The sequence below is a fragment of the Mustela nivalis genome (genome assembly GCF_964662115.1).
Source record: "Mustela nivalis genome assembly, chromosome: 5".
In the NCBI taxonomy this organism is placed as follows: Eukaryota; Metazoa; Chordata; class Mammalia; order Carnivora; family Mustelidae; genus Mustela; species Mustela nivalis.
This window is the reverse complement of record NC_139024.1, coordinates 130,795,784-130,867,872: the sequence shown is the minus strand read 5'-3', so window position 1 is coordinate 130,867,872 and position 72,089 is coordinate 130,795,784. Positions and strand designations below refer to the sequence as shown.

Here is a 72,089-nt window from a genome sequence, read left to right as displayed (position 1 = left end):
CACCATGTGCTGCTGTCATGTGTCCCAAGCCCCAGACTTAGTTTTATCCATAAGCAGAAGCCGATCTTTTAGTTCCCAATCTCTTAATCGGGCTGATCGTCACAATATTTAGCGACACGTGACAGCCACCGGGGAGAAGTAAGGGTTGTCTTTCACTCAGGGAGAGTGGAAAAGCTCTAGGAGAGGGCATACCAGTAGACCAAAGGCAGCCAGTGCCGGGGAGTGGAGCCACGGGGAAGAGTGTGCTGATGACAGCCTTGTGGAGGGAGGGCAGAAAGAGCCACCACCATGACACTTGAGTTACAGATCGAGCTTGGGGATAGAGAAGGGATCAGGGCACGGTAGAGCAGCAGCTGGCAAAGTGATTCTGTTGAGCTTAAGCTCATAGTGCCTTAGCAAATTAGAATGGGAAATACCTTGCTATTGTCTGTGACTCTGTGATTGTGTGAGTATGAGTGACAGAGTGGGGACAAAGACAGAGGGAGAGAGAATACATTAAATTTTAAAGAAGGACAATAAGGGATGCCTGGGTAGCTTACTCAGTTAAGTATCTACCTTTGGTTCAGGTCATGATCCCAGGGTCCTGGGATTGGATCCCATACCAGGCTCTAGTGGGGGGCCTGCCTTCCCTCTGCCTGCTGCTCCCCTTGCTTGTGATCTCTCTCTTCCTCTGTAACAAATAATAGTAAAAAATAAACGAGGGCGATACGTTATGTTTACTTTTGTTTCTGATGCCAGACATGGGTTCAGAGGATTGAAGAGGGAGATCCAAGGAGCTAGCCTCTCAAGAGGAGTGAATACCTAGTCACTGGTAAGACCCCTGGTCCTGCAATACAATATGGCTCCTGTGATCTGGGTCCTGTTAAATGCCCCTCGCCATCCTTAACCCGATAGTTTGATTCTTCATTGCGTTCAGTGTGGGGAACTTGGAGAAGCTATGACACTTGGCCCTTTGTGGAGGAATTTTAGTAGTATAAATAGCAATAGTTATCAGTTCTGGAGCACTTCCATGACTCTGCTGCAGGCACTGTGCTGTGACCTGGGTTTAGAGCAGTGAGATAAACATAGAAATAGATGTGGGCTCTGTTCCCAAGAATCTGAAACCCACTATTCTCCTTGTCCCCTTCCCATTCTGTCTTCTTCAGCCCTTGTGCAATCCCACCAAGCAGGAAGCTTGCTTCTCCCCGTCCCTCTGCTGTTCCCCCTGCTTGTGCTCTCATTCTCTCTCTCTGACAAGTAAATAAATCAAATGTTTTAAAAAATTATAAAAAAGGCAAAACAAATAACCATTTTTGGAGAGTGATTTTCTGAATGCAGTTATGGGCAGTGCTGGGTACTGAAGAAGACGCTCGGCTGACCAGAGGAGTGGGGAAATTACAGAACAAATTCCACAGGTCATTGAATATATCACTTTCATCACCCCACGCATAGCACTCATTAATCTCTAGCCCAGCCAATATGTTGGTTATAAAAATGAGCTTTCTCCAAACTGACAGGAAGTTCTCGTTTTAGCAATGTAAATCATTCTGATCTTTATCACTAATGTGATCTAATCCTGTCTAGTAAAGAAACTTGAGAGTTCTATATCTCTGTAAACATTTAAGAAAAACAATGGACTCAACTCTAATTACTTTTTAACTAACTTGACTTGCCAAAGGAAGGAGAAAGTAAATATCAGAAATCTTACCACTAAGCACAAGTTGCAAGTTATACCTGCCAAAATGTGGTTCAAAATATAAGTAACCAGTCTCCTTAGAAGCCTTTTACCTTCTTATATCTGTTATGTTGGGTAAATGAGTAGTTACTAGAACACAGCTGGCTCAGTGATCACAATTCGGCTTACCCTCAGAAATATAAATAGATTACATGTTTATCCCGGTAACTGGACACTGATATAGAATTATTCACTGGCTGATTCCTAGATCAGAAACCACAACAAATTTTTCTTCTTTATGGAAGTATGGCTGTTACAATAGTCTCACCTGTACCACATAGTGATTGACTTAACTACTCTATACGTTACAGCTCTAGATGTAACATTTTAATAAAACAACAATATCTTTGATGGTATCATGGAAATGTAAGTGCCTTGTGCACTTCTCTTAATGTGTATAATTACCTAAACATCATAGGAAGTAAATCAAGGCCATTGTCAAGCTTCCGTCAAGGAGAGTCCTTAACTAGAGGGATTTCCCATTGCTCTCAGGATGATAACCTCTGAGTTACAGGTTCCATTAGTTGGCCACACACATTTGGAGCCTTGTGGACTTTCTGACAGCTGAGCAGCATATCTCTGTTTCAAGCATTGTGATCCCTGTTCTTACTGCAAGAGTGACAGTTGTCACTTTTCCTGTGACCCCTGTCTTTAGGAAAGTGTCTGACTCAGAAAGTCGAGTCAGTACCCCCCAAAGGTATTTTCAGGAGAATCACCTCAAAGATGATCACCTGAGATACTGTCAAGAAAAAAAAAAAAAAAACCTGAAATTCTAAGCAACATCCATAATAAGTCTTTTCATGTTGATAAGGAAAGATTTTCCCCTAAATACCAGATAGGCTCCATGAAAGTGAGATCTTTACCTATTTTGTTCACCGTGTCACCAGTCCCTAGAAGAGCGCCTAAGACATCACTCAAGATTAGGTTGCTTTGAATGAATCAAATGAATGAATGAACTGTAGCCTTTGATAGTGAGGTAGTTTATGGTCCTTAGGCAAGAGATGGGATTTGTGTTGGGATTTCAAGAATGGGAGGTGTGAAGAGAAAATTGAGAAGCTAAATGTGAACATATGCAATTTACGGACTGGAGTAGTTCTGAATACATTTCAAACATAATTAAACTATGGCTGTGGGTCTATATGCGTTTTCATAATTTTCCCTTGAAAATGTGAGGCATACAGATGTCATCTCCAGTGAATTCTCCTTGTCCGTATACAGAATCACAAAAAAAAAAAAAAAAAATGGCATTCTGACAGTCCTCAGCCCATCCACTCCAGGATTGTGACTCTTTCTTCCCCATGTTCTTTCTGACATCATGGACTTTCAGGTAGACCTCTCCCATCTTGGGTCCCACTCTCATTAGCTGTAGAAATCATGCGATGTTTGTGATGTGAGGGTGGCAATACTCTCTGACCTTTGGTTACAATATGTCTTTGAAAGCCAGTGTTTATTCTGCTTTTACAGCATTTCTCCATTTGAACTGGCCACCTTTTAAGTGGTCATTAGCCACATGTGGCTACTAGCCATGGAAATTGGACAGCAGAGGTGTGGAAAGTCTGCACATTCTTCCACTCAAAGGATATTGTGAGTTATGCTACATCTTTTTTTTAAGTGTCTTTTTTAGATATTTAAATTCAATTAGCCATTAGATAGTACATCATTGGTTTCAGAGAATTTAGTAACTCATCAGTTGTGGAGAACCCTTGGTGCTCATCACATCACGTGTCCTCCTTAATGCCTATCACCCAGTTACTCCATGTCTCCCACCCCCCCCCCCAGCAACTCTCAGTTTGTTTCCTATAGTTAAAGGTGCCTCATGGTTTGTCTCCCTTTCTGATGACTCCCATTCAGTTTTCCCTCCCTTCCCTCTGATCCTCTGTACTACATCTTAATCTCAACAGTCAAGCAGTGGTAGTAATTCAGTCATGGAGTCATGCATATTCTAAATCTGATGAGGTGGATTCCTATACGGCCTTTGTCTCTGCTAGAGCGCTTACATTTGTTATATTATTGCTGCTGTGTTCATGTTTCTCGTTCACTGAATGTCTGATAAAAGAATTAGTAAAATGTGTGACTGCAGAAAATACAATGGTCATGGATGATGAAGATTTTCTCCTTGACCAGACTGGAGTCAAGTTCCTCTGAGTCCTCTTTCTGTCCAGCCTTGACCTCAGGCTTAGCCCAGTTTTAGCAAGAAATCTGCTTAGTCAATTTTTCATCAATCTCCTATCCTATTCTTGATATCTGATCATATTCCTTATCTCTCACCCCTGGTATCTTACCACTCTTTTTTTTTTAAGATTTATTTATTTTGACAGAGAGAGAGCCTGAGCAGGGGGGATAGCAGAGGGAGAGAGAGAACCAGACTCTCCACTGAGCAGCAAGCCCAATGCCAGTCTTGATCCTGGGATCAGATCATGACTTAAGCCAAAGCCAGAGATTTAACCAACTAAGCCACCCAGGTGCTTCAGTATCTATAACGCTTAATATCTGATCAAATCCCTTATTCCCAGGGCACATGGTTGGTGCAGCTGGTTGAACGTTTGACTCTTGGTTTCTGCTCTGGTCATGATCTCATGGTCCTGAGATTAAGCCTCACCTCAGGCTCCATGCTCAGTGAAGAGTCTGATTAAAATTCTCTTTCCCTCTCCCTCTACCCCTACCCCTGCTCCCTCTCTCTAAAATGTATTAATAAGTCTTTTAAAAAATTCCTTATCCCCTGATCTCAATAGTTTATGACCCTAGCCTTCCTTCAACAATATTACTGTCCAGATGGTTTAGCCAGAATCCCTTCATCCTTACCCTTGATTTTCCATCTTAATTTTACATTCAGTGACCCCCACCATGCTCTTTAGCTGTAAATCTCCATTTGTCTGAGCTGAGCCCGATTTCTCTCCCATACTATAAAATAAAATCCCATCGTAGTAGCATCCCTTGAATAAAATCTTCCTTACTCTCTTTAATGGGTGTCACAATTTTTTTTTTCTTTAACAGTCAGGAGGGTGCTAATGGAGTACCATGACAAAAGGCCTAACTTCCTATAATGGACATTTCCTTGGTTTACCTGACAAATACTCTTTTTCTCTTCTAAGGAAAATTTCCAGTTCTCAGTATAACTGCCAACTGGCCCAGGGGTGGACAAGTGAGTCAGATGAGACCAAAATGACAATTCTGTTGAGACACTGGACATTGAGGATTCAAGCCAAGGACAAAAAAAGTGTTGGTACTCCATTATTCTGATGGTCCATTAACTCTTGCTTTTTTGGTTCCTGTGTCTATCACTGCCCCTGCCTTTTTGAAGATAATGACCATTCATCTGAGTACACGGTTCACAGAATCCCTTTGCAGTGGCCCACGGGGGCCAAGGTAGTAGAGCACAATAGATCTCTGTAAGTTTCTAAAAAATGTCTTTGTCCCTGTTGCCCATGGCCATTAAAGACAAAAGGTCGGGGGTAGGGGGATATTGGAAAAGGTGAAGTTATAGTTACTCACTGATTTTTTGATTGGTAGAGAGAAAGCAACACCTACATACAGGGCCAGTGGGTGAGTGGAGGAAACATCTTTGGCTCTAGGAGGAATGGCTCTAGAAAGGAGAAATATTAATAATCTTTGTCTTTGGAACTGCCCCTGAAGACTTCCCCACACAGGAAAATGACCTAGCGTGACTCTCCTAAACTTCGGCAAGCCCCTTAAATTTAACTGACATCTAGATCTGATACTCCCTGCTGGATAACTCTGATCATTATTTGATTGTTACTTATTTTATTTTAAAATTATTTTTAAAGAAAATTTTAATCTAAATACAATTAATTAACATATAATACTAGTTTCAGACATACAGGTTAGTGATTCATCAGTCTTTTATAACACCCAGTGCTCACTGTATCACATGCCTTCCTTAATGTCCATCACCCAGTTACCCCATCCACCCATCCCCCTCCCCTCCAAGAACCCTCAGTTTGTTTACTGTGATTAAGAGTCTCTTCTGAGGGGTACCTGGCTGGCTCAGTGGGTTAAAGCCTCTGCCTTCAACTCAGGTTATGCTCTCAGGGTCCTGGGATCGAGCCCCACATCAGGCTCTCTGCTCCTTGGGGAGTCTGCATCCTCCTCTCTCTCTCTCTTCCTGCCTCTCTGCCTACCTGTGATCTCTGTTTGTCAAATAAGTAAATAAAAATCTTTTTTTTAAAGTCTCTTCTGGTTTGTCTCCCTCTTTGACTTCATCTTGTTTTATTTTTTTTCCTTTACTCCCCTATGATTCTGTTTTGTTGCTTAAACTCCACATATGAGTGAGATCATCTGATAATTGTCTTTCTCTGACTGACTTATTTCGCTTGGCATAATACCCTCTACTTTCATCCCTGTCGTTGCAAATAATTGCCATTTATTTTAACTCGACAGAGAAGGCCACTAGAAACAGCAGGTGATGGCCCCAGCTCCTGTCCCTCCATGCAGAACATCTGTCAACACCTGTGGACATCTTTTCCTCCCCCCATTCCTATGAATGTTGCTCAGTTGTTACATGGCATGGACAAATGCTGTTGGCTGGTGGCATGGACACACTGGACACGCTTGGCCTTCGGTAAAACAAAGACTGGATTCAATTACTCAAACCGAAACAGGAATGCTTGGATGAACAAGCCTGCCAGGAAGTCCCACTGGAGGTACTCAACCTGTGCCCCTTCCCTCTTTGGACCAAGAACCTGAACTTGAGAGATGAATGGCTTATCCAAGGTTATGGCAAGGTTACACAGAGCTGAAACTAGACACAGGTGTACATGCCTATTGATCAAGGCTGGCTGTGAAATCGAACTGCCTCAAATCTTGATTCTTTTTGCCACTTCTTATTCTCTGACCCTGTTTCTCCTAGTTTAGGATGTAGGAATAATAAAAATATCAGCTAATGGGGTATCCTGACTTTTTGATGTTTTAGTTCTTGTCAGACATTTACCATAATGCTTAGCACATGGATATGTGTGTGCACACACATGCACATGCTTGACACTCAAAAAATTGTTCCCTGTATTTAACTTTATCAGTGCACTTTGCATCCACCACCAATTGGCTGTTTTTGTCACAAACTGATTAAAGCAGAACTGTCAAGTGAGGAACTTCAAAGCCAAAGCATTAAGTGCTTTGAAAAACCAGCACCTGGGAGGATTTGTCTCAGCATCTGTGATTAGAAGGCAGCAAAAAGAGACTTTGGGGACACAGTTCACCCCTTCATGAAGCAGCCATTCAGAACGTTCTCCGAAGGGCTAATGCCTAATCTTCCAAAGACCAGCAAGAACAAGCTTATGGTCTGTTAAAATCAGATTTTTAAAAGATTTTTATTTATTTATTTGAGAGAGAGAGAGAGAGTGAGAGAGAGAGCATGAGAGGGGAGAAGGTCAGAGGGAGAAGCGGACTCCCCATGAAGCTGGGAGCCTGATGCAGTCCTTGATCCTGGGACTCCAGAATCAAAATCAGATTGATTGACTCAATACAGTCAGGGGGGACATTCCTCAGGAGTCACAGAATGCTGGTTGCCATGAGGGAGGAGTCTTTTACAAAGTCTGGGCTCTCACAGAAGGAGTCTGAAGCACGTGTATGGAAAGCAGAGGTCAGTTCTGGATTAGAAGCTCTTTCTGAGGGGAAATGGGTAGAAGCAGGGATTAACCAGGACTTGGGCTCTGCCTTATTCAGTTCAAGTTGCTGCAACAAATGATGACAGACTGGGTGGCTGAAACAGCAAAACATGTACTATTCCTTGCAGTTCTAGAGACTGAGGAGTCCACAAGCAAGATCCTGGGAGATCTGATATCTAGCAAGAGACTGCTTCATTATCTATAGATGCCCATATTTCTGTTGTAGCCTTGCATGGATGACAGCTGGCAGAACAATCTCTCAGGTCTTTTCTCAGAAGTGCTTTTATCTCATTCACAAGTGTTCCAATCTCATGACCTCATCACCTCTCAAAGCCCATACCTCCTGATGGCACTCCTTGAGGGTCAGGGCTTCAACATCTGAATTGGGACAAGACACAAACATTCAGTCCATTAGCAAGTGTTGTCATGAGGACAGCGTAGCTTATCAACTGGGTATCCCCAGGAATCCATGGGACTAGCAAAGCAGAATCTGGGGGCGTCACTGGTAGGAAAGCAGGAGTTCCCCAAGAGACAGTCCTCATAGCATTTTACAGAGACAGCAGGACCCTTGAGAAACAATAGTTTCCGTGACCCATACACCAGCCTTTATCTATGCCTGTCCTCCCTGCTGGATTCACAGCAAGCCTACTTCTTTCTTTTCCAGTACAAATGGATTTCCACTCTCTGAATCCTGATGAATTTTTGCTCTTTTGCAGTTAGTAGGTTGTCCCTCAGGATTCTGCATGTCTGGATTTGCAATCGTGGAAACTGCCAAAGGCCTAGGGACCTGCGTGGCAGAACCCGGCCTCTACCACTATTGCCCAAGGTAGGGACTCTGGTCCCTTGAGCGTCCTGTGCTGCTGTCAAAGGTCTGTGTGCATTGGCTTATTGTTTTCTTTTTTTAAATGTAATTGCTTATACGTGTGTTTGATCATGCTCAAGTGGCCTTTCTGTGGAAATAGTGGCCAAGCTACACCTAGAAGTCACTGAAGAAAGTTCTAAGAACTCCTGGTTGGTATGAGGCTAGAGAGAGAGAGAAAGAGAGAAAGGAAATCTGCCTCTCTGCATTTTGCAAGTCCCTGGGCAAAATCTGTTGGCTGTGCACTCCTCACACGGAGATTCCAGGCAGGGAGGCCCTCCTGAGCCTCATCTCCCTGAGTTCCTCCTCCAGGAGCAATCCCTAGTTTGAGACCAGGGTTAGGGAAGGAAGAGCAGCAAAGCAGGGTCCAGAAGGAAGGACTGCCACAGACCATGGAGCACCAGAGGGCCAGGCTGGTACCTTCTCACTGTTGGGGTACAAATGGGCTCAGCTCAGCAGGTACAGGGGTGCCCTTGGCCCCTCTGGTGCGCTTTGCAGTGCCCCAAACTCAGGAAGAAAAAAGGCTGGCTCAGGTGACTTATTTTTGACTGGGAAGGAGTTGACAGCAATGGAAATAAACAAGTAGGGAATGATGTTGGAAAGTTGGAGGGTTTGTCCTTTATATCTCAGCTTTCTCTCCTATCTTCCCTTGCTCTGTAGTGTGTTCTCAAAGAAGTTTTTGGCATGATATTCCTGTTCACTGATTTACTCCTGAGCTGTGTCTTTTCTGCTGTTCAGCTCATCTGGTGAATTCTTTTACTGTAAAAAGTATCTTGCCCTTGCAAGGGCAAGGGCAAGACCTGAGAAATCCCAGAGTTTTCAGCTTGCCACCCAGAAGGAAACCAGGCTATTTGGAATGCTGGAAAGGATTCAGAGTAGGGGAAATCGTCTTGGACATCTGAGACCACCCCCACATTCAGCGGTCCCCCGGGCACAAACCCAGACCTTGATACTGATCCTGAACCATGCTCTCAACTCAGACCCCTGTGATCCTCGCCACAGTGCTTTCAGATCAGTGCAGCCATGCCCATAGGCACAAACTCTTAAGCCTAGATTCTGTCCTGAGAGGTCTGTCCCCGACGGCCTGGCTCCAAAGCCTCAGAGATTGGGGACAGTGAGGAACACCATAGAACTCACCCTGCCACCCTAAAAGGAACCATGCCATTTGGAACTCCAGAAAGGATTCAGAGGAACTGAAATCTGCATTCCTACCTCTGGACACCCCCATATTCAGCAGGCCCCTGGATGCAAACCTGGAGCTTGACACTCACCCTGAACAAATCCCTCGACTTCCCCCTCCCCCAGAAAGATGGACAGAGTGCTGGCAGATCGGGCCTGCCATGTGGTGGGCCCTAACCATAACCTTTGGTTTGGTTCTCAGGATTCTGACCCCAAAGGCCTTGCAGTAGGTGCCCTACAATTTGGGGACACCTGGGCAATCCCAGAGGACTCAGCCTGCCGCCCAGAAGGAAACTGTGCCATTTGGAACTCCGGAAAGGATTCAGAGGAGCAGAAATCTGCATGCCCAGCTGAGGACACACCCACACAGAGCTGACTACTGGACACAAAGCCAGAGCCAGACACTCACCCTCACCTACACTGTCAACTCAGCCACCCAGACAGCTCTCCATGGGGTCTTCAGGTCAGTCCTGCCATGTCCCTGGTCCCTAACACTAACCCTTGGATGGGTTCTGTAATGATCTCCTCATTTCAGGTTATGTGGTGGTTCTGCAGGACATTGTCCTGGTGTGGGATCAAACACACTGAAGCATCCCGTGTGAAGTGGCAAACGTGGTAAAGAAATGACGGCTGGGGAATCTGAGTTTGGAGACAGCACGTATTTGTGCTGCTATAACAAGCTGACTGCACTTTGAAATCACCACAGAGGAAATGACTCTTCCAAACATCCATGTTAGCACGACGACACGGAAGCAGAGAGAACCTCAGACTTTGGGATGGAGGCCAAGCCCTCCCAGATCCAGGTCACCCAACATGGAGAGGACACATGTTAGCAAGAGACTCGTGGGAGGATTAAATCATGGGCCCCTGTATCTCAGGTGCAGTAGAAGCAGTGGATTTGGAATATCAGTTTTTCCACAACGTTCCACCACAAGCTGGTTAGAACTGTGCAAAAGCAGGAAGGGAAGCCCCAGTAAAGTGGACTGGGGATGCCAGAAGGGGAGGCTGGAAGGGGGCGCCTGGTGCTCAGTGCCCATTACAGACCCCACATTGCAATCCCCCACAGGAGAGACTCACCAATTCCAGGCCCCACAGGGGAAGCTGGAGGTTCATCTCCTGACTTTTTGTAGGAGCTTTGCAGCTCAGCTGGTGAGAATTCCCCATCACCCTGCCTTTCTCCAGGGGACTTTCCTTCAAGCACCCTTCCCAACTTCTTCCTCCTCCATGAAATAATGTTCCTCTCCTTTGTTTCTCACACTTGCCTGTGATGGGACCTGTAGCTTGCTCAGCCCAGACTGCCATTCTCTGCTCTTCCCAAATAAACCCATGCTGCTGGTCAAATAACTGGCAGATTGAGTTTAAGGCAAATCGAACTAATAAATTCAAGAACTTGCAAGGAACAAAATCAATATGCACAAATTAGTGGCACTCCTACGTGCTTGGAAGGAACCATCAGAAAGAGACTACAGAGAACTATCTCATTTACACCTGCATCCAAGACAGCAAGATACCCAGGAGGCCCCTGAACCAAGAAGGTGACAGACCTGTCCTCTGACAGCCCTGCAACAATGACGACAGACAGGGAGGGGCACACACGGAGATGGGGAGGCACTGTGCTCAGGAAAGAACCCACACTGGGAAAATACCTACTCTCCCCAAAACCGTCTACAGAGCCCTCACTCTGGCTCCCGAATTTCCGGACTCGGCGCAAGCCTGGAGTGGGTGTGGACACGGGAAGGACCCCGCAGGGCTGAGGTGGGGGGAGCACAAGCACCGAAGCAGGCGGACGCTCCCTGACTGCAGACCATCTGAGGAGCCCCAGGAACCGAATCCGCGAGCACACAAACACAGATGAGGACCAAGGAGCACCGGAGCCCAGAAAGGGGGGACCCCACAGCCCCGCGCACAGCACAGCAGGAGGCCACGTCTCCTCACACAAAACGACGGAAGCCCCAGTGTCTACACAGGGCGCCCTTCCTCTGTGGGGTCCTGAGACCACGAACCCCTTGACAGTCCACTCAGGCGGCTTCCCCTCACCTCCTCCAGCGTCTGGTCCTTAAGAGGTTGGACTGCTGCCAGTGTGGGCGCGTCCTCCACAACGGGTCCGGTCAGTGTGGATGCAGAGCCACACCCTCCTCAGCTTGTCCTGTCAGGGTGGGAGGCGCCCCACATTCTCCAGAAGTCTCCACAGTGGGTCCTGAAGAGGCGGGGCTCCGGTCCCAGCTGTGGCTGCTCAGCCTGGGCTCAGGGCAGAAGCTGGGTTCTGGCGCCCTCTGCAGGCAGTGGAAGGCAGTGCAGGACTCTGGGAGCTCACCCTTCAGTGGAAGGTCCTGCTCCCTCCTGGGGTCCAGCTGACGCCATTTCATTCCGGAAATTCAAGCTGCATGGAGCCCAATACCCCCCAACTTCCCCCCAAATAGCTAAGGAACAATGAATTGGAAACAATGTGGAATTACAACAGTCCTTGACCCAAACAGTGGCACTGAACATGGCCCTGATGCAGACCCACACTCTGACCTCAACTTGGTCTCAAGCCTGGACCCTACCCTAATCCAAGACCCTAACCCTAGCCCCCAACCCAGACAATGTTCACAAGAATCAAAAGGTATAAACTGCAAATATCCATCAATGGCAAGTGCATAAGCAAAGTGTGGTGAAGGATTTGAATATGGGTTCAGGTTCAGGTTTTAGTCAGAGTTCTAGATCAGGCTTTTGGTTTAGTTTTAGGGTGAGGATTTAGAGGGAAGGACAAGGGAACAGAGTTATAGTTTAGGGCTTTAAGTTTATGATTTAGGCTTTAAGACTCAGGGCTTATGGGATAAAGTTCAAGGTCAAATTTGCTGTTTGGCTTCATGCTGAGATTTGGGTTCAGGGTTCATGACTTGGAGGTCTGGTTTAGTGTTTGGGATCGTGGTTCAGGGCTTGGATCCAGGGCTCAGGTACAGGCTTTGGGTTCCATTTCAGGTTTGGGATTCAGGGTTCTAGTTTGGGCTTTAAGGTCAGCTTAGGTTTCAGCGTTGTTAGGGGTTAAGGTTAGGTTTAGGGATGACACATTTTCTTCAGTTGTCATCATGGACAAAAAAATTCTATCTGAAGTTTCTAAGTCAGAAATGTATTTCATCTGGGGGGGGCTGGGTGGCTCCGTGTGTTAAGCCTCTGCCTTGGGCTCTGGTCATGATCTCAAGGTCCTGGGATCGAGCCCTTCATTAGGCTCTCTGCTTGGCGGGGAGCCTGCTTCCCCATCTTTCTCTCTGCCTGCCTCTCTGCCTACTTGTGATCTCTGTCTGTCAAATAAATAGAATTAGTAAAAGCTATTATATGACCTTTTACAAACCATTTCCTATCTTTGCATTCTCATGTGCCAAGACAGACACAGATTATTTAAAACCCTGAAGAGAGTGCTCTTACATTTAAATTGCCTATAACCTTCGTGTAATAGATTTATGATTGATGATAGATTTAGTTAAAATATAACTATTTTAAATATTTACTCTCAGTAAACGATTTCAACCTATGCTCATTTAAGTAACTTGGTGCATAATCCCTTTTCTATTAAACCATAGTGCAAGGACCAATGCCCTGTTTCCGAGAGAACCCCAAGCTATTTTTCTAGAATGGCCGTATGCGTATATACCAGGCGTCCTGTTTTCACTCCCTTTGTGGAGCACCTACCCTGGAGGTCATGTAATAACCAATGACCAAAAAAACAAACAAAAAACCCAAACATCCAGGTCGAAGTGCCATCCCTGCCTGGAGACAAGGAGACTGCTCAGACAGATCACAGGCAGGCATCTCAGCCCAGGCCTGTGCTGGGGAAGCTGGTTCCTGGCTTTGGGCGCAATCTGGAAGCCAGCAAACTGACCCAAGAGTGCAGCCGGCATTTAGGACTGATGATCTTTTCGCAGCCAGGCTGCGGGCTGACACCAGCTCAGGGAGCCAGGCTAGGAGGCTGCCCAGCGCAGGCTCTGGGAAGGCTCTCAGCCCACCAGGGCTTCGCCCCGCACCCCAGCCAGGCCCGGGCCTCAGGAGGGAGGGGAGCGGGGCGGCGCAGAGAAGGGGCTTTGCTAATTGCCGAGGCGGGAAGTGAGCTCGCGGAGGACCCGGCGGAGAGTCTGTGAGGAGGTGGAGGGGCTTGGCGGAGGAGGGGCACGCAGCACCAGGGTGCTGTGCTGCGGCCCAGTTGGGACTGCAGGACCCACCGTACTCGCCGCCCGTGCGCTCCCACGCTCCAGCCTAGCCCCCTAGGCCTCGCTGTCCCGTTCCCGTGGCCTGCTGCCCCTCCCCGCCCCATGGCTTCCCCTGAGGACCTTCTGCTCACAGGTAAAGTGACACCGCGCCATGCCCTCACCTGGAGCAGAAAACGCGGGCCACTAGAGGGGGGGGGGCTGTCGAAGCCAAGCCTCCCAATAACCCCAGGGCACAGGGACCACCCAGAAGCCGCGCCGCACCCCGTCCGCAAGGGGTCATGCCTGGACAGCGCCACACGAGGTACCCCCCCCCCCCGTGCCAGCTGGCGAGCTAGCCCCCATCATTCAGCACACCCACGCCCATGTCAGAGACTCCTGCCATTCCCAAGGCACCCAGAACCCAGAAAGTGAGGCCTTGGGTGCTTTCTTGACAGATTCAAGGCAATTCTTCAACTTTGGGACTTCAGAGTTAACATAGTTTTCATTTGTGATTATTATTTTTGTGTGGGGGCCATAGCTTTTCTTTTGACCTATGGTTGTTTTCACTCCCGGTTCTGAAGAAGCCCCTAAATGCTAACCCTGTTGAGGACTCCGAAAGCTCTCAGAGCAGCAGTGCTGGGGGACAGTGTGGACACATGGTTTGGTTTCTCCTCTGGCCTGATTCTGTGGCAGACCCGCTCTGTCCTCCTCAGACTTCAGAGCAATATCTGAACAAGTGGAGAAGGGACCAGGGGGTCAGGAAGGTGGTCACCGAAGAGTGACTTCACTGGAGGGTGGCTGAGCTAGCAAGTGAGCATGTTAGTCCAGCTCTGCCTGCAGTAGGGATGGAGCTGAACAGGGGCCAGGGAAGGGGAGGAGGAGCAGAGAGTGGGGACAAAGGGACCAAAGAGGAGATTCAGATGAAGGGAAGTAATGGGGAGGAAAGAGAAGAAACTCTAGAAGACAGGCATGTAGAAAGTAAAAGGGATGAAGAGGGCATTGGGAAAGAGCACCAGCAGGAAAGGAGAGAGGGGAAGGGAAGAGGGAGGAAGAGAGGAAAGGGGAAAGGGAGAAGGGAGGAGTCAGCATGCCAGGGCTCCCCCTGCATCTGAAGAAGAGGTTTCTGGTCCAGCTTGTCAAACAGGGTGCTCACTCTTTGTTCCCAGTTTCTGCTCCCAGTGCTACTGGGATTTGCAAGGAAGGCAGGCTGTCCCCTGGGACCTACTGGAGCCCACTGGAGCCCACAGGAGGGTGGGAGAGGTAAGATGCCACCGGGTCCTGTCCTGAGCTGCTCCCAGCCACCAGCCTCACCACATGGTGCAAGAGGGACCCAAGAACAAAGGAAGGACAGGCCCACATGTCTGCCAGTGGCCCTGGGCACTTAGCTCATCGCAGTGAACCACACCGCCTCCTCAACCCAGGCTTTCAAAGCCTCCTTCTTCGTTCCTGGCTTTCATGTCTGCAGGAACATGAGCCAGATCTAACTCATCTCCGACAGACAATTCTGACTCACCCCGTGTCAGATTTTTATGAGTGGCTGTGATAGAGTAAGATAGCAATGCTCCAACAAACGGACTGTTTCCTCCCACTTGACCTCAACAGTCTTATACATTTTCTTAGCGAAAACATCTTGTCTCCTTCCATTAAGCTCATAACGTGGTCTAATAGTATACATGTGCCTTCGTTAGATGCGAAGCGATACAGAGGTCCTTTTTTGTTTTTTTAATTTTACAAGGTAAAGTCAGTGAACACATCCAACTTGATGAATACGTCTCTAAAATGTCAATCCAGGCAAAGCTTTTTCTGCCTACAGTGTGGAGCCTACGTGGTGACATTTTTAAAATGCTTTCAGTCCATCAGTGAGGCTCTTAGAAGCTAGCCAGGGCTTACTACGTGCCAGGCACTGTGTCAGGTGGTGAAGCTAAAGGGAAGGAGAGCTTGGAGGCTGGCTGGGGAGGGACATCCATGACACAACCACAGCTAGAAACGGAGGCCAGTGCTAGAAAAGAGAGAGCAGGCTGCATGGAGAGTGTGTACCATGGGGCTTGTGAGCTCACGTATAAGTGGGAATAACTGGAGTGGGGAGATGGGGGAGAGGAAGAGGGTCTTCCCATCAATGGGAATCACCTGTGCTTGGAGGCAGGCGCCATGAGGGGTCTCCACAGGAAGAGGGAGGCAGTGTGGTTGAAGGGCAGAGAGATGGGGCAGAACAGGCATCAGTCAGTTGGAGGGGTATGAAGAGACTGATGGGAGGATTATGGGTGCCTTTGGAGGACTGAGAATTTGTTAGAAGATCAGTGCAGATTTCTATGGAGACAAATGCCAGGAACTGATAGGTCTTTGAAAGGTCACTCTGGCTGCCTTTTGGCAAAGGGGTTGGTAAAAGGCACTTGCAGGTGTGAACACACCAGGTGGGAGGTGAGTGCAGGAAATCAGGTGAGGGAGCATGGGAACTTGGTCCGGGGGTATATAAGGGAGAATAGCCTTTAAGGAGTTCCACAAATTGGCACCAGCTGTGGCTTCATTACAGAGCTGGAAGGGGGAGGTGGGTGTGTCCTGGAGGTTACAGAAATTACATGAGAAAGGGAAGTCTTTTTAGATCTTTTTTTCAACTAGAGGAACTCTCACCTTATTGATAGAATTCCAGAGTGGGAACCGATGGACATGAGGACATCTTTGAAATGTCTGAATATGTTCTTCGACATCTTTGCAAGTGACGAGGAGTCCTTGACCTTAAGAGGCCTCGGCCCTCTTTGTAGCCAAAAAGATTTCACCTACAGATTTGGGTTCTCCCTTTTAAAGTCAAGGAGACAGTCCTTCCAAAGGACATCTCCTATCATTGTACCCTCTCATCATACCTCACGTGCTGGGATCTCCAAGACCCTCTGTTCCAGGTTGTGAGTATCCACTTTGGCCGGGCTGGTCTTGCCAAGAACACCACCACAAGAAATCTAGAGCCTGTAGTGCTATTAATAACCTCATCTAAGACTGTATTTGCTGCCCTCATGGCCTCTTCCCACCATGACTCACTGAAGCTTTTTACACATTGTATCCATTAAGCTATGAAAGACCCTGGAGCCGCACCCAAGAATCAAACAGCACGCCTCCACTGGATGCAAATTGCAAGAGGTTTATTGGTTACACAGGCGCCTGCGGACTCATCAGCCTTTGTGGGCTGAGCGCTCCAGGCTAAGTTGGGGAGCAGATTATATAGGGCAAGGTTGGGGTGGCGGGAAGCGAGTTTACAGAAGCAGATGCTTGGTTACAGGGATCTGATTGGTCAACTTAAATCAAGCATTGTCAGGCACTGGGTTTAAGGCAAGGACACAACGGTTTGCTCTGGTGGGCCTTGGCTCAGCACTCTGGAAAGTCCCAGGTACACTCTATTCCTCATTTGTCTTTTCACTTGACAGACCAGGTGATCACAGACAATAGACATCCTGGTATGTGTTGCCATCCGGCTAAGGGGACAATCAAGCCTTCAGCAAGGGGAGAGGGGGTGCTGTGGGGACATCAGGTTGCTAAAACAAGCCTTTACCAAGGAGGAAGGGGGTCTTTCAGCTATAGTTCCCAAAGCTCATCTTCTCTAGTGCCATTAATCTTTAGGGGACCAGGCAAACCTTAAACTTGTGCCCCTTAATTGGACCCCGGTGCCCCCACAATCTCTTGGAATGCCTTTCACCATGATCCTTGAATGAGATCTGAGACCACTGCTGGTACTTAACACTTCTTGGCACCTTGTCTGTTAGATTCTTGGAAGAGGAGGTGGCTATGGAGGTGAGTGGAGATGGGAGTGGGAGGATTTCTCCCTTCACTTCCCTTTTTGTTTTTTCAAATCATGGGTTTTGAGGGGGAGGGAAAGGTTAACCAGACCATTTATTTTCCATCTCCCATCGATAAAATGTTTACCACTCCCCACTGGAAGAATTTAGATCTTTCGTTTGAATCTCCAGGAAAATCTCCCAAACCCAGACCACCACCATGTGGATTCAGCCATCTTCTGATTCACCTCCAGATTGTCTCCTCCTAACTGCTCAAGCCACAGGTTAAGGGCGAAATGTTCAATGCCCAAGCAATTAAGTGGGGAACACGTTTATCTAAGCAATTGCATGCAGCTCTGTATCTGCATACAGGGGGTCTCTCCCAAGCCTTTTCAACCTCAGCAAAACAAGACAAAGCCCCAGCGATCTGGGGTATATATCATTCATTCATTCCTGGGTTCAACACTCATGGCGGATCCCCACCAAGACAGTGGGAGAGCAAGGACTGGAGAAATCCTGGAAGCTGACGTCTGAGGAGGATTTCAAATTCAAGTCAGAGATGAAAGAAACATCTGGACTCGGTCCTCAGGTACATGCAGTATTCTGAACTGAGGCTAGAACCAGAGACCATTCTAATGAAAGGCCTCTACAGGTGGGCTCCGACTCAGTTTCGTGTATATTCATTCATAAAATAGCTCTTCGGGTCAACATGCAGAAGAAAACCATTGAATAAAACTGACAATGAGGAGAGGAAAGGGAAGCCAGAAGGTATGTGAATGGGGAGAGAGGAGGAGCCAGGGCAGAAAACAAAGAATCCCTCCCTGCCCTCCTTGCTGCCAGGGAGGTCTGAGGGACTAGTTTCCACCTGGGATCCCAAGTCCAGAACAAAAGCAGCGGGGCTGTGGCTGGGAAGGGAAGGGGGTCTTCAGCAGGCGCTTGCGGGTGCCAAACGATGGGGGCTAGCGCGCCCGCTGGCGGGGGGCACCTCGCAAGGCACTGTCCCCAGCCCGACCCCATGCGGACCCGGGTTCAGTGCAGCGTCCTGGGTGATCCCGGTGCCCTGGGGTTCGCGGGAGGCTGGGCCTCGACAACCCCCCTCCCCGCCCCCAGGTCGCGTCCCGCGCTTTCTGCTCCAGGTGAGGGCGCTGCACGGTGTCACTTTACCTGTGTGCAGATGGTGGTCCGGAGAAGCCTTGGGGCACGGAGGGGCAGCAGCAGCAGGAGCGCAGCCTAACGCGGGAGCGCATGGGCGGCAAGTCCGGTGGGTACTGCAGTCCGGACTGGGCCGCAGCACAGCACCCCTGCGCTGCGTACCCCTTCTCCCCCAGCCCCAAAACCTGGTCCTGGTATTGAGCCCTGCATCAGGCTCCCTGCTCAGTGGAGAGTCTGCTTCTCCCTCCCATTGAGAAAAAAATATTGACTTATTTATTTGAGAGAGATAATCTTTAAATTTTACTTATTTATTTGAGAGAGAGTGAGAAAGAAAAACATGCACACAGCAGGGGGAATAACAGAGGGAGAGGGAGAAGCACCCCACTGAGCAGGGAACCCCCTGCAGGGCTCTATCCCAGGACCCGGGTATTATGACCTGAGCTATAGGTAGACACTTAACTGACTGAGCCACTCAGGTACCCCAATGAATACAATCTTTAAAAAAATTATAATAATAATAATAAATAATATTTCAGATAGTATGATTTTTTTAAATGTAAGACTTGGTATAAAAACAGGATGACATACTCGTCTAATTATAGCAAAAGACTTTGATAAGTTTAGATGCAGTAGTACATAAAAAATTTAACTTCTTTCATTAACTGATAATTTAATTAGATTAAATTAAGAGACATCAAAATTTAGAGAATCTAATAGTCATGATCTATTAATACATGTAGCCATCCTGACCCCAAAACAATAGTCTTCAGTAAGTATATAAGCATAAGTTGAACATTTACACAAACAGGCCATTATTTAGGCCAGAAGTATATGCCAATAAATTCCTAGAGTTAAATATCAGGCTATATTTTCCAAGAATAAGGCAATAAAATTAGAAAACAATGACCAAAATATTAAATTCATATAATTGGAAGTTAACTTCATACCTAAAAAGAAATAATACAGCTAATTCAGAAATTTTTAGAATTACAGTACTTTGGAAATATCAACTCTCAAAATGATTAACAGACAGGTGGGGCTAGGGTGGAAGAGATCCATAGGGAACTTTGTGAACAGGCTCTCAGAAATCCCCAAAATGTGGTGTGGGAAACCCAGAGTAAAGAGATAAATTGGACCACCCTACCCCATGGAAGAGCACCCTGATCTAGGCATGTGGGATGGAGGACCACCCTGCCCTAGGTGTATGGGGTGGGTCATGTGGGGTGGGTGTCTCTATGATAAACACCTGTAACCAAAAAAGAATAATCAGACCCTAAAAAGGAGGTAAGCCATTGCAGCAGTTATTGATAGAGATGTTAAAAGGATTAAAGTTGCCTGGTTACCTTTTTATAAAAAATAAACCCTGAAGGCACTCATCATTAACTGTGTGGGGACCCCTCTTAGTTGTGAGAGCTTTTTCTATATATTCACTTGATAAACTTCTGTCACTTACTCACTCTCCATTGCCCACGAGATTCCTTCTTTGACTCCAAGAGACAAGAACCTAGCTCTCCCACATCATTCCCTAGAGTTAAGTATCAGGCTATATTTTCCAATGATAAGGCAATAAAACTAGAATAGAATGACCAAAATATTAAGTCCATGTAACTGGAAGTTAAATTTATACCTAAAAAGAAATAATACAGCTAATTCAGAAATATTTAGAATTACTGTACTATGGTAATATCATTTGTGAAAATAAGTGACAATAATTAAAGGTATGAAGGAAATCTAAAGGTTTAATTGTATTAATTCAAAAGAAAAACAAAACAATACAACAAAAACACCAAAGCATAAAACAACAAAACAAAACAAAAAGAATATAAGGCAAAACCTAAGAACGACAGCAGTAATAACAAAATATTATAGAAACAAACAAATTTTTGAAAAGATTTGGCCAATGAGTACTGGTCAGGAATACTCCGAGATGATGAAGATAAAATAAAATACTAAATGAAATGTATAAAAACTAAATTATAGACCTAAGAGACTGATTAAAAATGCTTCTAGAAAAAGAGTCTAATTTTAAGACAATAAAATTAATAGCACCATAGAGAAAACTGTATTTGTGACATAGGGGATCAATTAGAGATGATAAAGTATTTCCTTAAATATCAAAGATAACAATTAGACTCAGTGGCTCAGTCAGCTAAGCCTCTGCCATCACCTCAGATCATGATCCCAAGGCCCTGAGACTGAGCTTGACTCCCTGCTTGGTGGGGAACCTGCTTCTTCTTTTCCCTCTCCCTCTGCAGCTCCCCCTGCTTGCACTTGTTCTCTCTCTCTCTCAATAAATAAAATTTTAAAAGTTAAAAAAATTAAGAAATAAGCATCAAAGATTAATCCATAAGGTAAAAATATATATTATAGTGATTAATTAGTTTATATTAAAATTAAATATTTCCTTGCAATTAAGTACAGTGTGGAGAAAAAGTTAATAGACAACTGACATAGGAATGAACAATACTTAAAATATTTAAAACTGACAAGGAATTATTAGAGTCAGCCTCCATGATGATCTCTATGTATGTGCATATAAAACATCTTAAAATATTTTGTAGGAATGTTCTACAGGAAATTAAAGAGACAGGGAGATAAAGGGGGAAAAATATAGCTCAACTGGAAATGACTAGTTGGTTGCCACTGTGTTTTATTTACATTTTCCACCACTTTTTTGGTCAATGAAATTATTTTACATGTATCTATTATTATCTTGTAGGACATGTTACACTAATATCATTATTAATGAAGTTGAGAATAAGAATATGATGCCTCATTTCATCATAATTGTTAAAAATGATCCCTAAGCTGGTAAATGCAGGAAGCCAGAAACAGAAATAATAATTAGCACCAGTTCAAAAGCTTGTCCACCTGGAACCTGTAAGAAAATCCAACTAGATCCTGAAAGTAATGAGTGATTTGAGGAAACTGGACAGGGATATCGATTTCCAGATGCTTTTTACTTATAATGGCAATAGCAACTTAGACAATGTAATGGAAAAAAATCTATTAATTGGCAGTAGGAAAATTATTAAAAAAATAGAAACCATAAGCCAATGAACTTGGGAAAATTATGAAGAATCTACATAAACATTAAAAGAAATAATATATATTTGCCAAGGCACATTCACATTTAAAAAAATAAGTTGAAAGGGGAACAATTATGCCATAATACATATATCAATGTTTTTCATAGAAGTTTAGTATAAAAAATAAACATTTTAAATAATTTATTTGGAAATTGATATCACATATCTGAAAAACTTGGAAGAAGAAATAGATAACCATGACTAAACAAATGTAGCAGAAAAATGATTTACAATAATAGATAAAAGCTATTCAAAAATGCAGTGAATATTGGCCCAAGCTTAGAAAAATCGATAAGATATAATATGTAAAATGAATTCATGAATGAAAAATATTATCCCATTAAATCTAATTTGGTAAGAACTAATAATTTTTTTTTGCCTGAATCTGCTCTGCCTTTCATTAGGTGGGACACTGACCAAGCCTACTCAGCTCCTCTCTCATGCCCAGTAATAGTAAATTCAGGAACATTAATTACTTCTGGGATGAATTTTAACCACTGTGGATAGGATGCAGAAGCCAGTGGGTTAAACAGATTCTTTCTTGATTCAGGAAAATAATTCTGAGATGTATTCTGTGCATTAGGATTGATGCTCAGTTGTCCACAATCATAATCCACTCAGTCTGAACTCATATATGTTTCTCCTGGACCACTTATCTCTTCTCATTCTCTCCTCTTCCACGTGATCAAATCCCAAAATAATTATTTAGGTTGTGTATGCAAGTCCTGATTTTGAAGGGAAACTCAGTTACAGAAAGAGATGAAAATAAAGATACAGGAAAAAAATGGTGCACTTGCGTGACTCAATTAGATAAGCATCTGACTCTTGATTTCAGCTCAGGTTGTTATCTCAGAGCGATGAGATGAAGCCCCTATAGGCTCTGTGCTGGGCAAGGAGGTTGCTTAAGATTCTCTCTTCTTATCCCTTTCCTTCCACCCCTCACCTCCCATGCTGTCTTTCTCTTAAATAATAAGCACCGCTGAACTATCTTAGATTCTGTACCTTCTCTCCAGCCATGATCCTATCACTGTCTTTAACTCTTGAAAACTTCATTAGACAAATTAATGTGGTGAAGGAAGCAATACGAGAAAGCCTATTAATCTGATGAGCATGGAACTGAACAAACCCTATAGATACTTTACTTTGATTTCTAGCCTATCAATACCTACAGTGAGTCACATACACTCAAGATTATTGTTTTTATTGTATACTTCATATACTCATTAATTTTTGACTCGTTATCATTTTGTTGAAGTGTTAAACTATGGTAATAAACAAACTTTTAATTAACTTTTCCTCCTAGGATACAAATATAACTTGCACTTGAGCTTTAGCTAATTTTATGTTCTAAAATTGCCAAACCAAAAGATCAAGGTTTCTAGATTATTTACTGTATTTTCTACTATATAATATTGTTCTATCTCTTCTGTATAAAGAAAATGAATGCTTGGGGCTCTTGGGTGGCTCAGTGCATTAAAGCCTCTGCCTTCTGCTCAGGTCATGATTCCAGAGTCCTGGTATAGAGCCCCACATCAGGCTCTCTGCTCAGCAGGGACCCTGCTTCCCTTCCTTTCTCTCTGCCTGCCTCTCTGTCTACTTGTGATCTTTGTCTGTCAAATAAATAAATAAAATCTTAAAAAGAAAAGAAAAAGAAATTGATAACTAAATGAATGCTTTACTGAACAAATTAAATATGGCAATAGCATTTTATTTTATCATGCTTTACATATTAAACTATAATATTATATCACTGGTCTACAAATAATCTACTCACATAGTCATTTGGAAGCTTTTAGCAAAAGAATTCTTCCTCCTGATTGTAGTATAAAGCCACAGAAATATACAGAAGACTCCTAGGATAGAAAGTTAAATCCAGTTATGCGTGATGCCTTGAGTAGGACCTGACCTATGTATGTCCTGGGATGCACTAGTAACTGTTACATGTGATAGGATTATATTTAATATATACAGTTTCATTTACTTCACAAAGGAGATATAAATTTGAGAATAAAATATTTGATGAATCTATAAAGTCCTATCTCTTTGTAACCAATGTGGTAGAATTAAGATGTTAATTTGAAAAAAAAATTTCATTGAACACATACACATATTCAATTGTTTTTATATATATAAACAGCATTATTTATTTATGTAAATAAATGCATTGTCAGTAAAATCCATTTACTTATCAATCATAAGGGTAATTTTAAGTACAAAGAATAAGAAATATGTGAAAAGATTAAGTGTTCAAGAGTGCAGTTTGTGGTAATTAATACAATATGATAGGCTCATAAAAAAGATATATTACTTGAACTTAAAAGCTTCTATAATTAAGCGATGACCACTTGAAATTTGTAATTCGTCTTGCTGCAGTTTTTCCTTGCACTTATTGCCCTTCCCCAGTAGTTCATTAAGAATTTCTGTGAATGTCCTTATGTTTAATCTCATTCATAGATTCCACTGCTGCTCACAAAACAAAGCCAAAAAGAGAGGTAACTCTATGTGGCACTCCATCCACAAGCAATACATTCATAAATAATTAAAAAGCTCTCTACTTCATTTGTTACCCATTCAGCTGATAATTTAAATGAGTAACTGAGGCCATTTTATCAGCACTTTTAATAGAATGCGACTCAGAAAATTCACAGTGTAATTTAAGAAGAAATGCTCATGTATTAAGGTTTTTATTTTTTTTTAAATCAACAAAATAATTTTCAAATATTAAAAGCAAATGTCTCCTTTTCCTCCAAGTTTCCTTGCTATGTCAAAGTTATAAATAAATACATTACATCGTATTTTGAGTAGTAGATAAAAACAAATGTTTTGAAACTGTTTGTGGGTTGAGTGTCTGGGTTAACTTGTATAAATATCTGAACTCAATGTATTTAGACTTTATTAGATGGTTTTTTTGTAGACTATTTAAAAATACATGCTCAGATAATGACAACATAACTTTATTCATTTTAATAAATAAATTAATTTATTTAATAATGTTTAGATATTTATTTATTAAATTAATGATTTAATATTTAATAATCTAAATTTGAAATATTTTAAATTCTAAAAAATGTTTATTTAAGTAAATTGATATAGTTAATATAAATATTTAATAAATTATTTAATCATTATTATAATTATGCAATACATTATTTATTGTGTAATAATTGCACTTTAATAAATAAATGAATGTATTTTTTACATTATTTTATTTTATTTTATTTTATTTTATTTAGTTGACAAAGAGAGGGAGAACGCAAGCAAAGGGAGCTGCAGGCAGAGGGAGAGGGAGAAGTAGGCTCCCAGCTGAGCAGAAAGTTCAACCTGGAGTTCCATCCCACGACCCTGGGATCACCACCTGAGTCGAAGGCAGATGCTTAACTGACTGAGCCACCCAAATGCCCAAGGCTTTGTATTCTTCGCTTCTAAATATTGATGCTGCTTCATCTCTGGAGTTAGTAAATTGATGTTGAGAATTCATATCAAAGAATTGATAGTAGCTGTTAAACAGAAACATGTAATTTAGGGGAAAAAAAAGAACAGAAGGAAGAGAAAGGCCAAAAGTCAAAAGCACATTAATATAAAATTTAATTAGATAAATAAAGCTAATATTCCTGAAGGGGGCTAATAAAAGAACTGCAAAGAGCTGATAGGATTGGGAAAATTGTCCACTCCTGGTCATTTCATAATTTTAAACTATTCCTTATTAATAAATATACTTAGTTCCAGAAACACAACCACATAAGGACATTTCCACCAAGTTTCCTCTAACAGCATTTACAAATTAGACGTTCAAACAATGTAGTTCATTACATGTTGCATCTGTATCTTAAAGTTTAAACACTTTCTGTGACACATTTTCTAACAATTAAAATTTATATATATATATATATATATATATACCTTATCCCTAAATGAAACCTTTCTTTGTTTATTAGCTTAAATTGGTAAATTAGCAACAACCACAACAAACAGCTAATATCATAGAGATAGGAAAAATTTACCTTTTCATTCATTGCTATTATCTAAAAATTCCTATTTTATTTTTTTCTCAAGTCTGTCATAATAATTTTCTAAATCTCCTCCCTTATTCAATTTTTTTAGTGGAAATCTGTATTTCATATTTATTTTCTCTTCTTCCACTCTTTGCTCTAATAATTCAATGTATTATTAGATTTTCTGTTTTTCTCTTTATCCAGATATATCTTTTCTTTCTTTTTTAAATAATTTGATTTGCTGGCATTTTACATCAGTACATGCTTCCTTATGGATGTTAGAAATGTCTGTGGAACTACTAGAAGAATAAACTTTTTTACCATTAAGAAGTTTACAGTCTAGAGTGCCTGGGTGGCTCAGTTGGTTAAGTGTCTTCCTTCAGCTTAGGTCATGATGCCAGGGTACTAGGATCCAGTCCTGCATCAGCTGCCTGCTCAGCAAGGAGTCTGGTTCTTCCTCTCCCTCTGCCCCTCCCTCTCTCTCTCTAATAAATAAATAAAATCTTTAAAAAAAAGACTTACTGAAATCTGAGACTGAATTACTAAATTCAGTCTTAATATAAGACAGCTAAACAAAGCAATGATCACAACTGGAAAATTTAGTCAGATCATGGTTTAACATTTTTGGTTGACACAGGACCTCTTTCAGTAACAACTTTCCCTAAATATCAATTTCTATTTAAGGCAAAACATTTTGACAAGAAATCCAGATCCTTCTCATCATTTTCATATCAATTTAATGTGACATCCTCGGAGTATATAATCAAATATGTAATTATTCTATCTGTTGCCTTGTATATTGCCTGTATCTTTTTCAGACTCAAAGTTCCATTGAGGTAGAGTTTTTTTTTTTTTAAAGCAGAGATTTTTAAAGTGTTTGATATATACGAGATGCTTAGTAAGTGTTTACAAAACCTATGTATTTCAGAAGCCTTACATAGGCTTTAAAATAATGTAGGTGATATTAGTAGTCATATCAAACAATTTGTAGGTTTCAGTAATGTAAATAACTACATTTCTCAGAGACAGAGAAACATCAAATGATCTGGGTCCAGTAGGATAATGCTAGCATGTGTTGTAAATTCTCTTATATGACCTTATTCTTGCAAGAATTGGTTATGTGGCAGAAAAAAAGGTATCACTATCTTATACTTTATTATTTAAAGAGATTTATGGAAGTTGTTAATTTCTTACACTACCCTTTGTTTCAGTGGACCCAATTTCCGTGGTAATGGTGAGAGGAAAGTAGGCAATTTAGGCAGCAGCAAAAATCTCCTACAAGGCACTATAAAATAAGGCTGGTTCTAGATCATGGGTCTGTCCAAAGGGGAATGTTATGGGGTAGAATGGATTATGGATGAATTGTGCGCTTATAACTATAAGATTAATACTGTTATGCCCCAATAATGGGTCTATGATTAAAGGAGTGACTGATGTAAAGCGAAGATCAAGCAAAGCTTTATTTCATGCCAAGCATCAAGAATCTAACCGAACGTTTAGGGCCACACCTCTTATGAGAGAAGGCAACCCTTCGCTGTTTCACAGTCTAGCTTTTAAGGGCAAAGGCCATGCAGTCAGGCCTGGCCACGCATAGGTGACCAATGAGATTTTAACACACACAGGAAACTCCACAGTGAGGCTAGGTGACCAATTGAGGTTCAATTTACCCTAGTAGAGACATTTGACCCAGCCTATTACACCTTGATTAGGATTGGTGCCAAAATGTTCCCAAAGGGCGGAGGAGTGGGGCATACTCCTTAGTATCTAGGGAGACAATATGCAACCCCCCCCCCCCCCCGTCCCGCTGATTGATGTCTCCACTTGGCCTGACCCACCCTTGTATATGGGCTTTGTTACCTGGAGCTGATTTCCAGGACTTGTTTTTAAGTGAATCCCCTGGGGGAAGGGAAACAAGGACAGTTTAAGGGTTAACCTCAATGAAAGCCTCTTGCTAAAATATAAAAATATAAAATAGGTCCTTACATTACAACAACTCAGTAGGGAAAGTCCCAGTGTGGTGATAAAAGAAGTGATGTAACTTGCATTGCACATTTTATTTTTAAAACGTGAAAGTTGTGTTTTTCCCTGCCATGACATCATACTTTATCTTCATCTCCGTCTACTAGTCTAAAACTAGTTAAACAAACTCAACAATTTTTTAAAAAAATATTTTATTTATTTATTTAAGAGCAAATGCCAGAGAGAGAGAGAGGGAGAGAGCATGAGCAATATGGGGCTCGATCCCAGGACTTTGAGATCATGATCTGAGCCAAAGGCAGACACTTAACTGACTGAGCAAATGAGACTCCCACAAACTCAACAATTTTATAAAATTTTTATTTGTTGGGATGCCTGACTGGATCAGTCAGTAAAATATGTAACTCTTGATATAGGGGTTGTACATTTGAAATCCACCTTGGGTGTAGAGGTTTTTGAAAATAAAATCTTAAAAAAAATTATTTTTTTATTTTTTTATTTAAGTCATTGTATGGCAGTGTTGATCACTATATTGCACACCTGAAATTAATATTAACCTTATTTTAACTAACTGGAATTTAAATAAAAACTTTAAAAATAAAATAAAAATAATAAATATAAAAATAAAAAAGAGGAAAATTATTTGGCAGGCAATTTTCTTAATTGCATTATTATTTATTATTATCATAGTCTGTGTGTATTAGTGGGAAGTGGCTGGTATTACAGTGAGTTCCATATCTGTGTTACACTGAGGTCCATGTCTGTAGTCAGTCTTTTTTTTTTCTTTTAATTTATTTTCAGTGATCCAAAATTCATTGTTTATGCACCACACCCAGTGCTTCATGTAATAAATTCCCTCCTTAATACCCACCACTGGGCTCACCCAACCACCTGCCACCCTCCTCTTCAAAACCCTCAGTTTGTTTCTCAGAGTCCACAGTCTCTCATGGTTTGTCTCTCCCTCCGATTTTCCCCAGCACACTTCTCTCCATCTCCCAGTGTCCTCCACGTTATTCCTTATGTATTGAGTCTTATAAAAACTTTTATTTCTTTCCCTATTCTGCTTTGCATATGCTTACCTTAGATGTTAAAATGTAATAAACCTCTCCTGCCTGGAACATTTTCTTTCTCTGCTCTCATGATTTCTCATGCTCTCCCTGCCAACCCCACATGCCTTACAATATCTGGATATGACTAATTTCTTCCTGAGCTACTTTATTCTACTCTGCCATATGTTTGCCCTTCCCTCTTCTGTACCATAACTTCTATCCCCTGCATTTGTGCTTTAACAATACCTAATTCTTTTCACTACATCTGTATCTTTGAGGTCAATACTCAGTAGTGCAATCGCTGGGTCATAGGCTAGCTCTATTTTACTGGAAAGAAGGGCCATATGCACCCCAGTGTTCATAGCAGCAATGTCCACAATAGCCATTCTGTTGAAAGAGCCAAGATAAAGAAGATGTGATCTATGGATACAATGGAATATCACTCAGCCATCAGAAAGGATGAATACCCAACTTTTGCATCAACATGGATGGGACTGGAGGAGATTATGTAAAGTGAAATAAGTCAAGCAGAGAAAGTCAATCATCATATGGTTTCACTTATTTGTGGAACCTAAGGAATAGCATGGAGGACATTAGGAGAAGGAAAGGAAAAATGAAGTGGGGGGATTGGAGGGGGAAATGAAACATGAAAAACTATGGACTCCAAGAAACAAACTGAGGGTTTTTTTTTTTAAGATTTTATTTATTTATTTGACAGAGAGAGATCACAGTAGGAGAGACGAAGGGAAGAGATCACAGAGAGAGGAAGGGAAGCAGGCCCCCTCCTGAGCAGAGAACCTGATTTGGGACTGGATCCTAGGACCCCGAGATCATGTCCTGAGCTGAAGGCAGCGGCTCAACCCACTGAGCCACCCAGGCGCCCCCAAACTGAGGGTTTTAAAGATGAGAAGGATGTGGGGATGGGTGAGCCTGGTGATGGATATTAAGGAGGGCACATATTGCATGGGGCACTGGGTGTTTTACACAAACAATGAATCATGGAACACTACTCTAAAAACTAATGATGTAATGTATGGTAACTAACATAACATAATTTAAAAAAAAAGGAGGGGGACAATACCTAACACTCAATCTTTGCTAGTTTCTTATTTACCTCCTTTTTTTTTTTAAAGATTTATTTATTTATTTATTTGACAGAGAGAAATCACAAGTAGACAGAGAGGCAGCCAGAGAGAGAGAGAGAGGGAAGCAGGCTCCCTGCTGAGCAGAGAGCCCGATGCGGGACTCGATCCCAGAACCCTGAGATCATGACCTGAGCCGAAGGCAGCGGCTTAATCCACTGAGCCACCCAGGCGCCCCTTATTTACCTCCTTTTAAGAGTAAGCTCGTTAGTGGTTTTTTGTTTGTTTGCTTCTTTGTTTTGTCTCAACTAAAAGAAGAAAAATAATACACATTATTTTGAAAGCTTTTTGAACAGTGTACAAACGTTAGTCAAGTCCACAATGTCTCATCTCTTCTTCCTCTAACATGGCTAAGTTGAAAAACCCTTTATCTGGGAAAAGATCATTCTCCTGCCACCTTGTGTAAGATTTTGGCTTTAGCTTAGATTATCCTTTCTTTCCTTTTCTGAAAATAAGTTGAAAATATTAATAGCCTCAGTTTCTTCTTCCAAAATATGACTGCTTCTTTATAAGTGCAAAAGAAACCCATTTTGACCATAGTAAACAGGTTGGACCTACTTTTTTTGGCTCATTGTTTTAGTGAGATAAGTGGAGTGAAGATGACACACCATTTCCAAATGTATTAATAATTGGTAGACCATACTTCTAACTTGAAGTTTTGTTGCCATTAAACTACGACCAGACTCGCTATAATTACAGAGGTAAATTCTTTATATTTACTATACTTGAAATTACCATATAATACCAAAATAAAATTATGATTATGTGAAGAGTCTGTAATATTAAGAAGATGACTTTGAAATTATTGCTTATCTAAATGAAATTTCCCATTTTATAATCTTGTATAAGCTTCCGTTGTCATTTCCTATTTAAAATCTATTAGAAGGCACTCTTATTTTCCCTTAAGTGGGAAGTCAAATGTGGAACAAATTCATCCCAAAGGAACTGATTCTATATTCCACTGAAGACCAGGTGGCTTCCATGTGGCATTTTGCCTCTTGCATATTGTTCATCTCCTACAACAAATGGGGGTATGCTCTTTAGTAAACTAATTCAACTCAATTAGAGACATTGTCTTCAAGGGATAACCTCATAGAGACTAGAATCAGAATCATACTTTTGGGAAAATTGGGCCCAGGTTTTTTGTTTTGTTTTGTTTTGTTTTAAGATTTTATTTATTTATTTGACAGACAGAGACCACAAGTAGGCAGAGAGGCAGAGAGAGAGGGGGAAGCAGGCTTCCTGCTGAACAGAGAGCCTGATGCAGAGCTCGATCCCAGGACCCTGAGATCATGGCCTGAGCCAAAGGCAGAGGCTTAACCCACTGCGCTACCCAGGCGTCCCTGGGCCCAGGTTTTGATGGCTTCTTTCCTCAATCTTATAAAACCTACTTGAACTCTACTGGATGCCATAACTGCTTAAAAATATTTGGTCCCTTGTAATTTTAACCTTCCAGTATTCAATGCACCTGATCCATATAATATCCTATAGTATTTTTGTCAAATGAAGACTCTCAAAGTGTGTTTTTTGAGAGACACTTTTCAATTGGTTGCTTACATTTCTGCATTTATTATTTGTTCTAGACCATCCTTTGAAGATGGTTGTATTGAATAGACTTGGAAGACAGAAATAGTATCTTTTTTTAACTTAACTTGTTGTGTTTGCAAATATTATCTGCCTCTGTTTTGATTCTTCTTGTGGGAACTGAGGCTCAGAACTGATATATAACTCCCACCCTTACACACACACACACACACAAACACACACACAAACATACACACACACAAATACTGTTAATATTCTGGCTACCTCTATTGCTGTGAATAATAACCTATATTATTTCTGAACCATGAGTCTGCGTCTTCTATCAACACCCAAGAAACCATGGCAGACTCATACACCAGCTTTCAAATAAGGGAAAATAATCTCAGATGCTTTATATTTTTTGATAGTGTTACCTACTTCTGAACATATGACTGAACACATATAAAGCTGGAGCCATGACCATTTAGAGCTTCTTCTGTGGAAGAACTATGCATTCACTAGTAAACAAAAGTACTTTCATCTTTTTTTTTTTCCTCCTGGACACCATTTCCTCTCTCATACTGTTGCTCAAATTGGATGGAGTCTAAGGCCCTTTGAGGAAATTTTTGTTTAATGACTCAAAATAAAATAGGAAGAGTCTAAAGTGCTAAAAATTATTCTAGATAAAAGGTATAAGATCATGCCAGAAAGGATAGTAATTTTATCTAACAACTGCCTGTTCACCCCTTATTTGTCCATTATCTAATCTCCAAATTCCTGACTAAATCCCTTTTGTAAGCCAGAATGTGAGCTAAAAACTCTGATTTTAAAAAAGTTTTCATTTGAAATCCAGTTAGTTAACATATATAGTTGTATTAGTTTCATGTGTACAATATAACATATAGCACTCAGTGCTCATCATGACAAGTGCTCTAATTAACCCCCATCACTTATTTAATCCATCACTCCTTTCAGATCCCCTCAAGTAACCATCAGTTTGTTCTCTGTAATGAAATGTCTGTTTCTTGCTTTGTTTCTCTTTCTATGTGTTATTATTTTCCCCTTTGCTTGTTTGTTTTGTTTCTTTTATTCCATATATGAGTAAAGGTATTTGTCTTTCTCTGACTGACTTATTTCACTTTTAGCATTATACTGTCTAGTTCCATCCATGTTATTGCAAATGGCAAGATTTCAGTCTTTTTTATGGCAGAATAATATTCCACTGTATATGCATACCACTTATTCTTTATTTATTCATCAATTGATGGATACTTGGGCTCTTTCCATATCTTAGCTTTATAAATAATGCTGCTATAAACATAGGGGTGCTAGCATCCCTTTGAATAAGTTTTCTTATATTCATTGGGTAAATACACACCAACAGGATTGTTGGATCACAAAGGACTTCTATTTTTAAATTTTATGGAAATTCCATACTGTTTTTAAATATGGCTGTATCAGTTGCATCACCACCAATAGTTCACAATTGTTACATTTTCTTTTTTTTAAGATTTTATTCATTTGACAGAGAGAGATCACAAGTATAGAGAGAGAGGAGGGAGCAGGCTCCATGCCTGGCAGAGAGCCCAATGTGGGACTTGATCCCAGGACCCTGAGATCATGACCTGAGCTGAAGGCAGAGGCTTAACCCACTGAGCCACCCAGGCATCCCCCACAAGTGTTACTTTTTCACATCCTCTCCAACACCTTTTGTTTCTTGTAGTGTTGATTTTAGCCATTCTGACAGGTGTGAGGTGGTATCTCTTTCTAGTTTTGCTTTGCAATTTCCTGAAGATACATGATGATGGACATCTTTTCATGTATCTACTGAACATTTGAATGTGTTCTTTGGGGAAACACTTGTTCATGTCTTCTATCCATGTTTTTATTGTATTATTTGTTTTTGGTTGTTGACTAAAAACTGGATATTAAGTAACACACAAGACAGGTTTCCTTGAGCTTAACTTTTATTTGCATGAGTATTATTAACAGGAAAAAATATGCATATGTGTATGCACAAGTGTGTTTATGTATACATCTACCTATCTATCCTCTATCCCCTGTCTTCTAATTGTGGTAAATCCTGTTAGGTGGGGAATGGGATAGTCTGAAGAAATATGCTGCTGGATATGTTGGGTAAGCAAATTTAATTGCTCTCAGATGCATTGGATATAAGTGAATCACTCAAATGAGTTATTTAATATTATATAGAAACAAATTAAAATTTTATGTACTTGAAAATAATAGGTAGTTAAAATAATTTTTGCTGTTTCTTGTTTTTGTGTCTTTTTATGTTTGTATATACTATGGTGTGAATGTTTATGTCTCCCAAAATCATATTATGAAATCTAACTTTGGAAGTGATAGTATTAAAACATAGGGGCCTTTGGGAGGTGATTATGTCATAAGTGGGATTACAGTCCTTTTAAAGGAGACCCCAGAGAGTTCTTTTGATTCATTCATCATGTACGTTTACAGTGAGAAGATAGCCATCTATGAGGAAGTGGGCTCTTCCTGGATCTGCCCATTCCTTAATCTTGATCTTCTCAGTTCTAGAACTGTGAGAAATAAATCCCTATTCTTTATAGGCTATTAAGTCTATATCATGTCCGTTATAGCAGCCTGCATGCAGAAGGACACTATGACCTAAAACGAGAGCAATAAATATAAAGTTTCAGTAAAGTCAGTTGGTACAATGTTTTTTTGCTTAGAGAAGACATGCTGCTTCATGTTAAACCTTGATATTGGATATGTTTCTTGAAGGGCCACTTCTTACTCCTTGTGTGTTTTCCACAAAGTCCAGGATGATGCCTTACATAAAGGTAATATTTTATAAATACTGTTGGAAATATATACTTCTCTAAAATCTTATTTTGCCTACAGATTACTTGGATCCACTTTGCCTTGTGTAGAATATTTGAAATATATTAAGAACAGAATGTCTCTCTAAATAACATTTAGAATCATCATTAGTTTATGACTCCTGACTCATTTGTTTATGCAGTGATACTTACTGCAAGAACACTGAAGTTTGTAATATAATTTTTGAATTAATCACCAAGCTAGTTTATTATAACTTATGAAAAAATAATTTCTCATGTTGGTTTAATTCTGCTCTTATGTTATGGTCATCACATTTTCATTAAAATAAAGTAGAAAATAGAAGTAAATAATAAATGAAAAATAAAAAATAATAAATAAAAAAATAAAAGTAAAACTCTTGTGAAATGTTAAACTTTTCTTACTTATTTTGTTTTGCTTTTCCTCTACCATGCTGGCAAAGCTGTACTTTGCAGATAGATACAATTTTCTAGTTGCTAGGTTTGTTACTTTTGCTAAAATTTTCAAAATATACGAAGTTGAATAGTCATGGATTGTTTATTAAACTCCTTATCTACACATATAAATATAAAACAATGATGGTGACCTGGGTATTTCTAAAATTGTATTCTGTTTTTCCATATTATGTTTTACAATGTAATTAATAAAGATTCTGCATATATTAACACCCATCCCCCTCTATCTCATCTGTATGTCCATTACAGAGCATGTATGATTTCTATTCATTGCTATGTTGAGGTGAAGAGATTGTCTGAAGTAGTCCTATATTTATGCAGGTAGATCTTAAGCTACGGTGCTCTTGTTTATTTGCTTGTTCGTGATCAGTATGTCTGAAAGAAGGTAACTATTGCATCAGGTATGACGATTAAAAAATATTACTGGTGCATGATGATACACTGTGATGAAATAGGTAAGTTGATTCATGATTTGTTAATTAAATTAGAAAAGAAATTCCTTTGGATTTTTCCTTTATTAAGAGTTTTTTTTTTTTATTAACGAATTCCTTGGGATGTTTTTTGTGTAATATATATCACATGCCTCAACCTTTAAATTTTAATGTAGAAAAGAGTTATCAGAATAAGCCTAGAAAATATTGTTATGAAATATTTTTGTTCTGTTATATTATGTTAATTTATGAAATAATGGTAGTTATTTTTATTAGCATTTCCTACTTTCCACATGCCCTTACAGATGAGATATCATGTTTTTCCCACTCTTTTTATCGTGGTTGTTATATTCTTCATGATCAATAACAATCAATGAAAATTCATAACATTAATTTTCTTTGGGAAAGTGATATTTTAGCAAGAATCCATGACCAAAAATTTTAGCTGTTGTTCTTCCAGGAGATGAGACTATCAATGTTCCCGAAATTTCAAGAAATAGAACTTACGAATTGTGTTGGTTGATGTTTATTGTCTCTGAACTTAGAGGTGCATAATTCAATTTAAAATTTATTTGGGGGAGCCTGGGTAGCTCAGTGGGTTAAAGCATCTGCCTTTGGCTCAGGTCATGATCCCAGGGTCCTGGGATCGAGCCCCGCATCAGGCTCTCTGCCTAGCAGGGAGCCTGCTTCCTCTTCCCTCTCTCTCTACCTGCCTCTCTGCCTACTTGTGATCTCTATCTGTCGAATAAAATAAATAAAATCCTAAAAAAAAATGGAGTGGACCTTAGGGGATTGCTTATCTGAAATTGAGGGACATCATAAAAAAATAAAAAATAAAATTTATTTTGAATTGAAAACAAGATCTTTTTGAAGTTTAGGCATCCCACTTTATATCAGGCCTCCAGTACATTCTAATTTATTTATAGAAAATATCATAAACATGAATGTCACTTTTTCTATTGCATTTATACTGAAACTGCAATGACTCAAAGATGTCAGATCTGAAAAGCACTACCTTTCTATAATTTCTGTTTCCTAGGAGGAATGGTTATACCATTTTAGCACAATTATCCAACAGTGTTCAAAACCACCATGAATTTTAAAACATAGTTATTACACCCTTAAAATCAAGTATGGAAATGTATAAACAACCAAATCTCTATCTGTAAATGAAATACTCCCACACAGACGGGTTTTAAAACTTTCTAACTTAAGGAATTTGGTAGCACAGATACAGGGTAGTAGTTTCAGTGCCTACAGTATACTTTCAGGGAGAGAGTAATGTAGGCTCTGAGTCCCTTTCTGCCTAGAGATGACCTAATAGTGGTTCTGGCATTGTTTGTTTGATTTTGAAAATACGTTTCTGGGCGTCATTCAGAAAATGCAGAGTTTGGCAATCTATAAAAATTAAGGATGATCTTTTTGAATGTTTGTCTTTCACTACATCAAATTAACATAATTGGACAGAAATTCCACTAAATTAAGCATTGTTAGGAAACGTGTAAATTGGAGCTGCTCAAATTAGTTGCTCTTTGAACTATGTGCTGTTGGTTCCGGATTAGATAAGGAGTTTGAAGGAAAACCTAAATCATTGCTTCCTTTTTTGAGAGAGTCTTAGCATATTTTCTTAAAATTAGCTGAAATAAACAATGTGTTTAGTCGCAAAGTGATTTGCATTTTTGCACAAACTCCCTATCTCCTTGAGAATTATAACAAATATTTCATGAAACATCATTGATCTTTACTTTGTTACACTGCTGTAAAGTACATTCAGAGCTGCCAGTTAAAAGTGTTAGTGTTGAGATGAAATGTAATGCATTTTTCTTCACTTCCATGCAAATGAACACAGTAATTTATTAAGACACAATGAAGAAAAAAAAATTTACAATGAGTTCCAGATTTTAAAACTCACTTGCCATTCAATCCAAATTGTGAGTTTGATTGGTTACCGAACACTTTATAATGCACCCCCGGTAATTTTACAGAGATTATTGTTTTCTTACCAATTCTTGATTATTCTGTCTTGCAATGCAGAGAAAGCTAACTAATTTAAAATAAACTTCCATTAAATTTGATTGTTATAATCTTAAAATTGATTTATTTCCATATACAGAGTTTAAAGTGTTCACAATTTACATTAAATATATATTCTGTGTATACCTTGGAAAAATCATACTGAAAATTGAGATTAAAATGATGTTGTATATAGCTGCAAGAAGCCGCCTGTCCCATTTCATCTTACTATATAAGTTGTGTCAGGTAATTTATAAAATCCCTACTGCATAACAAATCTATTTTTTGTTGGAATGGGTAGTAATGTTTCTTCTTATTTCTAAATAAGAGTCGGTCTATGAGTGCATCTTCAACTGTATTTTTCCTAAGTGAGTTCATGGTCTTGAACTGAGAAAGCTCAGAACATTAAACATCAAAATAATATATTTTGACATAATTAGACATCAAGGAAATGCAATTAAAATGACACTGAGATATCACTACACACTTACCAGAATGGCTAAAATAAAATATAATGACAAGACCAAAAGAAAAAAATATACCATTTAATGATACACAATGGCAAGTTGTACCATAACTTAACCATCTCAGACTAGAGTATTGTTAAATTCGTTTTTCTAAGCAATGTTTTGGGTCACTTACCACTTTTCAAGGATATAAAGTGCTATCATTTTACTTAAAACTGTGAAATTTGGTCAGATTTAAATTTCAATTTATGTTAAAACATTCTGTAAACTGTTTTAAACTTTGACATTTGTTCCCTCTGTTCAGTGAATAACACTATATCATATTCTGAAAAATACACTAATTTTCATTTTGAAAAATATCCCTTTTTCCTCTTATGGTAATTATTAATATGAATTAATAGTAGAATTTGATATGGTTCCATATGACCACAAATACTTTATTGTATAGTATCAAATTTAATAATGAATATAATGTACTTCTTTGGACAATTTTTAAAGACCATTCTACTCTTGAAACAAAAAAATGGAGACGCACTTCTTTAGTTCACACAAATTTCATTTTGTTATATATAACCTCAGATAAATTTCAACAAATCTTAATTTATTAAAATTATGTCTTCTTAAAAATCTCACAGAAGAGTAAAACCATCAAAAATAAAAATAAACACACACAACACACACACATCACCCATGTATTGGCAAATCACAATTGCTGTAACAATACATTAGGCATTCCACAGTTAAGGGCTATCAAAATTTCCATCAGTGACATAAAGATTTGTATCCAAATGGACTGATTTTCCAGAATCCAAGAAAAAGTCCCCTAGGGTTTATTTAAAGATAAATATTTGAACAAATACTTCTTAAATTTAGGAAATTCAGAACATACGATTAAAGAATATTTGCAGTGCAGACTATATTCAATCCTTCCTTCAAAATGTGCCTTTGAGTACATAATTCTGTTTTCTCTATCTAAATTGAGCTGTCCTCCAAGGAAGTTTTCTAAAATGTGTATCTCTGTGTGATAAATGTTCTAAGACCTAACATGCTTCATTGTATTTTTACTGTGCTCTGAAATTTAATCAATAATTTGGCTTGATGTATAATATCTAGTTTCAAATATCTTTTCCATCTATACAAACACACAGCTCTTTCCTTTATATGGTATTACTATTGAGAATTCTGCTGTCAGTATTATTCTTGTACATTTTAGGTGATCTGTTCTTCTGTTGGGCATCATTTATGCTCTTCTCTGTTTTTGATATTCTTAAAACTCACCATAATGTATATGAGTGTTTTTTTGTGTGTGTGGTTTTTGTTTTGTTTTGTTTCTGATTTCTCATGTTTGGCATCATTTTAAGTCTGGTATCTTTTATCTTTCTTTAATTCTCCAAAATTTATCTCAGTACTTATTTAAATATTTTCTTTATTTTTTTTTCTTTTCTGCTGCATTTGGGCAGAAGTCATTAATTTGTATGTTTGTTTGTTTTTCCCAACTCATTTATTCATTTTACAGCTATATTCATCTTAGTCTCCATTTATTGTATTCTTTATTTCAACAACTTTCACTTAATTTATATTCGCAGTATAGTATCTTTCTTTTCTTTGTATATGTATATCATTATTTTATCATATACTTTTAAGCTATTTTTTAAAATATTTTATTTATTTATTTGACAGTGAGAGATCACAAGTAGGCAGAGAGGCGGGCAGAGAGAGAGAAAGGGAAGCAGGCTACCTGTTGAGCAGGAAGCCCAATGTGGGGCTTGATCCCAGGACCAAGAGATCATGACCTGAACCAAAGGCAGCGGCTTAACCCACTGAGCCACCCAGGCGCCCCTTTTAAGCTATTTTTTAAAAGTACAGTCATTCTTTTTTTTTTTTTTTTAGATTTTCTTTATTTATTTATTTGACAGAGAGAGATCACAAGTAGACGGAGGGCAGGCAGAGAGAGAGAGAGAAGCAGACTCCCTGCTGAGCAGAGAGCCTGATGCAGGACTTGATCCCAGGACCCTGAGATCATGACCTGAGCTGAAGGCAGTGGCTTAATCCACTGTGCCACCTAGGAGCCCCTAAGCTATTTTTTTAATTCCCCTTCCAATAACACTTGGATTGCCATATAAAGTTAACCACATCATCTTTTTTAGGTAAGTAATTGTACTTTTTATGTGCATAGTTATTTTGGTCCATGAGTTCAGCTCCTCTTAGGATCATCAAATCTCTGTAAAGTCTGGGTAGGGTAGGATTTTCTAAGCAACAATAAAATACATTGAAACCTGGTAGCTTAATTATAACAATGTTTTCTTTCTCAATCATTCACAATAGTATTACATTCTGAGTAGCTTCCTTCTATTTTACAGCTATACTGTTTGGAAAAACTTGAATTGTGGTATCACTGTGATAATGTGAATTGGGTTTTTTCAGAGAATCGGGAACAGAAAAAAAGGAAGATATTCTCCAGTGCCAACTCTAGAAGTGACTATTAAGACATCTGTCAAAATATAATTGAACAAAACTCAGAAATGCCATCTCCAGTGAAATACAAAGAAGATTATATATAGTTCTGGGCACACACATCTCATTTGACCCAATGATGTACATCAATGAAAGACTGAAGGCCAATCACCACTCCATGGCAGAATTTAAAAATAACTTTACTAATGAGGCCAAGAATTCAGAATCACAAATACTTCAGAACTAATAATAACTGCCTTCACTTGATGTTATTCTATAAGATAAATCCTACGATCAAGTTTCAATTTTAAATTCTTACAATTTTAAATTCTTAAATCCTTATGAAGAAGCATCATTTGGAGGGAGCAGTTTTCATAATTTATCATCCATCAGCCTTTTTTTAAAGATTTTATTTATTTATTGGACACAGAGAGAGAGAAAGAGAGAGAGAGATCACAAGTAAGCAGAGAGGCAGGCAAGCAGGGAGGGAAGCAGGCTTCCTTTTGAGCAGATCCCGATGTGGGGCTGGATCCCAGGACCCAGAGACCATGACTTGAGATGAAGGCAGAGGCTTAACCCACCACCCACGTGATGAGAGAGCCACTCAGGTGCCCCTCATCCATCAGTCTTAATTGATTGGAGGAAAATGTGTGGAGGAATAATGCCTTAGGGAGCTAATCTCTCTAAAGAATTTTCAAGTCTTTACCCCTTCAAGGTTTTTGTACAGTTCTGATAGCCTCTAAACATCCAGCTGATTTCTACAGTGACAGGCCTGTTAAAACCTGTCTTCAAACCAGGAATAGAGCTTGAAACATACCAGTCAAGAGCACCTTTGAATCTTTTAAGGAATTTCTAATCATTTCTTTGTTTTTGGTTAATATCTGAAATAGTTCCATATTACACTTGCATAATTTCTCCAGAGCTGACATTGAAGGAGGCATTCAGTTCCAGCTAGTTCCATATTTTGGCAAGAACTATACTTCTATATTAAAAAAAAAAACATATTTTAGGGCGCCTGGGTGGCTCAGTGGGTTAAAATCTCTGCCTTCGGCTCAGGTCATGATTCCAGGTTCCTGGGATTGAGTCCCACAGTGGGCTGTCTTCTCAGCAGGGAGCCTGCTTTTATTCCTCTCTCTCTGGCTGGCTCTCTGCCTTCCTGTGATCTCTGTCAAGTAAATAAATAAAATTTTTAAAAAAACATATTTTATACAAGATATTCATGTTTATTAACTAAGATATCACAATACAAATAATACAATACAGTTGCTCTTTATTAATACCTTCAACCAAGATAAAAAAATATGTCATATTTTCTCCAAAAATTTTATATCATCTGATAGGTCAGATATATATAAAATTACATTTAAAGTTTTAAAAATATCAGCAAATATTTTCATTTAAATGCAAATTTGAAAAAAATCTACTTTTCCAAAAACGACGTTTAATCCTATTTTTTTTGAATTTTGTTGACAACTGATAAAATGTTTAGCGAGACTATAAATGTCAGATCGAAAAAAATGATTAATAGATGTAGGTTCAAATTATTATGTTCCATTAAAAATGATTTAGTCTTTGATGAACATCTGTTTGGTAATATGTTGTATCCAGATATAGTAAATTAATGACATATATAAAATTATAGGGAAATGACACCTTCCGTTCCATTATGAGTAGAGCTTGTAAAATGCTATTTGTCACAACCTGTCATCTTTTCATTATGTAGCATTATGTAGCATTTAAAAAAATGTAAACTCTTCACTTCGAAGTCTTTTAGAAATCTAAAATATGACTCTCTATGGTTTGTGTTTCCATATTTCTTTATTGCCAGTCTGAACAAATCCACATGCTTTGATTCAAAGGTAATCAATTTATCTAATTTGGAAAAATGATATTTAGTTTTGTTCTCTCACCCTTAGCAGGTGGTTTCATTTTAGCACACTTCAGAGTTATAATTTCATGCTTATTAAAAACATTTATTATGATCTACATAGATGAATGAAACTTTTATTTTATTAAATTATTTGCCAAAAAATCTGTTATTTTTAAAAATGTATTTCCTTTGAAGGGTTATTTTAGAGCGTTCAGAGATGATCTAGGAGTGTGGTATTACGCAATTTTTAGTAGGTATGAAATGGTTATTTATATGATTGTTTCTTTAAGGCTTATGTATATTGTCCATTATATGCTATAAAATATTTTGAAAGTAAATTTAAGGTATGTTTTACATAGTTTATTTTTTGGAAAAAAATATTGAAATGACTTATGAAATTCAGTATACTCTTAACATTAATTTATTTTGAAATTTACCAGTTGTCTACTGAACCTATTATATAGCAGATATTACTTCAGACTACACTGGTAAATGAAATACTTGGCTTTGTAGAACATTTATTTTAATGGTAAGACAATTAAAAGCTATAAACCTTAATAAAAATTGCATAGTGCATTCAAAAATGATGAGTACAATGGGGAAAAAGAAAAATTAGATCAGGGTGAGAAAAATCAAGGTTGCTAGGCAGGGGTTGGGGAGTTAAAATTTTTAATAAGAAGATAAGGGTAGTTACAATGAAGCTGACAATTGAACAAAGGTATGGAAAGGTGATGAATTTGCCCAGAACTATCAGCAATAAGGTCACTCCAGAAAAAGGAATTGGCTATCTTGAAGGCCATAAGGTTGGATCATACCTGGCATATCTGAGGAATAGCAAGGAGGCCACTGTGAGTGACTGAAGAGTAGCAGGGGAAGAGGTCACAGATGTTAAATGAGTGGCTAGATCATGTAAAAGCTTAGAAGTCATTGTAAAACTCTGGCTTTTATATTTGGAAACTTACTGTGTGATAGAATTTCTGCTAATAACTGAGAGTTCAAATGTCCATAAAATTTCAAGGATTCTTATTCTAGTAAGACAGAATAAAGAAAGAGTTCATATTTTCACATGGTGTAACAAATCCTCGGAGATCCAAGTGTAGGAAGCTATGGGAGCACAGAAGAAGGCACTAAAATCTCACCAATATATTTGATGACTGTGACTATATATAAATTTGTATTTTGTAAATTTTTTATAGTCATGGAATCACACAGTATATACTATTCATTGCCTGGCTTTTCTTTTCTCAGCATCATTACTTTGAGAATCTCCAATTGTAAATAGTTCATATTGATGTGGAATAGTAATCTCTTTAATGAATAGATCATAATTTGTCTTTGCTCTATTGATGGACATTGATGAACATTTCCACTGTTTTCAATTCTTAAAAATAAAGCTGATATGAAATTCATATACAAGTCCTTGTATGAACATAGGGTTTGTTTCTCTTGGTTAAATGCCTAGAAGTAAAATGGCTATTTGTGTAACTGCAACATATTTTGCATTTAAAAACATTTTGAAACTATTTTCCAAAGTGGTGGTATCATGATATATGCCAAAAAGTGTTTAGATTTTTTGTTGCTTCCCAATCTAGCTCAGACGAAGTACAATTGCCTTTATAATTTTAGCCATTCTAATAGATATGTAAGCATGTCTCATTGTGATTTTAATTTGTATTTCTTTAATGTCTAAATGTTGAGAAATTTGTCATGTGCTTATAAGCCATCAAATCCTTTTGGTGACATGTCTCTTCAATAATTTTCTTCACATGTCAAATTGGATCCTCTGTTTGGTTATTAGTAAGGTTTTTTATTTTAATTCATTTTTTAATAATCAGAGTAGTTGTCCATTATCAGATATATAATTTGCAAATCCCTTCTCCATCTTTACGGTTTCTCAATGGAGCTTTGATAGCTGTGTCTTTCAAGAAATATGCTACTTCTTTCCTGGTACACGGATGTATGACTAGAACATTATCACTGTAGACCTTTGCCAAGAAAATCATGGCTTAAGATATATGTAGTCTGTGGTTGTTGGGAGTGTTCTGTATTATCAAGCATATCTAGTTAGTTGATAATTTTGTTCAAGTCTTACATATCTTACCAATTTGATGACCATCTGTCTATATAATCTTAAAATAAGGGTGTTGAAATTTTTTCCATTTCGCTTCTAAGGTAGAAGTTATGATTTTGTTCTTAGTTTTTCCCTATATATCCCCAAATCTGTTATTAAGTATTAAAAGTCAAGAATTATTATACTCCCTGATGAATTCATCCTTTTACTCTTCTGTAATTTTGACTTGATCTTTATGTCTGATAATAAAATTTGCATTAAAATCACTTTTCATTATCTTGATATAACCACCAAAGTTATAGTGTGATTAGTGTTAATATAGCATATTTTTCTCTTACTTTTTAAAGCACTTCTATATTTAATCCTGACAAAGAAACAAAACAGATTTTTAACTCTGGAAGCATCTTTCTAAATTAACTTTTTCTTTTTTTTAAATGAAGCAGTAGTAATTTTTGTTAAGGGACCAAAACTGAAAGTAGGTTTAGAAATTTATTTATTTATTTAGTAAAATATTTTATTTTGTTTATTGACAGCAAGAGAGAGAGAGAGAGAGAGAGAGAGAGAGAGAAGAAGAAGAAGCACACAAGCAGGGGGAATCATGTGCAAAGGGAGAGGAAGAAGCAAGCTCCTTGTGGTGCAAGTAGTCCCATGCAGGGCTGGATCCCTGTACACTGGAATCATGACCTCAGACAATGGCAAACATCTGCTTAAACAACTGAGTCATCCAGGCACCCCTAGAAAATTAAAAAAAAAAAAGACCTTTTAAAAACATTTTGTTTCTTTCTTTTTTTTTTTTAAATATTTTATTTATATGACAGACAGAGAGACAGGAAGAGGAACTAAAAGCAGGGCAAAGAAAAAAGGAGAAGCAGGTTTCCCACTGAGCAGAGAGCCTGATGTGGGGCTCCATCCCAGGACCCTGGGATCATGACCTGAAAAGAAGGAACACTTATGGAGGAAGCCACCCAGACACCTCTTTTCTTTGTTTTTAATATATGGCAACTGATGCTTCCCAGCCACGAGGAGCATATTACCCATTGATTAAATCTTTGATAACAACCGATTTAAAAAGGTGTGTAAATATATACTTACTCAGATTTATACACTTTGTGTTTTCTTCATAGTTTGGGGCTGGACCCCATGGTCACAACACTGCTTCCAGTCTTTGCCTTCCCATCTTTTGATACCAGGTATTTGGTCAGCAAAGCAAATTAGTATCAAAATTAATAAGCCCTTGGCACCATATCTCTGGAGCAGGGGTTGCTCTTAGCCAAGGCCCAGAGCAGTTGACCTCCCCTCGCTAGTGCTATAGCCCCAAGGACTAGGTCCCTGCCACCAGAACTCAGTCTTACATGTTATGCTAAGCAGACAGAACCCAAACAGGAAAGCTCCGACAGCTTTCACAGGCATGCCTCATCTCCAACTCCCTCGACGTCAAGGCAGTACCAGATGCCAGGGAGGGGTCTCGGTCGAACATATGGGAAGGAAGGAAGTAGCCACGAGCAAGTACCTGCCTCTCTGTTCCTTTCTATCATGAGCAGGTTGTAAGGAGGAGGAAGAGGAAGGGGAAGAGAGGTGAACTTCAAGGGGTGAAGGCCTCAGCTGGCTCCTGCCAGTAGGAAAGGGACAAAGGAGAAGGCAGTGAGTCTTGCAGGGAGGGTGGGGGGTAAGGGTTACAGCTTATGATGGAATCTGGACAGGAGTAATAGGGATACTAGTCATTTGAGTCCACCATTGGCAAGGTGGGCTGGGTGTCAGGGCAGATAGGCCTCCCTGGGCAACGGCACATGAGAGAAGGTGGAATTCTTCTCTGAGGAGCAGGTGGAGCTTTAGGTGTTGGGAAAGCATAGACAGTATTGTTCCAGGGCCAAGGACAGGTCCGGGTACTCCTGGTTGGAGGTCAAGGCCACAGTATGATCCAGGTCTTCTACCAGCAGCTTGAAGGTACCACATGCCAGCCACCCCTCATTATTGTGTATAACTCTCTGGTGCACTTATTGGCTTATCCATCAAATGACTCCTTCAGCAGCTTGAAAACCACCTCCACAGGCACTCCAGGATATGGGAGGCTTCCAGAGTGAAAATTTTGCACAGGATCACCCCAAAAGACCAGAAGTCACTCTGGTGGATGTAGATCTGGTCAAACATGGCCTTAGGGACCATACACTTCACAGGCAGTCCACTGTTGCTTGTCTTTTTATAGTAATTGATGTGGTGATATCTCTGGCAAGGCTGAAGTCTGAGATCTTCATCATGTTGTCCTTTGTCACCAGCACTTCCCTGGTGGCCAGGTCTTGGTGTATGCACTTCTTGGAGGCAAGGTACTCCATGCCTCAGGCTACCTGGTAGGCACAGGATACCAGGTCCTTGGAGGAGAGTTGCTCTGCTGCATTGTGGCTGATATTGTAACAGTACTCCAGGTCAGGAGGCCTCTGGGCCTGCAGGTACTCCTGTATGTTGTCTTTGGAGGCATATTCCATGATGGTGTATGAAGGACCGTCCCGTGTGCAGGACCCAGCAGGTTGATGGTGTCCTTGTGCTGTCCAATCATCTTCATCATCTCCATTTCTGAGATTAGGTTTGACAGGTCTTTCTCTGTTGCATCTGACTTCAACATCTTCACAGAAACTTTAGTCAAATGGTTGGACTTGTCTTTGTCCAGACCAATGGCCTCCTCCAACACCACCTGCCCAAAGTAGGCGTGTCTTAGGGGTCTGCCTAAACTGCCTACAACCAGCCTGCCTCAAGGCAGTTATGAACTCTAGATTATCCTCAAAAACATTAAACCACAAGCTAAAAATTCTCTTCACTAGGTCTCTGTCGCAGGTCTAATTTTCTTATCTTTCATCATTTATCTTTTTCCTAATTCTTATTTTCAGTATAGTTTATTTTGCTTCCAGGTGTTTCCCCTGGTTTCTGTATGCTGTTTCATAGGGAAGAATTATCCTGTCATAAAATTATTTCTTGAGCATTCATTACATCTCTCAGTTAAAATGGGTTCTTTTATGGTATTGATTCATTTGAGTTTTCTCAAAATGGGAAGAATCTTCAAAATGGTGTTTTCCTCAATGTTCAGAGTATGTCTTAGCCTCATCTTTACTCTTTTTGAAATTCACTTTTCAAATTCTTGTCCCTCTTTTTATCTTTTTAAATTAAAATGTTTTATTTTTACTATTTTTTATTTGAGTATAGTTGATATTCAGTGTTACATTGGTTTCAGGTTTTCAATATCTCCATACATTATTCTATGATCACTACAAATATAGCCACCATCTGTCACCATATAACACTATTATAATATCATTGACTATATTCTCTACACTGTCCCATATCTCTTTTTAAAATCTCTGATTTTTATGTTTTCTGTTATTCCAATTTTCGACCATCATTTTACTTGGTTACTTTAATAAAATATGTCTGATTACACACTCTTTGCTGAATACCATATCATTTGATTTATAGTAGTCCTCTTCTTTTTTTTTAAATTAACATATAATGTATTATTAGCCCCAGGGGTACAGGTCTGTGAATCGCCATGTTTACACACTTCACAGCACTCACCACAGCACATACCCTCCCCAATGTTCATAACCCCACCACCCTCTCCCTACCCTCCCGACCCCCCAGCAACTCTCAGTTTGTTTTGTGAGATTAAGAGTCTCTTATGGTTTGTCTCACTCCCGTTCCCATCTTGTTTCATTTACTCTTTTCCTGTCCCCCAAACCCCCCACATTGCACCTCCATTTCCTCATATCAGGGAGATCATATGATAGTGTCTTTCTCTGGTTGACTTATTTTGCTAAGCATAATACCCTCCAGTTCCATCCATGTCAACACAAATGGCAAGATTTCATTTCTTTTGATGGCTGCATAGTATTCCATCATAGATATATATATATCTATGATGGAATACTATATATGTATATGTATACTATATATATATATATATATATATATATATATATATATATATATATATATCATTTATTTGTTGATGCACATCTAGGTTCTTTCCATAGTTTGACTATTGTGGATATTACTGCTATAAACATTTGGTGCACGTGCCCCTTTGGATCATATAGCAGTCTTCTTTTCCTTTATCAGAATCCCAGGAAGCTTTATTTATTTATTTACTCACATAAACAGATGATCTAACACAACGTTTTTTGATGTTCAAATGTATTATAATCTCTTACGGCTTAACAATATGCTTACTGCTCTCTTTCACTGTCTGACTAAATCCTCATCATCACTATGCCATTTAATGAGAAAGAACATTTGAAATCTGAGTTCTCTCCATATCAGGGAATGAAGACTCCACCCTTCTGTTTGTGCAGGTAAAATAAATGTTGATATTGTCTGTCCTGCACATACCCCATCCTGTTCACCAGAATATTCACCATCAAAATATATACAAAATGAAAACCATACCTCACCCCTTCTATTACCACCCAGCATGCTAAAAACACCATCATATGTTCCTAAATTATTGACTTGATTGATAACCCCACTTCCACACATACTGCACTCCTTTCTCCCTGCAAATTTATTTTGGTACAGCAATTTAACCTAAAAATCAAGTCAGATGATTTTATTCTGCTGTTGAAAGTCTTTTGGTATCTTCCCCTTTCATATTAAATAAAAACTGAAGGCGTTTCAAAATACTAGAAGATCATACATCAATACGTTCTTCCTCTCTCCACCACTATGAACTCCTCATTGGCCTCCTTGCTTTTCCTCAAAAGTAACAGACAAGCTGTTCACACAAAGTTTATATACTTACTTGCTCTGCCTAGAGCAATCTTTTCCTTTAATATATGTATAACATTCTCCTTCACTTCCTGGGTCTTTGTGCAAATAACATCTCATAAATGAGATATAACCACCCAACACAAAATAAAATTAACTTTCATCCCAGCATTCTCCAATGGCTTTTACCTTTCTTGTATTTCTTTGTAACATTATCACCATCAACCATCAATCATTATTCTATTACTGGTTTATTTTCTTATTTGAGACAGAGAGAGAGAGAATTGGGAGGGTGCACAGAGGAAGAAGAAAACACCCCACTGCCTAGAAAGCCTGCTGGGGAGTTACATCCCAGGACCCTGAGATCATGACCCACGCCAAAGGCAGTCACTCAATGGACTGAGCCACCGAGGTGACCCTCTATTATTGGTTTATTTCACTATTATATTTCAAAAGAATGTAAGCTCTTTGTGGTCAGGTATTTTATATGTTTTATTAATTGAAGTATTCTCAGAAAGGTAGCTGGCAGATTGTAAGGGCTCACTAAACTGTATTTTGTTGTTATTATTGGGCTCCTTTATTGGCTTTACCTCTTACGCTAGAAGTCTATCCTTCAGATGTAAGCAATAAGAATAGAGCCCTGCTGCCTGTTCAAATGTGTAAAAAGCATGTATTAAGTGGATATTTTAAAAGCTAAATGAATGGCTTAATAGTTGTATATAGGGGGAGAGGGAACATATTTTCCACAGTTTAGAAGTGGAGTTCTTTTATAGAGTTCTTGTACAAGCCTACACTATTGAACGATAATGTGCAGTTGTACATTACAATTATACAAACACTTTGGTAATTTATATCCTTTTTTTGTTATTCATGACTGGATCATTTAATTCCTTAGGAGCATTATAGCATTGCAATTTTTCATGTTCAATAAACTTATTGGGGTTGCTACCTTTTTTATTCAAATGGAGAAATAGTCATGATTTAATCTAAATAAAGTGTTATTGATTGTGTTGTTTTCTAGGAATGAGTCGCACATGCTAGTTTAAAAGTTTTGTTAAATTCCCAAGTCTGTCACTGATAAAAGCCTTTTGTAGATTAGTAACTTGATCAAAACGGAAAAGTTATGTAACACCAATTGTTATACTATCTTTGTTTCCATCTTGCATTGTAATAACACCCACCTTAACTCTTTTTAAGACAAATCATTGCCAAATGGATTTCTGGCATTGATTGCATGATATGAAATCTAGTATAACTAAAAGTTCTTGGTTTTAGTAGCATATAAATCAATTTAGAAAAATATATGTATTTGAATATAAGATAAAGTTTTAAATTATTTGGCAATAGTAAACTAAACTTTTTTTGGGTAAATTTTTATTTTCTAAAATTTCATTGAGTTCTTTTGCAATAAGAAACAAGTTACAAAAAATTAAGATTTATTTACCCCAATTCAAAATTATTAGGAATATAATCATAGAGGTTGAAGTATTTAAAATATTGAACCCAAATATTTTATTAGGTACTTTCATGAATGCTGAACATTCACTGCTAAAATATATTAATACTATTGATAGACTGGTAGAAGCCTAAAATCAAATATTTATTAAATATTTATATCCATATCTTTTCATGGCTTGGTAATTCATTTCTCTAGCATTAAATAATATTCCATTGTTTGCATGTACTACACTTTATTTGACCTTTCACCTATGGAAGGATATCTTGGTTGCTTCCAAGCTTTTGTCAGTTATGAATAAAACTACTATAGACATCTTTGTGGGTATAGATATCATCTTCTTTGGATAAATACCAAGAACTGCTACTGCTGAATCATCTGGCAAGAACATGTTTAGTTTTGTAAGAAACTGTCAAGTTGTTTTCCATTCTTTATTCTCAATAGACATGGAAGAACATTCCTGTTGCTCCACATCCTCACCAACATTTTATGTTCTGTTGTCAGGGCTCTGGATTCTGGGTCTCTTTTTTGTTTTAATTTGCATTTTCCTGATGACATATCTTTTTATATGCTTATTTGCCATCTGTAATATTTTCTTTTGTGAGGTATCTGCTAAGGACTTTGGCTCCTTTTTAATCAGGTTTTCCCCCCATTGTTGAGTTTTAAGGGGTCTTTGTGTATTTTTGATTAACAGTCCTTTGCCAGATGTGTATTTTGCAAATTTTCTCTCATAGTCTGTGCTTTGCCTTTTCATTCTCTTGGCATTGTGTTTCACAGAGTAGACATTTTTAAATTCAGTGCTTGTGCTTTTGTAGCTAAAGTTATTGCCAAAACCAAGGTCATTTAAATTTTCTTCTATATTACCTTCTACATGTTTCATGTTTAGGTTTATAATCCAATCTGAGTTAATTTTTGTGAAGAGTGTATGATATATGCCTGGATTTATTTTATGTTATTTTATTTAATTTTTTACATTTAGCTTCACCATTACTCCAGAACCATTTGTTTAAAAGATTGTATTTTACTCTCTTGTATTGCTTTTGCTTTTCTATTAAATATAAATTATAATTGATAATATATATTCTGTTGCTGTAATCTAGTCTTTCTGTGGTATTGCAATATCTTGCTTACAATTATCATTATGGTAAACTGTTTTTTAAGATTTTATTTATTTATTTGACAGAGAGAGAGATCACAAATAGGCAGAGAGACAGAGAGAGAGAGATGAGGAGAAGCAGGCTCCCTGATGAGCAGAGAGTCCAATGCGGGACTCAATCCCAGGCCCCTGGGATCATGACCTGAGCCGAAGGCGGAGGCTTAACTCACTGAGCCACCCAGGCGCCCCATCATTATGGTAAACTTTGAAGTCAGTCCTCAGTCTTTGTTCTCCTTCAACACTATGTTGACTATTGTGAGTCTTTGCCTCTCCATATAAACTTTAAAATGTTTGTTAATATTAAAAAAAAAGAACTTGCTGGAATGCATTAATTGTATAGATAATCTTGGAAAACAGTGACCTCTTGTGCTTAGCAGGAGATAGACCATAGACATCAGGTGTCACAGTGGTGCCTCTGGCAGAACCTATTGCAAATCCCTAGGCAAAATGAGACCTCAAGGATCTGAGAGAATGTCTAAGAAGTACTTGATACATCCCTTGGGTATGTTTTCTTGAAGTGCCCACCTGTCTGAAAGCTGGGGAATCTAGATAAGGGAGGGAAAATTAGTTATGATAGAACATATCAACAAACATCAATAAATTTTGTAAAACTAATTGTCATGGCTCATATACAATATGACCAACAGAGGGACCATCAGAAGGAAAGCATCAGTTATGTTTATTGTGAATTTTTTTATTCAAAATAAAGCAATGTGAGGGGAAGACACAATGAGAAAATTACCATTTTTTAAATGGTTAAGCTTCTTACAAAATGGAATAGGTTTTATATTCTAAGTAGTATTTTGAAAAGTAAAACATTGGGCGCCTGGGTGGCTCAGTGGGTTGGGATGCTGCCTTCAGCTCGGGTCATGATCTCAGGGTCCTGGGATTGAGCCCCGCATCGGGCTCTCTGCTCCACAGTGATCCTTCCTCCCTCTCTCTCTCTCTCTCTCTCTGCCTGCCTCTCTGCCTACTTGTGATCTCTGTCTGTCAAATAAATAAATAAAATCTTTTAAAAAATGAAAAGAAAAGTAAAACATTAAAAAATAAAATTTTAATTAACAAAATATGTAATTTTAAAAAAGGTTAAAAATAGCAGAACCATTTTTCTTATAACTGGAAAATACATTGTATATATATCTATCAAAAATAACTTGTCATGGGGGCGCCTGGGTGGCTCAGTGGGTTAAAGCCTCTGCCTTCGGCTCAGGTCATGATCCCAGGATATTTGGATCGAGTCCCACATCAGGCTCTCAGCTCAGCAGGGAGCCTGCTTCCTCCTCTCTCTCCCTGCCTGACTCTGCCTACTTGTGATCTCTGTCAAATAAATAAATAAAATCTTTATAAAAATTTTTTTAAAAATAACTTGTCATGTCTGGAATCAGGAGCATATGGAAAAAAATAATATCTGAGGACAATACTTCTGCCATGTTTTGTGACTTGTTAATATTTTTAAGCAGTCAGGCCACTTTTAGCTTTATTGAAATACCTGCTAAGATACCAGCAGTGCCTTTTGGAGCCATATGACTATAAATATTAATTGCAAATATTCAAAATGTTTACTATGGTGTCACTATTTAGGGCCACCACCAAGTATGTTTCAGAAGTAAGCATAACTGTTACTCTTCCATAAGGCAAAAGGGCATATTTTCAGGAGTTCCATCTGCTCTACCAGGAGGTGAATCAAGTAATGATTTTTGTCTACAAACTAATTCACTTTTCAATCTAACATTCCTCATTCCACATTATAATAATAAAAACTAGGAGGAGACTAAAACAAACAAACAACTACAACAACAACAACCAGCTTTTCCTTCAGTGCAAAAGTAAATATAACCTTATGAGTAGCCTGAAATTTATTTTTAAATATTTTTAAGATAAACGTTTTTGTTAGAAAACCATATATTTTATATTACTAAGAAATAACAGGCAAAGTTTTATTAACTTCTAAAAAGTCTAGTTACTTCGATTTATCTCTTAACTCATCTCTTTATGAAGTAGAACATGATCACACTTATTGTATCTACCCAAGTTTGTATGCTTTGGTTATTTTATGTTTGCTATTTCCTTGCTTAATTTTTACAATATTTGATACATAATAGTATCTTTAAGTCCATCTATGGTTTCACAGAATTTGTTTGAACTTCATAAAAATGTACCATACTTTTTGCACTGTCCTTGTTTTACTTCTCTATTAGCTTTCCAAGATTTATTCTCTCTAGAGTGTGTAGCTATCATTTATTTTTATTCCTCCATAATGCTATGTTTACAAATTTGTATTTATCTGTACTTTTAAAAATATCTTATTTATATACCATTTCTCATCTCACATAACACTCATGTTACTTCTACACTTATCAGATATTATGTAACTGAAAACCACAACTCAGCAACAATAGAACACCATTTTTCAAAATTAAATGGCTTACCAGAATTCTTTAATTCTATCCTTTATTTGTATTAGATGACCCTTTATTCTGGTATTTGGCATTGTTCATATGGAGGAAAGCTTATAAGTGGATATTCCATAAATAGAAGGATTTATTATGATTGATTAATTATTTTCATTTAGAATGCATAGAATATGGTTGATTTAATATTTCTTTCTTACTCTCTGCCTGGAACATAGTGCTATCTATGTAATAGCCACTAAAATATTAAGTTAATCACCTAGACTTTAAACTGCATATTAATAGGAATAACATACAGAACTCTTCTCAGATTGGGACACCTGGGTGGCTCAGTCAGTTAAACGCCTGAGCCTTTAGCTCAGGTCATGATCTTAGGGTCCTGGGACTCAGTTCTGCAACAGATTCCCTGCTTAGCCGGGAGTTTGCTTCTCCCTCACCCTGCTGCTCCCCCTGCTTGTGCTCTCTCTCACTCTCTCTCTTACAAATAAATAAAATTAAAAAAATAAATTCTTCTCAGATAGCTAATATAGAATATCGTCTTTGTATTCATCAAAGGGAAAGTGCCATAGAATAATGAAATTCAGACTACTTCAAATTCATTTTTTAACCAGTAAGAAAGTACTGGAAACAAGCCAAAAATGTCTTCAATGAATTAAAGAAATAGATTGATTTTCAATATCTTAATGTTTCTAAAATAAATTGCAGGATTTTTATACTAGATCTCAGTGTAAATATTCATTATACAAGGATATTCTAAAAATAAACCCGAGAAAACTACTTGACATATATGATGACAAAAACGAGTTTGACAAAAGTCAGTTTGGGTAAAACTTACAACACCTACCACCTGAAACTCTTGTTCTATAATTTAATTATTTTAATTTACAAAAATACAAAAATAATATATCAGAGTAAGTATATTGATAGCTTTGAAGGTATGCTCTGGTTGTGCACTGTTTACTATTTAAAGGGGAATCAAATATGTGATGCTTATGGTGTGACTATATTAAAATTCAACAAGTTCAGAAGCATACGAGGAATAGAATAAAGACAAAAGATGACCCTTACTTATCCTAAAGATAGACAATTGTATATATGTGCTAGTTGGGGAGAGAATCCAGTCAGTAGATGGAGGATGTGGTAGTGGAAAAAAAAAAAGACACAACGTTTTGGTTGAAAGTTTAGCACTATATTTAACAAAGTGAAATTGTGTGTTAATAGCCTTGAATAAAATCCAAAAAATATTTTCAATTCATTGAAGATTATTTAGGAAAACATTGAAAAATACAACTTGATAAGGATTCCAATCAAAGATTCATAAGCAATACAAGTTTCAGAATTTTTAGTATATTTTCCCTAAAAAGCCATTTGATTTAAATTAAAAAGAATTCTATTTACCTGCCACTTAAATAAGAGGAAATTATTTGGTTTTGTAATAAGTCAATAAAATAAATTAACATATCTTTAGAAAACAGATATGCACACTAATTTAAAAAGAATAGTGCTTAATCTGTTCAGCAAACATTTGTAAAATTCCTTGCCATCAGCTAGCTCTGGAGTTCTGCTAGGTGAGTAAGGCCATGTATGTTACTGCTCAGAGTACTGACGCAAAGCAATTGTCCCCTTCACATCCATTTTTTGCTGTTGATATGTCATGCTATGTTGTTTAGAGATCCATAGATGGCCCTACATGAAGGCCTTTTTTTGTGTGTATATGGGTGACTGTGATTTAACTTTCAAATAAGATGGCTCCTGATTTACAATGATTCAACTTATGATATATTTGGCAATGATGTGAAAGTGAAAGTGATTCAGTAGAAACTGTACTTTGAATTTTGAATTTGGGTCTTTATAAAAAGGGCCTTTGACATGTGGTATGGTGCCATCTTGTGATGCTGGGCAGCGGCAGTGAGCCAGAGCTCCCAGTCAGCTAGAAGATTACAGGGGTGAACACCTGATATTCTTACAAGCATTCTATATATAACCATTCTTCTTTTTTTTAGTGTAAGATTTAATAAATTGCATGTGATATTTGATGCTTTGTTATAAAATAGGCTATGCTTAAGATGATTTTGCCCAAATGCAGGCAAATGTAAGTGTTCTGAGTATGTTTAAATAAGCTTAAGGTAAGCTATGATATTTGATAGTTTAGGGGTATTAAATGCATTTTCAATTTTTTATGTGTTTCTCTGTACATAGCCCCCTTGTAAGCTGAAGAACATCTCTATATGTATATGTAGCCTTGGTATGGCTTACATATTATTGGCATGAAATATCTAGAACAGTACATGTGCCATATAATTGTCTACAACATCAAACAAGTTTCTTGAAAACTTGTGCCAAAGGGGTTATGTCTTTAAGGATTCTTATTTCAGAAGGGTTCTCTCAAACGTAAGATTTTTCAGAAGTTAAGTGAAAATCTGACCAAACTAAACATTTTTCTATTTTCCCTACTGAGCAAAGATAGCTAAAATCTATCTGCCATTTTCACACTGTCCTCAACGATTGTAATTCTAATTTAAGAACAGATTATTTATATCAAAACCACATGTTGGCCTGATCTTATACAATATTCATAAATCTCACTCAGAGCCTTGGACACTTTTATTTGTTGAGTCTATATGGCACTACAGTACCGTAGTGCCATATAGACCTCATAGCTCCATGTATGTCTATACTTTTGAAAATACATGCATCATAGTTCCATTGTAAAATGTCTGGGTTATAAAATGTGCTATGCTATCAAAATGGTAATAAGAACATACAAATGACCTGATGTAATGAACTGGACCAGATTGCCAGATATCACATTTCATACCAGAAAGATTCAGTGGTAAGTTTTAAAATGGCCAGCTATACTTTGACTGAATTATAACTCATTTAACTTCTTTCTTTGTGTACAGTATTATACATTACAGTATTATAGTAAATAAGTACTTTGGACAGATGTAAATATGCTGTAATAAAAAATGTTTTTCTTCTTTCTTTTAGTCCTTTCTACTTGTAAGACTAGCCACAAATACCATGCCTCCCCCAAAATAATTTGCAATCCAAATTTATCTCTAACTGAATTTATTGCACAGAAAAAAAAATATATATATATATACACTTACAGTAGGACTGTTCAAAAATAGTTACTCAAAGCAGGGCCCTAAATGTAAGCAGTATAGTTGTTTTGTTTTGTTTTGTTTTTTTCTTTAAAAAAAAAAAAGAGGTAATGTGAAATATTGGAATTTTATTTCCAGGCCTAGTATTTCAAGACAGTTAACTACACTTACGGTGTCAACAGCCTCTTGTTGGCAGTATGATTTTATGGGCTCCATGGAATAACAGCAAGAATTTACTATTGCTTCTTTCTTTTATGACACACACAGAAAAAAAAAATGACACATTTGCTCAAGACCAACCAGAATCATTTTAACCTATCAAAATTGATGGGAGGCCTTCACTGCCAAAGTCACTGCTGGGTTTTCACAATTCATTGCAGACAATCTGCTACTCCCATTATGATAAAGGAGAGAAGAGTCATAATCAGGGAAGAAAGCTAGATTAATACTTGTAATTATCATTGAATTATTTAGCCTGCTATAGGATTATTATTATTAGTGTCATTTGATAATTTTCTCTCATTTTATTAAACACAACTGTGAGTAATTACCCTACCTAATATTTCTCTTTATTGGCTGACAAGCTAGCAAACATTCATGAAAATATACACTAGACACACATATAAAATGCTGCATTATGATGCTGTTGAATCAGAACACACCACTACCTGATCCTGCAGCTCTTTGAGGGTTTGCAAATCAATTAATTATATGTTTATTGGATTCTTCCCATACAAATAGAAAATTTATAATTGAGTCCATGAACATTATTAGTTTTACCATTTTAAACCAGCAATCACACTTTGATTTTTACAACAAAAGCAGAAATATAAACACACACATTTGGATCAGTTTTCTGTTAGTCTGTCTGGACTTCAAAATCCTATTCCTCAAGATAATGCACACCAAATTTCTGGATTAAACAAGAAATTAGATGGCACCTGAACAATTGGTTTAATATTCTCAAAAGGACTATGCAACTTATTTCTTACATTATGACATTGTTTTACAAAGATCCACACTTTTATAATGTAAGTATTTTTAATAATCAATAAAGTCAACTACTCATGATTAAAAATCACACATAAAAATTTCTACTTTTTGCTTTTGCCCCCTCCATTTAGAACTTATTTTTAGCCTGATAATTCAAAGGTCCCTATGTTTATGAAAATCTGGACGTGAATAGCTCTAAGATCCCATTCAGAACTTGATATTAATCTAAGTCTTTTGGCTCCATTTATCCTGAGAGCAAAGAGTAGGACAAAGGATTTGAGTACTATTAGTTTATCTGGGGGATTATCCAAGTTAGAAAAGAATGGGAAAGTGATACAGTGAAGAAGCAACTTTGTCAAAGAGGTACATTGTTGATATAATTGTTGTGGATAGAAAATGAAGGCTTGCTTTTACTGAAAGGTCCTGAGAAACTTCTTTAAGTTGTCCTCATGAAGACCTGAAAACTGACAATTTTACCTATGGTTCTTATTTCCACTTCACTGAGAGCTGTCCTCAGAGGACATTAACTCTCCTACATTTTTGGGTTGTGTTGGAGACATTCTAAAATGAGAGAGAGAACATGAGATGCTATCAGTGTTAAGTAATTGCAATTTCCCATGGAACTATCCACCACTGGTTTGCCTAGAATCAGGTGTTGGGCCTTGATATCAGAGGGAGTTGAGGCAGTATCATTTTAGGTTAATCATTATATCTGAAATTTCCAAAAACATCAACTGATGAAACTTGACTATAAATCTATAAATATAACAATAAATGTACAGTATTCAAATTATTTTCATAGAAATACACAAACAAAGCATCAATTGATTAATATTTAAATGTTACAAAATACTGAACTGAAAGAATCCGGTCATATAACAACGTGTAAGAAGTAGAACTTAGGTTTAGGTTAGAACTCAGGATGCATTTGAGACTCAGTTAAGAAATTGAATGGAGGGACGCCTGGGTGGCTCAGTGGGTTAAGCCACTGTCTTCGGCTCAGGTCATGATGCCAGGGTCCTGGGACCGAGCCCCAAATCAGGCTCTCTGCTCAGCAGGGAGCCTGCTTCCTCCTCTCTCTCTGCCTGCCTCTCTGCCTGCTTGTCATCTCTCTCTGTCAAATAAATAAATAAAATCTTAAAAAAAAAAGAAATTGAATGGATGTCTGACTAACTTATAGGTTTGCTAAAACTCAGTGACTTTGTGTTCACGTGTGGCTATGCAGGAACTTTTAACTTTCTCTAAGAATTATTAGATTTGGTTATATAATGGCAGTAAAGGATGGGGAAAAGCAAAGTACAAACCCCATAAAGACAAAGACACTGAGTATGAGAAAAGTGTAACAGATAAGAAGAATCAATGCATTGGAGGAAAATGGGAATTGAAATACACAATGATTGTTGATTTTTTAGATGGAGAAAACGAAACTAGCTTGCAAGAAGGAAATAACAGAAGACATGTTGTGATGTGATACAGAATCCTGGAAAAGGCAGTAACGTGGAATAAAGGAGTAGGGAGAGCATATCAGGTAATTTGGATAGGAAGGAGTTAGGAGATAATTGCTTGATAAATTTTATATGGCCCACTTAAATGCACAGATTTCTCTTCTTTAATTTATATGGAGAACAGGGTGTTTTTTCTCTTCCCTTTCAGAGCGCCAGAGTTGTACTCTTTCAGACTGAAAACCTGAAAAGCTCAGAACTCAGTTGCTTAAGCACCACTGAGAGGACATATTTCAATTAAGATTTACATTTTGCTGTAGGTAGTAGACTGTCAAAAGTGGTTTAACCCTATTTTTTCATTTAACAAGTAGACTACAGAGAGTGTTTTCTGGTGTTGGTTCAGAGTCTTAAGAAAGTCAAGTGAAGTATCTTAGAGGTTTTCATGGCTTTTTATTCACAGTTGCAAAAATTGTTGTTGGAGTTTTCACTATTAAGCCCATATTTCTGGCAGAAAGTTAGAGGTAAAAGAGAATGATATCTTGTATGACTGATACTTTGTCATAAGGTTACAATGTAACTAGAAAAGAGACAATAAAATATTTGATGTTGTTTTAAGTTTCCTTGTTGTCAATCCCTCAGTGCTTTCTGATATGAAAGGAAAAAGCAGATGGATATTGACCTGGCAACTATCAACACCTGTCAGTCTCTCTTGGATAACCAATATCTCTATAATCTCTTCTTCCCAGTACAAAAATAAAATAAAATATATTCATAACCCACACTGTGCCATCTCAAGTTACTGCACCAAGATAAAATTACAATGATTTTCAGTTGTTCCAAATGGACAGAATACCCTTCCTTATGATATCATGTCTTATAAGATAGATAATTGGCTTGCTCCCAATATACCCAGATGTGACTGTGGAAGAGACAGGAAAAAAATAATAATATTTATTTATTCCTTGGGTTGACCCTGTTTACACAGATGCATTACTATTTTAAAAGGTTGGTTTGGGACATTGGAATGAATTTACTTAATGGGTCGGTATGTAATTGGGTTGGAGGACATTTTTAATTTCTACAAAAATTTTAGAATTCTATCTTATTCTCTTTTGTTAATTTTCACATGTTAACAAAGCCAACGTTTTTGTCTAGCAGACAAGATCTTAAATCCGAACAAAACTCAATTTTTTCCTTTTTTTTTTAAGTTTGAGAGCCTCATGTTCTCTCATGCTGCTTTAAATACAACTCAAAAAAAAAAAGGAGCTAAATGGGGCAGTAAGACCAGACTTTTTATTTTATTTTATTTATCTTATTTTTAATTAAAAAATTAAAGATTGTATTTATTTATTTGAGAAAGAGAGCATGCGTGGGGCAGGGGGATGTAGCTGCAGAGAGAGACTGAGAAGTATACCCCCTAATGAGCAGGAAGCCCGATATGGGGCTCGATCCCAGGATCCTGACTGAGATCATGACCAGAAACAAAGGCAGATACATGTGCAAAATCCCTTTTTTTCTGGGAAACAATACTTTACAAGAGATGTTTGAAAAAGTACTGGGGGATCAACTTTAATTGGAGATACAAAAATTTAATTGACTTTTGTAAAGCTACAGGGATCCAAATGATGGGAATCCCAGCCCGTTTAGGTTGTGGACCACAGAGTATTCTTCTCTGTAATATTTTATTTTCTTCCATGTCTACCAACTCCAGTCCAAATTCACTGATCTCTTTTTAGATAGTGCAAAACATGGCAAAGAATACCAAACAAGTGCCCAATATGCTACATTTATTACATCATTTCTAACATATAGAAGTGTGTTATCAAGGCTGGTTCTGTGAACGAACCTAGTTATGCTAAAGTGTGTTTTGTTCTCCAAGAAATTAAATGCATGATTATCACACAATTATAAAATACTTGTGTCAAGAATTTTTATTCAAAAATTAATAAGAGAAGCAGATATGAAAACTAGTTCACATGGTTATTTGGGATATAAGCAGAGTTGTGCAGCAGAAGTGCTCTGGGCCCATAATTTGGGTTACAGGATTTATGTTTTCTAATGAAAAATCACTAACTTGCATTATTGTTAACAAGAATCTTGTGCATTACAATCAGTTTTCTACATCATAACCTCTTGCTCTACTGTGTAAATAACTTTGTCAATAGCAAGCTAATAAATGGGGTGACTCCAATGGATTGAGATAATCTCCAGAGTTTCTGCTACATAATGCCCAGGACTCCATTGAAAGGACACCTAGGAATTTATTTTGCCCAAAAATTTGATCATTTTTTTCACTGTCCTTACCTATTTTCCAAACCTAGTCCTTCTGCTTCACCTTTCAGTCTACGGACAACCGTGTATCTGACTGACTTGTTAATTCTGGGAATGTCTTGCAGATTAATTTGCTTGCCAGAGGTGGTTCCTCTAATTGATGACTAATCACCCTAATTAGTTAAGAATACTTTTTTTTAACATTTTCATTGCTATTTATTATTCTTCTTCTTATTATTGCTAATATCTCTATTATAAATAATTCACAAGGGCATCTTTCTGACAAAAGACAAAGAGCTGGCTACTAGTAGAAAAAGTACATTTGACTCTGTCAGTGAAAGTGGTAAAGGGACTTGAGAAAATAAGGCAAAGCACTGGAATTTTGTGTTAAAACTTTAAATATTATAGACACATTTACTTAATTTCTAATACTGTTGTTGCTTATAATTAAATACGATATTTTCCATGAACCACGCATTACAGCAAATATATTGTTTATACAGATTAAATTTTCATCAAAAGGGACGCCTGGGTGGCTCAGTTGGTTAAGCAGCTGCCTTTGCTCAGGTCATGATCCCAGCGTCCTGGGATCGAGTCCCGCATTGGGCTCCTTGCTCGGTCGGGAGCCTGCTTCTCCCTCTGCCTCTGCCTGCCATTCTGTCTGCCTGTGCTTGCTCTCTCGCCCACTCTCTCTGATAAAGAAATAAAATCTTAAAATAAATAAATAAATGTTCATCAAAAAATTGTAAGTGTATTTTATTGTAGGATCATGATAAGCATTTTGCAGATGAGAAAAGTGAAATTTAGAAAAGTATGTCTCTTCAAATCCCTCATACAATAACTGGCCTAGATAGAAGGATATACTATCACAATTGAGGAAGATAATTGAGATTACTTAAAATGATAAACTTTACTGTATAGGGTTTTTTAAAAGTTTGCCATGGATTCAGATTCTTTTAAAATATATATCTATTTTGTGTGAAGAGAATGCACTGAGAAGTAAAAAGAAAGTGATACATCAGTGCTACCAACTAATGGCTATAATAGCATCACCTTATTTAAGAACAATGAAACTGTGTGCAATATTTAAATAAATTTAAATAAATTTATTTATTAAAGTTAATAAATAAATTATTTATTAAAATTAATAAATTCCTATTTATTTTATATATTTATAAATTAAATTATATTCCTATTTAATTATTATTAAAGAAATTCCTCTAACAGACAGTATGTTTTGAAGGTTGCTAGCAGGAAAGTGTTGTACTACATGGAATTAATCAGAAAATGTGATCTAAAATTCTGCTCTCAAGGGCGCCTGGGTGGCTCAGTGGGTTAAAATTCTGCTTTCAAGAAGCTATAACAGTAAGTACTGAGCATTAGCTTTTATATGCTAAGGATGAATAACTGAAATCTACATTTGAAACTAATGGTACACTATATGTTAACTAATTGAATCTTAAAAAGTTAATTTAAAAAAACACTATTTTATAAAACAATATTCCCAACAGGCTCTTTTGCTTTAAAATACTCACTTTGTAATGAGAGTCATTACTTTTGTCTGGCCAATTCTTATATCACTGTTTATCCCTTCCCTGCTTTATCTCTTCCCAGTATCAATAAAGGCTCACTTGGGTTACCTAGAAGCCATGAGAAAGCTTGTAATAGATCTGGCTGGTTTTCACCAGCAATTTGACCCCCATGTGCACAGGGAAGTCTATTGATAAAGGCTTTATTGCAATAAGTTGCAAATACATGGTTGATTTTGAATTCTCTTTCTTGAGGTCTTGTTTCATGATAATAAATTTAGGGTGGCTTATTGGAGTGGATGTTATTAACATATCTTCATAGTTATAAGTACATGTAATTGTAAAATAGATGAATGAATGTGGCATTACTGACAACTGTCCTCATTTTGAAATCAAATTACAGTGTACTAAGATGAGGAAGCAAAGCAGATTTGGGATTATGAGTGAAATAATTTAAAAAAGTCTTAGGGGTATGATCAGACTATTGGGTAATTCAGTAGAAAAATGTCAACTGATTGAGATTCTGTGTTCCCTGATTTCAGAGAGAAGTTAAGATAAATAAGTAACACGAGGAGACTAGGAAGCCAAACATAAGTGATAATTTTGTGCCAGGGTGTGTATACATCTGTTTATCTTCTTGCTTTACCACTAAGGCTGCTCCTAGAGGAGAGTTTAAATATGTGTTGGAGCTAATCTCTGTGGATTACACAAGAAACCACATCCTACAGCTCTCCCTGAAACACCCCTTATGATTTCAATGTAATTTGGTTTTTGCATTTTTAGAAATAACAAAATACTTCGCAAACTCATCTACTTTATTACCACCACAAGTGAGTCAGCTGACTCCACATTTTATCACAGTGACAGTCACAGAGGAATGGAGGAATGAGTAGAGTTATCAATATATGTGCTTTTAAAAAGTATGACAGGGTAGCAGCTATTTCCAGGAACCAAAGCATGGGTCAGCAGCTGTGCAGGAAAAGGGATGAAATAAATGACTCATTTCAGAGGAGTTCTATAACATATTAGTTCTATAATGTATCTTCAACACCCAATTACCCGCTTTGATCTAAAGATAAGGATTTACAGTTAAGGTCCCATTTATGATTTGACTGGTAGGGTCTGAATCATTTTTACTATTGTTTTGACTATTACTTGAAACCTATAGTAGTACTTGGGATATGTGTTGTGTATTCTGTGAACATGTGCTATTTTTAGATTAGATAATTTCTGTCTCAAACCCCTGTTAATTTGTTTGTTTTTGTTTATTTGATAGTGGTTTCAGTAAATGCATATATCTGAAAAATTGCAAAGCCACTATTAAAATAAGTTATTATTATATATAGCATGGAATTGCACATTCCTCCTTTGAATCTGACAGAGCTTCACCATATCCTTAACAATTTGGGGAAAACATGCTATTATTTTTCTTTATAAAATTTCTCCTGTTAGGCTGTGGTGGTTGTCATCAGCAGTAACTCCTCTGAAGGCTTTGTCAAAAGAGTTGAAAAAATTGGAAAGGTGTGAATGAAGCTGTTTTCTGAATATAAAGAAAAGAGCATTGAAGTACAATTCACACTCTTACTTCTCCTTCTATGCTTTCAGATGTTTGACATTTGAAAATTTTGCTTCTAGAAGAGATGCCCTATATAATTTTTACTTTAAGGAGCAAGTTGCTTTTATAATTTTTTTATTATTCTACTATTCATGTACTTCCATTTAAATTAAATTCAATACCATTTAAAAAAACTCAAAAGTGCAGCCAGTATTCAATTCCTGGGCTAAATAATTTTAGAAAGCTTTGTGTTATTGAACCTACAGGGTTTTTCTGTAGTTTTAACTCTTTCTTTCTGTGATTTGTCCCATTAGTCAAGTAAGTGACTGCAATATAACAGACATTGAGGATAAAGAAGGACTGAATAGAACAATTCTTGGCCTCATGAAGTTGAGAATCTAGCAAGGGAGTCAAACAATTCAGTCATTCAGAGACAATTTATTGAGTTCCTGGCCTAAGATGAGCACAACAAAACCCCAGCCCAGAGGAATCATTTTAATGGGAGAGATAGATAATAGGTAAGCCAACTTAAAAAAAAAAATCGTACTGGTTTTTTTTTTAATAGTGTTGCATATTTGAACTAAATAAGCACATTTTAAAAAGAGCAGTGATTGAGAAGAGGTTTTTTAACTGAGTGGTCCGAAAGGGCCTCCCTGAAAAAGTCTGTTTTGAACAGATTTCTGAATAATATCAGCTAGGAAGCTGCGTAAAAATCTCAGGGATGGGTGATTTTTCCAGTCAAAAAACTGTAAAGGCTCCAAAGTCACAATAGAGCTATAAGTTTCTCTAATAAAGTAACTTCTGACAAAGAATGAGAAGAAATATCTAACCCAGGTTTGAAAGAAAAGGGACAGACTTTTTATGGAATTCATATTTAATTAAAGCTCTAAATTACAAAAATACAATAGAGCTAAATTCTGGTCACGCTGCTATACCTAATAAAAGTTCATAAACAGGGTGTGGGTAGCAAAGATGTGTGGGAATGTTGGTAAGAACAGTGAGGAAGAGTCATCCCTGAACATGTTCTTAAATGAAGCAATTCTTGTGTTGTTTTAAAGGGTAAATTGGAGTTTGCCTAAGTGATTAGAGAAGGATGCCTCAGCTTATGGAAGTTCAAAGCCATAAAGACGTGATAAACTACTGCAGATATTTTCATGTATGTTGGTTGTTGCTTCTAGTAATGGTGATCTAAAAACTCCTACTTAAGACAACTAAAAATCCAGACAAAATAGCTTTTAAAGTTAAAAATATCAGAATGATTATAAAAATTAAGTGTAGGATTACTGGGCCAAAATACGAAATACAATGAGAGCCTAGAGATATATGCCCTGAAGCCATTTTAGCTATGAGAGCATTGGAAACTGCTAAAACACACTGAGCTGTGTTGTTAATAGACTCTTGATACTAGAGAAACAAAATTCAAAATCCAGCAGCAATCAAATTTGAGGACTTTGGTACAACCCAAATTTAAGTTGAGATCCCCAAAGCACAAGGAGAAGCAGACTATAAGACTGCTATAAGACTATAAGACTATAGCCTACCTTGCCTTCTGTGTAAACTGAGAAAGTCAATCACTGAATTTGGAGTATGATTGTCTTATAGAGTCTCAGATATAAGAGAAAATCCTGCCAAGGAGGAACATACCATTATTATAGCTCTTAAATTATCCCTACTCAATAAGAGTTTCAAATATGTCTTGAACGTAGCAAAATGGAACAAAGCACACAAAGAAAAACCATTAACAAGATTTGATAGACAAAATGGGATTAAGTGTGATGTAAAATGATCAATAAAGATTGTAAAATGGCTTGATTACTCTGCTCAAAGAAATGAGAGGGGAAGCAAATTGAACAAAAAACTGAAACTAAAAATGATATTGAGAAAGATTTTATAAATGAGCCAAATGGATACTCTAGAACTTTAAAGATATGACAGCTAATTTAAGATACCACAGGGGTGCCTGGGTGGCTCACTTAATTAAACCTCCAATTCTTTCTCCTTTTTTTTAACACCTTAATTTTATTTTATTTTTTTTATTGTGGCTCAGGTCATGATGTCAGGGTTGTGAAATAGAGCCCATAGTTGGGCTCTGTGCTGAGCCTGGAGCCTGCTTAAGATTCTTTTCCCTTCTTTTTCAATCTCCCTGCGCTCTCCCTTGCTCGCTCTCTCTAGCTTGCAAATGGATAGATAGATAGATAGATAGATAGATAGATAACAGACAAAGCAAATTAAAAGCAGATTATAAAAATAAATATAAAGATTTTGAAATGAAAAAAAGTTCAAAATAAAATAGAGAAGACCTACACAGCTAAAAGTTCATTCAGAATATCTACTATTAAAGAAGTCAGTATGACACAATGTTAAGATATCAAAAGATTTGAGCATGTACTTTACAGAAAGGGTAATCCAAATGGCCACTCATATATAAAAACTGTTTATCTTTCTTATGAATCTGGAATTATATTAAATTAAATTAAAAATAAATTAAAACCTAAAATGACATACTATTACACACTTACCATATTGGGCAACAGTAAAATTGTGTTGCAAGAATGTGAAAGAATGAAAGTGCCCATAATAAAAACATTTGAGGTAAGTTGGACAATATTTAGAAAACTTAAAAATAAAAATAAAAATTTGGTCCATTCCTAGAAATACAACATGGAACTAAATGAATATTTTCACCAGGATATGCAAACAGATGATTATAGCTATTTCATTCATAACGGCAGATCAGTAGTGGTCTATTTGCACAATGTTACATTAAATAAGAGAGAATATTAACAAACTGGGAGGAGGGGCTAGGTTGTTATCATAAACAGATCTTCTATGTTGCTGATTATGTTCTATTTCTCAAAATCTTTAAGTTAAAAAAGTTTTCAAATTTATATCTAGATAGATAGATGATAGATAGACAGAAATCCCAGAAGCTGCAATGCTGGGCTAAGACCAGGCTTTAAAGGGCTTTTCTATACTCTACTAAATACTTGAAACCATTCATTATATCATAGCTCAGTGTTCAAATCTCCATTTGTTTCCTCAGTTTCCTAATATTTATCTTAAGGTGACCTGATCCAGACTTTTGATCACCTTTGTCTAAATATTTCTATTTTAACAAAGTCCTTTTGAACACTCAGAGAGTAAAACTTAGAAAAATACTCTGACTGTTACCTCCCTAGAGTGGAACTAAATGAATATTTTCACCAGGATATGCAAACAGATGATTATAGCTATTTCATTCATAACGGCAGATCAGTAGTGGTCTATTTGCACAATGTTACATTAAATAAGAGAGCATATTAACAAACTGGGAGGAGGGGCTAGGTTGTTATCATAAACAGATCTTCTATGGTGCTGATTATGTTCTATTTCTCAAAATCTTTAAGTTAAAAAAGTTTTCAAATTTATATCTAGATAGATAGATGATAGATAGACAGAAATCCCAGAAGCTGCAATGCTAGGCCAAGACCAGGCTTTAAAGGGCTTTTCTATACTCTACTAAATACTTGAAACCATTCATTATATCATAGCTCAGTGTTCAAATCTCCATTTGTTTCCTCAGTTTCCTAATATTTATCTTAAGGTGACCTGATCCAGACTTTTGATCACCTTTGTCTAAATATTTCTATTTTAACAAAGTCCTTTTGAACACTCAGAGACTAAAACTTAGAAAAATACTCTGATTGTTATCTCCCTAGAGTGGAAAATATATAGTTACCCATTAACTAATGATATCCATGTCTACATTAGATCCATGACATTTTTAATTCTTGGGAGCTTTTGGTTAAATGAATTTTTTAAGCTTCCTTTAAATGAAGCTTTAAGCCATCACCACATGAATAAAATTAAAGAACTAAATGAAAACAGGCCAAGTATTTACGGAGTAATAGAATGTGCAGTGGAAAGAGTACAATTCTGAAATCATAAAGCCTAAATTAGTGTGATGCATCTTTACTAGCCATGTAATCATAAACCAATTATCTAAATGTGTTAGCCTCAGTTTTTTCACCCATGAAATGGTGATGATAATACTTATTATGCAGAGTTGTTGTGTGGATGTGATGAAGCATGGAGCATGAGAGTCTCATATTCCAAGCTAAAATCATAGCTATTTTTATACTTATAATAATTCTAATAATAGTAATTAAATTGTTCAAAATGGTAATATTCATTTATATTGAGGCATTGTATTGACTATTCATAGACACATTTACCAAAATAAATTTCATTTTACTTTACCCCCTCTGAGGATATGTATTCCCTAATTCAATATGAATCTCATTATGAATAATAATTATCATAATAAATATGCTGATTTTTATTCTATTTATTTTTAGGGAGGTATCCTTTACTGTTGAACATGAAGAAACTTAAGCAAGTCTGTCTTATTCAAAATTTGCATGCTGCTTTCTTATGAAACTAGATTATAGAGTTGTATGAAATAAATTCATGCAGTTAAGGCATTTATGTTTGGAAAACTGGGTGGTCAGTTTAGTATTTCAAAAGAAGATTTTAAATTTAAACCTTAAAACTGAGCTCTTTCAGTCTTATTTATAGACCATCCTTCATGCTTCATAAGTACTCCTTCATTGTAAACTAAGTAATAGTTTTTGTCACAGTGTATACAAAGAAAATGGATTTTATATTCTATTATTTCAGAGTTAGTTGCAGTTTCTACTTCCTTACTTCTTTTTTTGAAAAATAGATTAATTCTACAAAAAGTTTTTGCCAGCTTTATTGAAAAAAAATCGACATATTATAATTTGTAAATTTAAGAAATGATTTCTTATAACATTGCAAACTTTTAACATTGTGTAAATTTTGTACAATTTGATAAATTGATATACATCTTTATTGCAATATAATCTACATAAAAATGTTAATACATCTACTACCTCGTATAGTTGCCACTGTTTTTTATGCATGTATCGTAAGGAATTTTAAGATCTACTCTCTTAGCAACTTTTATGTATATAGTATAGAAGAGATAAACTTCAGAGGTCTTCTGGGTTTGGTTCTAGACTGCCTCAATAAAGTGATTATCTCAATAAACTAAGTCAAATTATTATGTTTTTTGGTTTCCCAGTGCATATAAAAAATTATGTTTCCCAGTGCATATAAAAAATAAACACTATACTGTACTGTTCAAAAGCATTATGTTTTTTTTAAAAAAACAATGTATATACCTTAAGTAAACTAGTTTTGAGTTTTCAGTGGGTCATAATTACTGATCACAGATCTCCTTAACAAATATAATAATAATGAAAAAACTTGAAATATTGCAAGAATTACCAACATGTGACAGAGAGACACAAAATGAACAAATGTTGTTAGAAAAATGGTGGCAGCAGACCTCTTTTATACAAGATTGCTATAAACTTTCAACTTGTAAGAATGTGATATATGCAAAGTTTAATAAAGGGAAGCACAATTTAAAAAAAAGTATGTATATTTTATTAACTATGATCATCATGCTGTACATTAGATCCCCAGAACTTTTTCACATTATAGTTGCAAGTTTGCACCCTTTGACCACCTTACTCCACCCCAGGTTCACCCCTTGTCAACTCAACTCTAAGTTTCCATTAGTTTGCCTTTTCCTCAGATTCTGTATGTAAGGGATATCATAATACATAAATTAAAAAAATATATAAAATCTTTGAAATATTTCACTTAGTATAATACCTTCAAGATCCATCCATGTTGTTGTAAATGGCAGTATTTCTTAATTTTTCATGGTTAAGTAGTATTCCATAGTATATATTTACCATACTTCTTTTATTCATTCATCCATTAATGGATACTGAAATTATTTCCATCTCTTGCTTTGAGTTAATAATTTTATAATGAAAATAAGAGTGCAGATATGTCTTTGAACAGTGACTTCGTTTCCTTTAGATATATACCTAGAAGTGGGATTACTGAATCATATGGTAATTTTACTTTTAATAATATGAATAATCTCCATACGGTTTTCCATACAAATTTATATCCCTATCACAGTGCATAAGTTCCCCATTTTCCCCAATATTTACCAAAATTTGTTAGTTTCAATTTTTTGGTAGTATATATTCTAATACATAGTAATATCTTGCTGTGTTTTTCAGAGGTAAACAACAACAACAACAACAACATAATGACTTTGCCCTGAGTTTTTTACGTTGAGCACTTTTTAATGCTTCTGTTGGTCATTTATATAACTTTTTTGAAAAAAAAAAGTCTATTGAGATCCTTTTGCTATTTTTTTAATTATATATTTTTTTCTATTTGTATCTGTTGGTTATTAACCTCTTTTCATATATAAGATTTGTAAGTATTTTCTTACATTCTGTGGATTGTGTTTTCATTCTCTCTCTCTCTTTTTTTTGGCAATGCAGAAACTTTAGTTTGATGTAATACCATTTATTTATTTTTGCTTTTTTTGCTTGAGTTTTTGGTCAGGTATCCAAAAAACTATTGGCAAGACCAATGTCAAGGAGAATTTTTCCTATGTTTTCCTTTAGGAAATTTAGTTTCATGCATCAACTTTAAGTCTTTATTTCAAGTTAAGACTTATGAGTTATATAAGGTTCCAGTTTCATACTGTTTATGTGACTATTCAGTTTGAAATATCATTTATTGAACAGACTATCTTTACCCATTACATATGTTGCCCCCTGTCAAATATTAGGTGACTGTATGAAAGGATTTATTTCTGGACTCTCAATTCTGTTCTACGTGTTTATTGGTCTGTTTTTATGCCAGTATACTTTATTGTTTTGAGCATGGGGGCTTTGTAGTATAGTTTCAAATCAAGAAGTGTAATTTCTCTTCTTCATTCTTTCTCAGAACTGCTTCGATTATTTGTTTTCTTTTATGGTCTCATATAAAGTTTAGGATTCTTTACTTACTTCTGTAAAAAAATAATATTGGATTTTTTAAAGATTTTTAATTTATTTATTTGACAGAGAGAGATGACAAGCAGGTAGAGAGGCAGGCAGAGAGAGAAGAGGAAGCAGGCTTCCTGCTGAGCAAAGAGCCTGATGCGGGGCTCGATCCCAGGACTCTGGGATCATGACCTGACCCAAGGCAGCAGCTTAACCACTGAACCACCCAGGAGACCCTACCATTGGATTTTTGATAGGAATTGGATTTACAGATGGTTTTCGGTAGTATGGACATTTTAACAATGTTAATTCTTACCATTCATAAATATGAGCTATCTTTCCATTTGTGTCTTCTTCAATTTCTTTATCAATGTCATAGTTTATGAAGTACAGATCTTTCATCTGCTTAGTTAAATCTATTCCAAAGTATTTTATTATTTCTGATGCTATTGTGAATTATATTGTTTTCTTTATTTTTTCAGATAGTTCATCATTAGAGTGTGAAAATGCTCCTATCTTGTGCTTACTTTGGCAGCACATAACTAAAATTGGAATGATGCAGAGAAGATTAGTGTTTCACTGAACAAGGATGATGTGAAAAACTGGGAAGCATTCCATATTAAAAAAAAATGAAACAAAAATAAATTCTTGTCTTTTATATATTGATCTTGTATTTGGCAGCTTTCCTAAATTTGTTTATTCAAAATTTTGTGATTTTTTTAGG

At 37.4% G+C, this 72,089-nt stretch overlaps 2 long non-coding RNA genes across 2 annotated transcripts; both read left to right on the top strand.

Annotated features, from left to right (window-relative positions):
- The first annotated feature begins 561 nt into the window (after positions 1-561).
- Positions 562-6,566, top strand: LOC309865624. Its single transcript, XR_014312206.1, has 3 exons — positions 562-811; positions 3,179-3,298; positions 6,113-6,566. It is a non-coding gene; the product is annotated as an uncharacterized lncRNA (long non-coding RNA).
- Positions 6,567-17,289: 10,723 nt separating this feature from the next.
- On the top strand, positions 17,290-44,559 carry LOC309865621. Its single transcript, XR_014312203.1, has 3 exons — positions 17,290-17,319; positions 33,992-34,050; positions 44,378-44,559. It is a non-coding gene; the product is annotated as an uncharacterized lncRNA (long non-coding RNA).
- Positions 44,560-72,089: the final 27,530 nt, after the last annotated feature.